Genomic DNA, 72,089 nt, shown 5'->3' on the forward strand with positions numbered 1-72,089 from the left:
TTGAAATAGTTCACGACGGGGAGGTGCAGTTGCTTAGTGCAAACCGAGCATAGGTGTTCTGCAAAGCAGTGCCCAAGCCTCTGCTTGGTTTCCCTGGTGTAGAGGAGGCCACAACAGGTACAGCGGATGCAGTAAACCACATTAGCAGATGTGCAGGTGAACATCTGCTTGATGTGGAAAGTCTTCTTGTGGCCTGGGATGGAGGTGAGGCGTAGAGGCAGGTGTAGCACTTCCTGCAGTTGCAGGGAAAAGTGCAGCACTTCCTGCGATGCTGTGATACTGTCATGCTACGTGTAACCCCAACGTCGAGTTCTGTATTTGTGAAATCTTCCTTACTGTCCTGTTTTAACACCATCACCTTGATAATTGTTGTGATCTCTCTACCTTCATTATTTTGTACAGCTTTAGATTGTTTGTTGCTTTGGTAGACCCTTGGCATTTGACTCTTAAACCTATCATGTTATTCAGTTATTTGATTTGTCACCTCATTTTTAATCTTTTGCAAGTATCTCTCTGCCTTAATTAACCAGATTACAGGTAAATCCTTCATTTGTTATTCAGCTGTTACCACGTTACTCACACCATCTGACACTCTTGATCACCTGCATAGAATTAGTATTCGACCTATAGGCACTCCTCTCACACAAGTTGTATGGTCTTTTGATCTCTCAGATTATAAATTCTGTGCCTGTGTGTCTTTTCCTCACTTCATCTGAAGAAAGAGCAGTGCTCCAAAAGTTTGTGATCCCAAATAAACCGATTGGGCTGCAACCTGGTGTTATGTGACTTCTGACTTGTACTTGCAGAAGGATATGAATCGATCAGCAAGTTCTGGAAATTTGAAAGACATGTTTTATTTCTTCAAATTCCTTCAAATTTGATGGGTAATTAATAAGAACTTGTGTTTTTCACATGCTATTTTCTTGCTTTAAAATCTGGATTATTGTTATTGGAATTTATTTGAACAGATTTTTTTCAGTTAAAATGATTTTGTTGAGTGAGATTCATGGTGTTTAGTTCATAATGATCCATGCTGACTTTCTTCCTTGTAATCTTCTTTTTACAATGTTAATAATGCTATTGGTCTGTCTGGTGCCCATCTTGTGCAATCACATGGCATACAAGACAGAGACCTTGGCTCACTGGTACCATATATAAAGTTCATATACACATTATTACACCTGCTGCCAGCTGGAACTGTTGTATTCCACCAATCTCGCTGAGGAAAAATAGCTCAAAAATGAGATGTTTGCTCCCTCCTTAGCAGACAGAGCTGTTGATTTTCATAGATGAGGTAGTGGGGACCACAGCTGTCTTTTAACTTAGCGTGCTTGCTGCAGGAGACCATGCCACCAGACACAATAAGCCTGGATGGGCAGCAGCCCAGTTCCGTGCATTGTCCTGGGTTAAATGGAAAATACAACAATGCAGGAAGATGTTTAATGATCTTTTTCACCCTACAAAGGTTGGTGCCACCATTGAACCTCTGCTACCTTTAACTCTGACTCTACAAACATGCAAACATCTCTCACCAAGGTGCTTAGTGTACAGCTCCCTCCATTTTATGCAACATGTCCACCCATTGGCTCTCACCCACTCAATCCTCCAAATGACTAACCCTTCCTGTCTGCTGCATGTTTTTTTCACTTACTGAGGACACCTCAGCACACTTCCTGCTCCTGTGTCACCATGAAGTATACCTCTATCATCTTCCATGATACTCAATCCCTCCCTTTATCATGTTGCAGGAATATTTGGTATGTACATGGCCTGAGAGAGACAAGGTGTGTGTGTGTGTGTGTGTGTGTGTACAATGTGGGTTTCTCACTCCTCAATTTGGCTAGAAAAGAGCATGATCTTTTGCGTTGAGGGGTCATCTCAATGGTTTCATTTTGCTGCACTCTCATTAATATCAGTGCTAGCTCATTCTTAATCTTCACAAGCTTTTATCCCTCTTACACAACTAATTTCTTCTTCTTTTATGGACAGCCAGATACCCTCAGCACCACCTAAGGAGCTACATCTCTGCCAATGCACTGGTACCTGCACCCTCCACCAATCTCGGACTTCCACCACAAACTATTATGCTTTCTACATAAGACTTGGATACACAGTCTAGCGAGCACAGCACAGACATATCTCATAGCTGGATGAGAAAGACATGTCCCAGGTCTCTAGCATGCAAAAGAAATGCCAGAGGCTAGATACCAGCCCAACCGCAAGCATAAGGTGACTCCATGGTCTCAGTCATTATTGGCCTTACCAAAATGCACTGACAGGCACAGGAATAGCAGGCAGGGTCCTCAGCAGCAGGCAGTAAACTGGCTTGGAGGATGGGAGAGGTCTACCAACATTGACAGTGCCATACTGGCTCTGTGCTCTGTCTATCTTCAAGGTTGGCAAACACCAAGGAGTCCAGCAAATGTATCATTTGACATTTTGTTGTTTTTTGTTCCCTAAATCAACTGAAAGGAAAATAATTATTTTCAACTGATATTCATAACCCACACCATAGCAATTTCCTGAAAACATCAAGGCAACACTTTATGAACTATTTTCTAACTAGTTGACAGAATGAGCAAGAAAAGTGCTACTCAGCTTTAGAAAGAGGAATTCACTCAAATTTCAAACATTCAATGGATGCTCAGGTAGAATGTACAAATAAATTATAATGACAGCAAAAGGAGCTGCAAACAAAATTTTAAAGAATAAATAATGAAGTAAGTTGTGCAAATATATTAACGATTGCAATTGTGCAATGCTCATTTACCATGCAAATATTTAGTGTCTTTAGCTGTAATTGCTTTGTTAACAAAAATGATAGCGGCATTATTTCTAAAGACCAATTTTCCTATCAAGCAATTTCAGAAAAGTATCATCTTAGAATGTGCCCAGCCTGTGTGCTTAATGTATTTAAAACCTCATTGAGAAAACAAATATGGCAAATATAAAAAGACCAGCAGATGCAAATTTTCCTCTTAATGATTTTGAACTTGCTCGAACGTGTATGTTTTACTAACATACTAATTTTTAAAATCCTATCTAGATGACTTATTAATATAAATAGGCATTTGACTATTCTGTCCAGATTTTTGTTTAGGTTACTTTCCAGGGCATTTGTTTCAAGTGCCAAATTTTCCATGATTTATCCTTTTAAGCTTGGCCTCCCTAATTCAGGCAGAATAACCAAATGACCACAATAGATTCATTGCTGTAAATTAATAGGGTTGGTTCACCAATATCAGCCTTCTGAATCCAATCTCAGCAAATATCTGAATGAAGTTGACTGTTCGGTGATGTTTGAATTTTACCGTTTAGTGTGCTTGGCCCCTGGAGACACTGTCAACGTAAGGGCTAAACATGTTTCAATGTTTTCAACAGCGCCTTTCTGTGTTGAGTAAAGCTGCTTGGAACTGAAGCCGAAGAATATCCATTTGAAAAATGCTGGATAGACAGATACTTTCTGTTCTCCTACTCTACCTAGCCCATATTAGAAGATGATGAATTCTGACCTCAGCAAAACAAGGCTTAAAATTGGTAAGTGAAATCAAAGATTGGAAGAATTTTTCTTCACACAAATTCAAGTATTTATCAATATGAGCAGTGGATATTAAAGTATTTTTGGAAGTAAGAGTTGAATTGGTAGATGCTTGAGTAACTATATTTGCCAGCTATGGCTGGATGCATTCCTGCAGTTTTTATCATATAGCTTCTCTCTTTTTTAAGTTGCCACATCTAGTCAATCTGATTCAGGTAGCACTGGAAATGTTTTTACAATGTAATATAAAATTGTTCAAAGAAAACACAGGGATTTTACAGTTCTGCTTTGTCAGAGTAAGTATTTTCTTCACTGGTTTCTCCACCTTTAACAGCCCTCAGCCTGCCTGAGGTCCTCTTGCCTGGTTACCTTTGAGTGGGACTTTGTCATCAATAAGGAGTTTAAATGTGAACTGAGGAAACATGTCTAATTTTCAAGAGTGATACTTCTGCAAAGCGTCAAGAGTTTGTGCAGGTCCTTAAACAAGCAGGGTTGACCAAAATCTGTTGCAAACAGCAGCTTAATGGGCTTCAGCAGAGACAGAGACCTACAACTGTAGCAACTGGAGCAAGATTGGAGGGAGAAAGGTCTTATCCCCTTCATCTCTGCCCTTTCTGGATTTGTCCACAATTATTAAGCTTACTTCCTGGCCACCTTCTACTGAATGATGTCCTTCTACTGAATGGCTCCAAAAATGGCAATAATCAAGAAAGGTACATGGAAACGGGATTGGTGAGCAGTCTCTGTACTCCATGATTTTAGAGATGATTGATTGGTGTTATGAAGAGAGATTGAACAGTTTGGCTCTATAATTTTGGAGTTTGAGTGAGATGAGACCTAATTGAGGCATATAAAGTGTTAAAGGGGATTGACAAAGTAGAATGCAGACAAAGTAGAGGATAATTTCCCGGTGTGGCATCTAGAATGATAGGTCATGGTTTTAGGATAAGGGTAGCAGAACTGAAACTGAGATGTTGAACAATTCCTTCTCTCAAAATGTCATGTGTTTGTGGACATCCTTTGGTCACTGTGATCTGCCTGTAGTCTTAGTAAACAAAACTTTTCACTATATTTCAGCAGACATGACGACAAAATCAATTTTTAAAAATCAGCATGTAGTGGGACACTGAGTATATTTAAGGAGGAGATGAATAATGGGTCAAAGGGTTATGAAGAACACGCAGGAAATTGGAGTTGAAGTCAAGATGAGAATGGTGGAGCAAGCTCAACAGGCTGAAATGCTTACTCCTGGTCCTTGTGCATTTTTTTATATTATGATAACATCAATGGACAACAAAGGAATAACCAGCAATGATGGGAGATCAAGGCTCAGCCAGGGAAACAATATTGGGCATCTGACAGTTTTCCTTCTATTTCTAATAATATCCCATTCGGTTTCAGGTAGGATAGGAAAGAAAAAAAAACTTTCATTGAAATTTAGGTTATTCGATCATCTTTGTTGATCATATATGCCTTTATTAACAACAAAAAGATGGTGGTTCAGAAGGTCAACTAGGTCAGAAGTCACACCAGGTTATAGCCCAATAAGTTTATCTGAAATCATAAACTTTTGGAATGCTGCTCCTTTGTCAGGTAAAGTCAGAAATCAACTGGTTGATGGCCAAGCTGACCAGCACTTCACCTGATTGAAAGGTAGCAGACAAAGCTTACAAATGATAAAATCATAGAATTATAAAATGAAAACGAAGGTCAATGACTCTTTGAAGAAATTATAAATCTCTTTATATCCCACAGTTCCATGTTTTTTTTCTATTTTGTGTTTATATCCAATTTCCTTTTGAAGGTTCCTATTGAATCTGGCTCCCCAAATCTCCATCCTTTCAGGCAGCACATTCTAAATGAGAACAGCATGCTGCATGTAAATGTCTTTTCATCTCCCCTCTGGTTCTCTTCCCAATTAGTACCTTCTAGTTACTGACTCTCCAGGGTAAAAAGCCTGAGAGCAAGTCGAGAAGTGAATAAATTCACAGTGTCAACGTGAAAAATCAGTTTGAATAAAAACATAAAAATGTTGAAAATAGCGTTAAAAGTTTCTTTTAAAATCTGTTCAATTTATCATTTCATGGGGAAAATGAGTGACTTTGCTCTTCATTTTAAAACAAAATACTTGCCCATTGTAAATATACTGCACAAAGCGGTCGCCACCGCGCTCGGCACCCGTCGAACGCGGGCTCGTGCCGGAGCATCCCGCGCAGGGGAACAAAGCTCGCGGCACCGGGTCCAACTCAACTTTCGTGTCTGTGTGTTCTTTATTTTTTCTCTCTCTCTCTGTCTCTCCGCTCCGGCCTGACCGACGCACGGAATCGCCGGAGCCCCGACCTGACCGGCCAGGCGGAGGGTCACCCCGCGGATATGAGGAGGGTGAGCGTGCGGACGCGGGTCGTCCGAGAGAGAGCGCGCGCGCGAGAGGGAGAGAGTGGGAGCCGCCTCCCTGGCTCCTCTTGCACAAAGCAATCACTGCCAGGCTGATGGATGTGATTATTTAAACATCAGAGCAGTGAGCTTTGAAGTTGCTTGGCATCCTGTGAAACTCAAGCATACGTGTTCATCTTAGAAGTGAATGGCATTTACACAGTGGCAGCAGCTGGCAATGGGCTTTGCCGTGAGCAGCTGGGGAAAGGTTCCTTCATTTTCAGTCTAGCAAAGCTTACCAAATTGACGTGGCATCTGTAAAGCCTGACTTGTCTGTTTCTTTTTGTCCATGTACATGTGTAGGAGATTTTGAACAGCATAATTACCTTTCTTCAGGTTACTCGCTCTTTTGAACCATGTCAATAGAATGTTTCAGCTCAGTGATGCCTGCCCTTGTGTTTGTGGACTTGATGCTTCATTTCCTCGCTTCACCCCCTTAGCAAGAAGCAGGGTATGCTTTCCTCTCTGGCTGGTTTGCACCATTGTATCATAAAGGTCTGAACTATGTCTAGTGCTTGAGAAATCACCTCTTTTTAGCAGACGTTAAAGCTCAAGGCTGTAGGAGAGCACAGCAGGCCAGTTAGAGGCTGAAATCCAGGATAAATTCTGTGATTTCAGTCTGTATAGTCTGCTCTCCACCTAGTTTGCTTACTTTTCTTTTCATATTTTGGGTTTCGTCATATTTTTTCTTTCAATCAGTAGTATAACTGATCATAAAATGACGCAAAGAACTGTGGATGCTATACACAAATTATTAGTGAAACTCAGGCGTCTGTAGAAAGAAAACAAAATTAACAGTTACTCAGAACTCATGGGGCTTAAAAGCAGGATTCCATATTTAATTGAATTAATGTTTCATCTAGGATGGCCATGAAGAGTCTACTTTAGGGACTTAAATTCCAGAGAGTTGAGAGTCCCCAGTGAACCTTCTTACCCAGCTCTTAATTGGTAAGGTGGTTATGTCCTTGCAAAACTTACATTACGACCTGTTTTTATGTCATCTACTAACTTAGCAGCCTTATCTTCAATTTCTTCATCCAAGTCATTTGTAGAAATTGCAAAAAGTTGAGGCTTCAGCACTGATCTCTGTAACACGCCATTTATTACATTTCACCATCCACAAGAATTACATACTTCCTCTCTACTCTCTGTTTACTATCAGCCAGCCTTTCTTCTATTCATGCCAACATGTTAACCTATGTCATGAGCTTCTATTTTTCCACAGTAAAGTCTTATGTTGTACCTTATTAAATGGCTTGTGGAAATATTAAGTATAATAATCAACTTGTTCCCCTTTATTCACTGCACCTATTAATGCCTTAAAGCCCTCCAATAAATTATGTAAACATAATTTCCATTTTGTAAAATTGTATTTTGACATTACCTTCTCAGCTTGAACTTTTTTCAAATGTCCTGCAATAATGTCTTTAAAAATACCTTTGAACATCTTCCCTGAGACAGTTATCTGGCCCTAGTTTCTTCCTTTACATCTCTTTTTCTCTCTTAGAACAGCTACTTTCATTATTTTCCAAATCCAGGAATATTCCCAAATCCAAGGAATTTTGGGAATTAAAATCATTGCGTCAACTATCCCACTTGCGATTTCATTTGAGTCACTTAAGACAATTTGTTCAGTACCATTTCCTTGAATGGTTGTAATTTTGAGGTTCGCTTCCTTTTCATTTCATTAATTGTGACTATTTCTGGGATGTTGTTTGTGTTCTCTGTAGTTACAAGTAATGAAAATTGCCTATTCTCCTTATTTCTTACAGTGAATTGTCCTTATCGTTTCGAACAAAGCTCACTTTGTTATCATTCCCATTTTTCCCCAATATCATTAGAAACCCTTACTATTTGCTTTCATATTTTAGTTAGTTTTCTCTCATGTTCTAATTTATCACTCCTAATGAATCATTTATTATTCTTTCATTTGTTTTATTTTCTGTCTGTCTTCTGACTTAAAACAACTTTGTAGAATTATATGATTTTTCTTTAACTTTAATGCTATCTTTAATGTTTTTAGTTAATCATTGATACTAGATCCTTCCCTTTTTTTTCTTTCACATCAGAATCGGAATCTTTTCTTTGTCTCTCCAAGTGTCCCTTTAAATTTCTGCTACTGCATCTCAATCAAACTACCTTTTCACGTATAGCCAGTTTACTTAGGCTCTGTTTATATGCCATCATATTTGCCCTTATTTCAGTTTAAAATATTAGTTTTAGACCCACTCTCTCTATTAAACAGCATGTAATATTCAATAATGTTAACAGCAATGCTACCTTAGGGTCCCTAAACAAGAAGTCAATAATGAGTTCTATTTCATTGCTTGACATCAGTTCTTGTATAAACTGCTCTCTGTTTAGATCTAAACTGTGGTGTTCTAAGAAACTACCACAAAATAAAATATTCTACATACAAACTACATTAGCCCATTGACTTTTCCAATCAATATTACTTTGAATTAATTGGGAGGAATGCACCAGTAATTGATCCCACTAATCCACAAGTCATCACAAATGTGGAAATACCCAATTTAACTGAAACGGTGATCAATTTGCCTAACTGACTGCTGTTCAGGACAAAAGTAACTCACAACCAGCATTTATCATAATGGGAAATTATTCTATTCATTGAGATCAAACTTATCATGTAACAAATGGCAGAGAAAAAAAGAACCACTAACTTACCATAATGCAACTTAAAATACACTTCTTAAAAACCTGAGCACATATTTATCAATTCATAAAATAGTTAAAAGACGGATTGTTTGACACAAATATTATGGGTGGAAACATATAGACATTGCAAATAAATTCTGTTACTGAAAAGTCCAGATTACATTATATTGTCTGTAGAACCACTATCATTTTTCAGTTGTTTGAAAACTGATTGGACCTCAGCTTGTTCTTACATTAGAATTCTCTATTTGAAGTCTTTTGAGTGTTTTTGTTTTTGTCTTTTCACTCACATAGAGAGAAAAGAGAAATATTTGTAACAGACTGTGGCTGGAGCAATCCGAAGGCTATCATCAGCTAATCTTCCCTTAACTCAAAAGCTCCTGTGGAACTGTGTTTCCACAATATAACAACTCACTGCTCCAAAAGCAATATAATCTCGCACAGTTGAAAACCTGCAATACTTGACTTTCCAAGTTGCAAAGCTCTCCAGACATTTTAGTTACACAGCAAGTGCGGACTTCCAGTTTATTGCCCAAAAAAACTGTGGTTTCTTACATAATGTGGATTAAATTTTCCCATGATTATCTCCATACCTTTCCGACAAACTCCCAATAATTCTTCCATTATATTGCAATGTTTACAGTTCAGGACCACTTCCATATCTGCCTTCTTTCCCTAACTATTTCTACTGACTCTCCATTTCGATTTTCTGAACTTGATTCATTCTTCTCTACTATGCTAACAACACCGTCTATTGACTGAGCCTCCCTTCAATCTTTTCCTAACTTCCTGTCTTTCCTAAATGTCATGAATCTTTCAGTTCACAATCTATGACATGTCTCTATAAAGCATTGTGTTTGTTTCAAAAGTAAGCAGAGAAAAGGGCACTTGGCTAGACAGTCTGTGAACAGCAAAATCCAATTGCCTCAAGTTGATCAATACTTTTTAAGGAAACATTTTTAAAAAGAACAAGGCAAAACCTTTTCAGCACCACATACTTTTGCACGCCGTTGGAAGAACCCAGGCAAGACTTCTTAATGATCCTAACAGCAGGGTTTTTCTCTTCTAGATAAGCATATGGAACATGAATAATAGACAACAGTCTATCGATCTTCTGGTTGCAGACCTGCATGCAACCATATGTTTCTTCCAGCTTACTTTGACTTAGGCAGATCTTCAGAACACACCAGGGGATAACACCTAAAGAATTGTTTGATGGTTTAAAAAAGGCCTCTCAGTACATTGCACTGTGCTTTCTATAAGCTGTTCTATAGAAAACCTGGATGAATTTTTGGTGGAAGCCCCTTTGCCCTTGTGAAAATCAAACCAGCAAATCTGTTCCCATTCATGTGTCTCCATAGTGAGAATGTCTTTGAGCAGTGAGAGGTTTTCTTAGTGGGATCAAATGCCAAAATTATCCCCCAATTGCCCCCAGCAATTCACATAATCATTTGTGTGAATGACTGAGAATCTATGGAATATGTAGTGCCATATCACAATGTACACCTGAATGACACTGATTCCTTCAAAGTTAAGACAATAAGACTGAAATTGAATCTTATTTATTGGTTTCAACCAATGTATGGCTTCACTTGTGATCTTCCGGGTTATTTCATTATATGGGTGCTTGGTTAATTTACATTTAAAAATGTTTGTTTATAAACACCAATTACTGCTTTAAGCTAGATAATCAAATACTGGTACAAAACAAATGGCTTTTCATGGTTTTCTCATCTTCTCCTCGGAAGGCAAAGACTCATTTAAGGTTCTGACCTGAATCATTTGGCCAGGCACTGACTGGTTAGCATTGCTGCCGAGGCCAGCATTTAATCCCGATGCCTAATCATCCTGGAGAAATTGATGGTGATTGGCCTTTGTGAACTGTTTACAGTAAATAAGATATTGGGGCATCCACAGAGCTCTTCAAACAGGGAATTTGGTGAGTTACACAGTGCATGTGGTAAGCGGTCCACACTGCCGCCACGGTGCATCACTGATGAAAGAACTGAATATTCAAGTGGTCTGCAAAGTTTGAGGTGGAATTGTTGGCCTTGAGAGTTACACCCATCATAGTAATCCCATTCCATTGTAATCCTTTTTTTCTCTTTGAGCAAGCATTGATGGAACAGGAGATGAGTTGCCCACTGCAGAATTCCTAGCTTCAGACTTCATCATATAGCTACATTGTTCATCTGGCTTGCTCAGTTCTGGTCAAAAATAAGCCCCAAAATATTCAACAATTTAACAATGTCGATGCCAGTGAATGTTATTGGGTAATGGGGCTTTTCTGTCTTGATGGAGATGGTCTTTGCCTGACACTTATGTGGCATGAATATTATTTACCACATGTCACTCCAAGCTTGGATATTGTCCAGGTCATGCTGTAGATGGATGGACTGCTTCAGTATCTAGAAACTCCCAAACACTATCTACCTTGCTTTTCTTCCGAGCTCTCTTTCATGGATTTCTGTTGAACTTTTCTGAAAATTCTAGCTTCCCACTGGTCTTTGTCACTTTGTATGCCATATCTTTCAATTTGATAGCCTTTCTTGTTTCCTGAGACATCCATGGCTGATTACCACTTTTCCAACAGTCCTTCCTGTTCACTGCTATATACTTTTGCTAAAGACTTTGAAAAATTGTTTTGATGTCCTCTACTGTTCCTCAACTGTCCCAACATAAAGCCTTTGCTTCAGTTCATTTTAGCCAAGTCCTCCCTCATCATATTGCAGTTTTCCTTGTTCAAGCACCAGAACCTGGTATTGGATTTTAACTTCCCATCTGTATTCTAAATTTAACCACACTGTGATTGCTCCTTCCAAGAGGATCCGTAACTGAGATCATTAATTATTACACAGGACCAGATCTAGGATCGCTTCCTCCCTCATTGGTTCCATTACATACTGTTCAAGAAAGCTATCGTAGATACATTCAATGAACTCCTCCTCAAGACTGCCTTGACCGACCTGGTTCGACAAATCACCATGTAAAATAAAATCCCCCACGATAATTACCGTACCATTTTTACAGGCATTAGTTATTTCTTTTGTTTATTGCCAACCCGAATGTGAGGTTATTAGTTGGTGGCCTATAGACTGTTTTCTTCTTAGAATTTCTAATTTCCACACAAATGAATTCAACCTTATTTTCCATACAACCTATATCATCTCTCTCAACTGCTCTGATGTCATCCTTAAATATCCAAGCAACACCTAGCCCCTTACCTTTCTGTTTGTACTTCTGAATGATCTGATATTCCTGGATATTTATTTCCAAGTCATGGCCATCCTGCAACGGTGTCTCCATAATGGCTACTAAATCATACTCACTTGCGATGATTTGTGCTGTTAACTCACCTACTTTGCTACAAATGCTACAAGCATTCCGATAAAGTGCCTTTATGCCAGATTTTATCCCTTTTTTTTGAATTCTGACATCTCCATTAATAATATCTCCTGTGTTTTCCTTCCTCTTCACTTCCTCCATAGTCCTTGATGTAGTTAAATCACCCTGCTTGAATGTTAACCTGCTGCTTTCTTTTCTAACTCCAATTATATTCCCTGTCATTTTCACCCCAGTTCACGAGTTTAAATAACTAATGATCGCCCTTTCTGCAAGATCACTGGTTCTAGATTAGTTCAAGTAGAGACCGTTCCTACAGTATAGATCCCTCGTGTTCCAGTGCCAATGCCCCATGAAATGAAGCCCCTCTTTCACACACCATTCCTTTGGTCACGTGTTTACTTCCCTGATTTTCTTTTCCCTAAGCCAATTTGCATGTGGTTCGCATAGTAATCTGAAGATGAAAATGCTTGAGGGCCTGTTCCTTAATTTCATTCCTAGTGCTTGCTAATTCCCAGACAGGTCCTCCTTTTTCAAAACCAAAAGAACTGTCGATGCTGTAAATCAGAAATGAAAACAAAGTTGCTGGAGAAACTCGGCTGATCTGGCAGCATCTGTGAAGGAAAGAAAAGTTAACATTTTGGGTCCAGTTCTGAGGCAGGATCACCGTCCCCAGAATATTAACTCTGTTTTTTCATTTACAGGTGATGCCAGGTCTGCTGAGCTTTTCCAGAAACTTTGCTTTTTTTCTTGTTTTAAGTCCTCCTTCCTAGCCTTGCCAATGTTGTTTGTCTCACCATCATCACCATCACCTTCAGTTGTGGTGACAGGGTTCGGGCAAAAAGTAGTTAATCCAGAAGTGGGTGGCTACAGTTCATTGTCTTCTGGCTGTGTTTCTTGGGGGTTGGCTTAAAAAAAATCCAGCTTTTGCTGCTTTGCTCTTTTTCATCTTTCATGAAGAAGCCACTTATAGGGTGCCAAATTGGATCTTACTCCATGAGCTGCTACTCTGCTGTGTTCTGCACTATAATCATTGTCCTCTCAGAACTGCTTCTGAATTTCCCTCAGGATAGAAGACAAAACAGAAGTGGAAAGCTTGTGGTGCTGCATCCTGGACTCAATCTTCTTCGTCTCCAGCTACCACCTCCCCCTTAGTGACAAGTTGTTGTAGATCAGCTGCAGAGAGGTCTTCACAGTGGGGCTGGAGCAGCTCTTCAACATCCTCACCCTCCACTTCTTCAAATCCAACTTACTTTGCAAGATCAACACAATGTTTTTTTGATTCTTTGGAAGATCTCTGATAGATCAAAGGTTTTAAAATCTTGAAAAAAATCTGGAAGAGCTTCCACCAAACTGCATGCAAGCAGTTTTTACTGACATCACCCCAAGCCTCCATGATAATGTCAATTGCATTCACGGTGCAAGAGCTCTTATCCCCCTCAGTGACAGCAATAAGCCTCTTAAATTTGTGTCTTAAATAATTAACTTTATAAGCTAATATTGCACCCTGGTCTATTGGTTGAAGGAGAGAGGTTGTGTTTAGGGCTTGAAATAGCATTTTGATGTTTTTCAGAAAACTCACCAATGGTGGGAGGATGGCTTGGCACATAGTCCAGGATGAGGAGAATATTGAAACCTGCGAAATGATCATGTGATGCCAGCACAGAGACTTTTTCAGCACTAACATTGCATATGCTCAGGACAAAGCCCATGAAACAATCATGTGATGTCAATGCATACTCCTCCGCGCATTAATGGCATTGCATTATAGCCAACACAAGCTTGCATCTTAGAAATAGCATTCCCCTAGTCATTAATGGCATTAGAGCCAATTCGTGTTGTCAGAACATGAGTTATAGCACAACTGAATGTACAATATACATGGGATCAAACGATGCAGTTCTAACATTCAGCAGGCTTTACCTTCAACTTATGCTTCCCTCCTTTTATTTCTCCCAGGGGTTCATTTACCATAGCCTCCTACACCACTTCTGTCTTAGCTCAACTTCTTTCACATAGACTAACTGCCCTAACACATCCCAGTTTCACCTACTGGTTCAGCCATACAAACACTCAATATGGGGTATCTGTATGTCATCTGATGGGTCCTTTGACCCAGTCCACCATTACTCCTGCCCGAGTCCATATTCTTTCATTTCAGCAGCATTTTGACATAATAACACATTACAGTTTTGTTTTATTTTGATTATAATTCTTTCACTGTTACCACTTTCTTTGCTCTAAAGCCAGTTTATCTCTGGATTTTGTGTCAGTGTCTTATTGTTTAAACAATGTTTTTTATAGTCTTCAAGGCCTTACTAATCCTTGTGTCAAGTAGGCATGCATGCCTAAGGCCCATTCTTCAGTGCATGTTTTTATATTGTCTCATGTTTGTTATCTCCAAGGTAACATTCACTGTCAGACACTTACATCAGTATCCCAAGACTATGTCATGCATTCTTGTGTCCCACATGATCTTACAAAAAGATCTCTGAAGTTTTACTTCCCAGCTTGATGGTAATTGTCAAGAATATATAAGGCATCAGGTTACAGATTGTAGTTGAACACAATTCTGCAGTTGAGGGGCCATATGGGTGCCCAATTTTTAGGTTTTTTATCTTGTTCAAACCCTGATTAATTTAGTACAATGGTGGCAACATACACACACAGCCATCACAAATGTTGAAGGTTCTAAAAATATGTCAAATTCCCCAATTTTTCTGACATTCTGACATAAAGTAGTGGACCAGGTTTCTGCTTTGAAAAAGTATCATTATCTATGACTAGTAATTAGATTAGCTCCAGATAAACATTCATAAGTAATTGACATATGGCACTTCTAATTAAAACTCTTACCTCTTACACACATGAACAGACAAATAAACAGACAGGGTAATTAGGTTAAGAAGGGAAATACTAGGCAGATAGGTCAATCGTCTTCATTCCCAGATTCTGATGTTGAAATGATCTCTTTAACTCTTCAGCTGGCCAGCATTTTGCTTCAGTTGTCTTTCTCCGTATGCTTCCACTGGTTCGTGGAGAAACACAAGTTGGCTGCTACACTTATAAAAAAACAGTGACTTATCTGTTAAATGCCATGATTAAAGATAGTGGAATCAAGGGTTATGGGGATAAGGCAGGAACAGGATACTGATTGTGGATGATCAGCCATGATCATAATGAATGGTGGTGCTGGCTCGAAGGGCCGAATGGCCTACTCCAGCACCTATTGCCTATTGTTTACAACAACCACTTTGGAAAAAATCACGCACTTTTTTCTGGCTTACAGTGAGTTTTGACTAAAGAAAACTGGGAGACCACTCCAGAGCTGGGAAAAGCTGAATACTGTTTCTGAAGATGCACTCTCAGTAACTTGTTTTCAGTTCCAAGCTGTTCAGATTCCTGAGAACCAGGTAAGCATGGCAGTTTCCTTCCTTTAAAGGGCATTAGTGAACCAGATGGGTTTTTCCAATAATTGACAATGGATTCAGAGTCGTTGTTAGATTTTGAATTCCAGATATTTATTGAATTCAAATTCCACCATCTGCCATGGTGGGATTCAAACCCAGGTCCCCAGAACATCAGAGATGACAAGATGTCGAGCTGGATGAACACAACAAGCCAAGCAGCATCAGAGCAGCAGGAAGGCTGACTTTTGGGGCCTAGACCCTTCTTCATTTTCTGAAGAAGGGTCAAGGCCTAAAACGTCAGCTTTCCTGCTCCTCTGATGCTGCTTGGCCTGTTGTGCTCATCCAGCTCTTCACCTTGTCATCTCGGATTCTCCAGCATCTGCAGCTCCTGCTATCCCCAGAACATCACCTGGGTTTCTGATAAGAATCCTGCTTTCAAAAGTACAGCCACTCTTGTAAACTCTAGTCCTTTTTGTAAAAACAACATTTTTTTTTCTATTGGGCCCAAGTTTTAAAAACACAAAATAAAAAAGACATGGGCTGACAGTAACTATTTACTAAACTGTCAAACCCTCCGAATTCCCTGAATCCAATGGATACTTTCAGAGTGTTCCAGGTATAAAGGTATTGCCCAATCTTCAACTTTCTAGGCAGTTCCGTCAGCGTCTGTCACAAAGTGGATTCCTGAGGGACCCTATGAACAACTCTCACCTACAGCTCAATGATCATTTGGCCATCTGAAAATCTAATCCATTAATTCTATTTCCCTCTCCACAGATGCTGATAGAGCCTTTGATTTTCACCAGTACTTCTGATTTTATTTCAGACTGCTAGCTTTCACACTATTTGCCATGATCAAACTTGCTATTCACAACAACTTTGACTGTACTGAATTCCACATTCTGGTCCAGAACATTTTCATTCGTCGATTGGATTTACTAGTATTTATCATGCATTTAAGATCAACAAAAACAGAAATTGCTGGAAAAAGTCAGCACATCTGACAGCAGAGAAAGTAGAGTTAACTTTTCAAGTCTAGTGACCCTTCTTTATTGGGGATAGCACCTTCAAAAAAACTGGCCTCTATTTAAAAAAAAAATCACTGTTGGGATACCGGCATTGCTGGCTGGGCTATCATTTATTGCCTGGCCGTAGTTGCCCTTGAGAAGATAGTAGTGAGCTGTTTTCTTGAACCACTGCATTCTATGCGTTGTAGGTTGACCCCCAATGCCTTTAGGGACACAATTCCAGGGTTTTGACTCCTGAGACTGAGGGGACAGAGATTGATAAATAGCTCTGGGGGGAACTTGCAGTTGCTGGTGTTTCCAAGTATCTGCTACTTTGTCCTTCCAGATAGAAGTGTTCTTGGGCTTAGGACATATCAGAGACAATAGGAATAGCAGATGCTGGAGAATCCGAGATAACAAGGTATAGAGCTGGATGAACACAGCAGGCCAAGCAGCATCAGAGGAGCAGGAAAGCTGACGTTTCGGGCCTAGATTCTTCATTGGAAAATCTATTGAAGGGTCTAGGCCCAAAACGTCAGCTTTCCTGCTCCTCTGATGCTGCTTGTCCTGCTATGTTCATCCAGCTCTACACTTTGTTATCATGGGTTTGGGATGTGTTGTCTAAGCATATTTGGTGAATTTCTGCAGTATATTTCATCAACAGTATACATTGCAGCTCCTGTACACTAGTGGTGAAGGACATGAATGTTTGTGAATGTGGTGCCAATCTAGCAAGATGCTCTGTCTTGGACGGTGTCAAGCTTCTTGAGTATATTTGGAGCTGCACCTATCCAAATAGATTGGGAGTATTCCATCACACCCTTGACTTGTGTCTTGCAGATCATGGACAGGCTTTGGGGAGTCATAAAGTTTGTTACTTACTGCAGTATTCCTAGCCTCTGATCTGTTCTTTTAGCCATTGTGTTTACATGATGAGTCCAGTTGAGCTTCTTGTTAATGATAACTCCCAGGTTGTTGTTGGTGAAGAATTCAGCAATGGCAACACTGCTGAATATCAAGGAAGGTTATTAGATTATCTTTTACTGTCGACAGTCATTACCTGGTATTTGTGTGGCGTGAATGTTACTCATTATTTGTCAGCCCAAGCCTGGATTTTGTTACATTTTGACATGAAATACTTCAGTATCTGAGGGGTAGTGAATGATGCTGGACATTGTGCAATCATTGGCAAACAGTCTCTATTCTGACCTTGCTATGTAGGGGAAATCATTGAAGCAGCTGAAGATCACTGGCCCTAGGACACCAACCAAAGGAACTTCCTGCAAGGATTAAAGTTTTTGAGAAGATTAGTAGCTCAGTGTTGATGCGATTGATGACTTCCTCACTGAGCTGGTAAATTCGTTTGCAAACGTTTTGTCACCATACTAGGTAACATCAGTGCTCCTTCAGTGAAGCATCAGTGTTCTGTCCCACTTGCTTTTTATGTGTTTTGTTTTGTTGGGGTGGGTGGCACCATTTTCAGATTTGTTTCTTAGTGGTTGGTATATGGGCTCCAGTTCTACATGTTTGTTAATCGAGTTCTGGTTTGAGTGCCAGGCCTTCAGGAATTCTCATGCGTGTATTTGCTTGACTTGTCCTCTGATGACTACATTGTCCCAGTTGAATTGGTGTCAATCTTTGTTCTTGTGCATTGAAATGAGTGATAGTTGGTTATGTCTTTTGGTAGCTAGTTGGTGTGCATGAATCCTGATGACTAGTTTCCTTCCAGTCTGCCTGCAGAGATGACAAGATGTACAGCTGGATGAACACAGCAGGCCAAGCAGCATCGAGGAGCAGGAAAGCTGACGTTTTGAGCCTAGACCCTTCTTCCTTCAGTCTAGGTGCAAAACGTCAGCTTTCCTGCTCCTCTGATGCTGCTTGTCTTGCTGTGTTCATCCAGCTCCACACCTTGTTATCTCAGATTCTCCAGCATCTGCAGTGCTTACTATGCCTGCAGAGATGTCCTGGAACTGAGACCACTGATCCCCAATGATGAAAAGAATCTTCCTATGCCTTGGTTGTGACATTTAGACGTGTTAAAGATGGGGTGTAAGAGCAGGGAGAGCACTAAGGAGCAGATAGACACAGATAGAGTCCAGAGAGAGAATGACAGTTCTCTTGCTGCAGTGTTCAAGATAGGCTCCGTGCAAGCTGGCAGAAAAGCATTTTGTTTTCCACTTGGGAACATTGCAGCCTTCAGGACTCAAGATTGCATTCAATAATTTTAGAACCCGGACACCACCTTCTATGCCCTTTATCTATCCTCACACCCCAAACCTGTTGATGACATGAGCTTCTTTCAGCACAGCCAACCAATTGGGCCCCCTTATAGCCCTCAAGATCAGATTTTCTTTCTCCATGTCATGCTGCCATCCATTCTTTTGTCTGTTTAAGTATTGTTCTCTCTCTCTCTCTGACCTCCATCTCTGCCTATCTGCTCCTTCCTTTCAACCCTCATCCTCTGTATTCAGTATATGTACTATCTTTTGCAAACTACTATCTGTTTGGAAGAAGGGTCGCTGGGTAGAAAATGTTAACTCTGTTTTATCTCTTCAGATGCTGTCAGACCTGCTGAGTTTCTTCAGCAATTGCTATTTGTTTCAAATTTCCAGCATCCACTGTTCTTTGTTCTAATTTCTGCATTTAAGGCTATTTGCTTTAAATCCTCTTTGAAACAGACATATTCTCTCACCTCCACTCAGTTCAATTCATTGATCATGTTAAGATTGACTATTCGGTCTCCTCTAAGGCTTCAATTTTCTAATTTGTTCAACCTAGGATCAATCCTTTTTGACATCTGCAATATCGGTTTTAGAATTTGTTAAACGTGTTCAAGAAAATTTTCTTTATCAATATGTATGTAAATGCCCTTGTTAGAGAAGGGATAAAACTTGAACTGCTCTTGGGAAATAAGCCAGGGCAAGTGACCGAAGCATTAGTAGGACAACACTTTGGGACTCGTGATCATAATACTGTCAGTTTTAAAATAGTTATGGAAAAGGATAAATCTTCGATCAAACTTGTTAACTTGAGTAAGGTGAATTTTAATGGTATGAAACAAATTTCAAAACTAAAAAACCAAAAGAACAAAAACAAAGTTGCCAGAAAAGCTCAGCAGGTCTGGCAGCATCTGTGAAGAAAAAAAATTGGAGTTGATGTTTTGGGTCCAGTGACCATTCTTCAGAACAGAAAGTTGATTGGAGTAGATTGTTCACTGGTAAAGGGACGATTGACAAGTGGGAGGCTTTAAAAAGTGTAATAACAAGACTTCAGAGACATTATGCTCCTGTCAGAATGCAAGGGAAGGCTGGGAAGATTAGGGAACAATGGATGAACAAAGATATTGAAGTTCTAGTCAAGAATAAAACAAAATCATACATTATAGACAACTAGGATCAATTGAATCTCTTGAATAGAATAAAGAGTGTAGGGGTATTCTTAAGAAGGAAACCAGGAAGGGAAAGAAGGATTCTGAGGTAGCCTCGACAGATAAAGTTAAAAATGATCCAAAAATATTCTACAAATATGAATTAAGAGCAAGAGAGCAACTAGAAAGGGAGTAAGTTCACTTAAAGATCAAAGAGGTCTTCTTTGTCTTGTATATCAGGAGATGGGAGAGCTATTAAATGAATATTTTATGTCAGCTTTTACTGTTGAGAAAGAAATGAATAGAGAACTTAGTGAAATAAATATTGATGCTTTGGAAACAGTTCACATTACAAAAGAGGAAGTGCTAATGGTCTTCGAAAACATAAAGGTAGATGAAGCTTCAGGAGCTAATCACATGTATCTCAGGATATTGTGGGAAGTTAGGGAGGAAAGTAAGGGTCTCTCGCAGAAATATTTGTATCATCTGTAAACACAGGTGAAGTACCGAAAGACTAGAGGGTGGCTAATGTTGTACGATTAAGAAATGCTGTACTAAGAAGCCTGGAAACTATATATCAGTGAGCCTGATATCAGTGATGGGTAAATGTTGGAAGTATTTCTGAAAAATAGGATTACATCTATTTGGAGAGGCAAGGAATAATAAGGACAGTCAGCATGATTTGGTGCAAGGAAAATTGTGTCTCTCAAACTTGGTTGAGTTTTAATGAAGTAACAGTATTGATTAATGAGGGCAGATGTTGTTTTCTTGGACTTTAATAAAGCTTTTGTATGGTAGACTAATCAGTAAAGTTAGATCATATGACATTCAGGATGAGCTCGCCACTTGGAGAGCAAATTAGCATATTGGTAGGAGACAGGGTTGTTCTGGTTTTGGACGGCCATTTTTGAACTGAAGGCCAATGACCGGTGGTATTCCACAGGGATCGGTGCTGGGTCTATTTTTGTTTATCATTTATATAAATGATTTGGATGAGGCTATAAGAGGCATTGTGAATCAATTTGCTGATGATTACAAAAGCAGAGAATATGGTTACCCAGGATTACAATGAGATCGTGATCAATTGGGTTCATGGTCTGATGAATGGCAGATGGAGTTAAATTTGGATGCATGTGAGATATTGCATTTTGGTATTACAAGCAAGGACTGGACTTGTAGAATTTTTGATAGGGCCCTTGGTAGTATTGTAGAACGCAGAGACCTATGGTTCAGGTATCTAATTCTTTGCAATCACAGGTAGACAGGGTGGTTAGGACTGCATTTAACATGCTTGCCTTTATTGCTCAGACCTTTGAGTATAGAAGTTGGGACATCATCTTAAAGTTGGATGGGATGTTATTGAGGCCTCTTCTGGAGTATAGTGTCAGTTCTGGTCATCCTGTTGTTAGAGGCGGTTCAAAAATGATTTGCTGGGATGTCACCAGGGATAAAGGGTTTGAAATATAAAAATAGACTGGAAAGGCTGGGATTTTTTTCACTGGAGCATAGGAGGTTGAGGGTGAACTTATTGAGTTTATAAAGTCACAAGGAGCACAGATATAATGAATGGTAAGGGTCTTTTTCCTAGGATGGGGGAATTTAAAACTAGGTGGCATATTTTAAGGTGAGAAGAGAAAGTTTTAAAAAGGACATGAGGGGCAAATTTTATATTCAGAGTGATTCATGTGTGGATTGAATGCCAGAAAAAGTGATAGATATGGGTAGAGTTAGAACATTTAAGAAACATTTGGATAAGTACTTGAATAGGAAGGGTTTTGAGGGATATGGACCAAACACAGGCAGGTGGGGAGAGAGATAATGGGAACTGCAGATGCTGGAGATTCCAAGATAATAAAATGTGAGGCTGGATGAACACAGCAGGCCAAGCAGCATCTCAGGAGCACAAAAGCTGACGTTTCGGGCCTAGACCCTTCATCAGAGGGTCTGATGAAGGGTCTAGGCCCGAAACGTCAGCTTTTGTGCTCCTGAGATGCTGCTTGGCCTGCTGTGTTCATCCAGCCTCACATTTTATTAACAGGCAGGTGGGACTAGTTTAGCTTGGGAACATGGTCGATGTGACTGGCTAGACTGAGTGGTCTGTTTCCATGCTATGAATGCTTGAATTTATTTTTTGTATTGCCTCCATTGTTTCTATGTACTTCTTATAGTTCAGAGATCACATTCGTAAAAGCACTAGCTATTACTTTCCAAGCTATTCAATTCTATATACCCCACAGTAAATCCAAGTGCTTTGTCTATACAGTTATTTCCTCAGTCGAGCTGTAATGCTATATTCAGGGTGTGTTAACTTGTGGTATCAGATCCTTTCGCACTAATGCCAGACAGATATAGACAATGTTCATATTTTACTTGCCAAAAAACTTATCCTCACTTCTATTAATATTGAAGGTAATTTGTCACTTAGCTACCAGATATGTACATTTTCTGATATCCTCTTTAATTATATAGTAGTTTTCTTCAATATTCACCCATTCACATTTTGATGTAATTTGAAATTGAATTACGTGACCTTAATTAAAAATCATAATGGCAAATATAATTATTCATGGCACTTAACGCGTATCCTTGAATAACATCTCTTTTGACCTTCCTCCAATCTGAATAAATATGCTTTATTGGAGTCTGCTTTTATTTGTTTCTAATTTCATTGAAGTTGTTGATAATGGAGGGGGGGAGAGCGAAATTCGGTTTTCCAGGAGATTTTCCTGTTATTGTTTCCCTTTACATGGCATGCCTGAGAGAGAATTCAGTAAACATTTTTATAGTGGTGAATTTTAAATTTTATTACATTAAATTTTAAACTCCTACGACCAGCTGGAAAATCACCTGAGGACAGTTCTGTCTGCACACATGGCCCGCACTGCCTTCTTAGATTTAGAATTAGGTTTTTCATCACATGTACTCAAGTTACTAAAGAACAAGAGTGCAGTGAAAAGTGTACAATGTCTCCAACACATGGTGCTATGTTAGGTGCAAAGAACCAAGGTACAGACCGTAGGTACAATAAAAAACAGAAAAGAAAGAAAGAAATTACACTACATTACAGATAGACAGAGTATAAGTTAGGGAAATAAGAAATAAACCTAAGAAGACAGACATTATAGTCTAAGACAATAAAGTGTCAAGCTGGATGAACACAGCAGGCCAAGCAGCATCTCAGGAGCACAATATAGTCTTTTATGAGGGCTTCCACGTGGTCTGCCCGGGCTCCACCAGTTCCCAACCAGTAGCCATCTTCGCTCCAGGCCTGTGGGCTGCTGACCATCCCTACTCCACTCTGGGTCATTGGCTGTCCCTGCATCACAGTATTGTTACAGACTGTAATTTCATCAGAAATTCCTTCCGTGAAAACCTGGAAAACAAAATGCTTTGTACAAATAGTTGCATTTTAAAATTGACTTGCAGTTTGTTGATTTTCTCCATTGTTAACAACAGTAAGCTGAAAAGCTAATCAGCAATACCTTCCTCTAAAAGCTTCTCCATTTATGTTGAGGACATACTGCTTCCAATTTAGGTTTGCAGAGAACACCGCAAAATTTTAAATGTACAGATTACCTTCATTATGTCACTCACCAGTCACATTCCTTGCCTGGCTGTTAAGCTTGTTGCATGCTTTAAGGGTCTGTTGGAAAGACTTCATGAGAAAGATGTTGCATAACATGGCTACCTTAATCAGTAACTGATAAGACTTTTAACGTTCTTGTTCTTCAGTCCCACGGTGGGTGGCAATTTTTCAGCATATTTATTTTTATTCAGAACACTGAAGGAAAGTATTATTAATAGAAAGCATAGATACAGTGTCAATCTCAGTCTGTCAGAGTCTGTAACTGTTTAAAGTGAGAGATACTTTCAAGTGCCGCTTTACTTTCTATCACTGAATTATGCATGTTTTTGAAAGCTGGTGGCTTCTAACTATCTCCTTTACAGTTACGTTTCTTAAAATCTAAAAAGTCAACCATGGGAGTGGTGTACATATTGCATGTAAAGAAAGGGCCCAGCTTCCTCGACACAGTAACGAGGCTCATAATGTTTGCTCAAATGCCTATTTGAAATCCAATGTAACAGCATATTGCTGGTTTATTTATTATGTTGATAAATATGCCTACATTAAATAACTAAAATAACAATCTGCATTTCTATAAGACACTTCATATCTAATAAAATACTCCAAGCCACTCCATATGTGTGAGATCATCACAGGTCCAATGAAGAAGATACTCAGGTGACTAAAAACTTAGTCAGTTGGATTTTGAAGACATTCGTGAAGGAAGAATACAATAAGGAGAACTGGTGACGAATACACGATAAGACCAAATCCAAGGTCTAGAAGTCTAATTCCAGCTACTCCTGTATCCTGTATGCTTGACAGAGCTAAAGCCACCATAGCTATACTGGAAGACAGGACTGCTCTCTCATCAGAGAGATGATTAGTGGCATTTTAACCTGAGAGTCACCTCTCCTCAGGCAAGGGGAGAGGTTGAGAAGGAGAGTCCTTCATGTAATCTCAGACGGTGCAGGAATTGAACTGATGCCGCTGGACCCATTACTCTGCATTACAAACTAGCAATTCAGCTAAAGGAGCTAACCAACACACAGGCTGTTAATTAGTTGAATCCGCTTGATGTATGAGAAATACTAGGAGCAGCTGGGAGACCTTGACTCTGCTGCCACAGATGAATATATGTTTTAAAATGAACAGTGCCTCTGTCTTCATCTGTGAGGTAAGTCCTGAAATAATCTTTTTAAAAATTGTATCCATTCTTCCCTGCTAATTGCTAATACAGTAAAGTCCACATTATCTCAATGTCAAGCATCTGGAATTTCCTTTTTGAATCTCCCATGCAGTTTTCATGATAATTGTACGTACTTGGGAGCCAGACAACAGGAATATTTTGTACATATCTGTGAATTGTATTCCTGGTACACCTCACTAAGGTTTGAGAAATACAGTTCTTTCAAGCCTATAAAGATGGAAAAGATTATGGCAATAAGAGGCACAAGGGTATACAAAAGAAACCACACAACTGAGCTTCATGATATCTGATGAAATGCAAGATGTTACTACTGTCGTCTGCTGATATTTCAAAATATCCAATTGTATATAAATTTAGTGCAACAATGACAATGAGAGCCACTGATGGCTTTACAGTAATTACATTGTGCAGCTGTAAGTCTGCTGAAGATAAGACTTAGCATAGCAGAACTCATTTGCAATTCCGCTCTCCAGCAAGCAGGTACATTAGTTATTGTTTACGCTGGTTATCCAGCAGTTTACTCATGGCATAGGCCTCCATTTTTAGTCCTGAAATATATATGTTCTATCTTAAATAACCCTGGAAAGGCAAAGTACATCAAAAGTTTCAACAGTAGTTTCAACAAATCATACCATATTGCTGTTGTGCAATAGTTACATTGTTGTATTATCTATACTAATATAATGTGATCATTGGTCTGAAATAATGTTCTTCCCACAACATACTTGAGCATGAATTTCAATGCCAGAGCAATGCTTGGTATGGAGACTATACATCCCAATGATTGCCTGATCAAATGAAACATTATGACCCATCAGTTGTTCAAAGGCAGAACAAAACCTAAACCAAATTACTGACTATTAAACGTGACTGCACTTCTGAATAGTATTTTCTGAACTATCCCAAGTGTGCTATCAGCCACTCAAGCAATTAATCTAAAATAATCGGTTGACCTTAATGTGGCCTATTAATGCTCATTTTATGTAATATACATTCATGCACAGGGACTCCTTGCAAAACAAAAGAAACGTGTTCCAAACTTGCTCCTTTAGATAAGTACCTGAGAGCCTAGCCTTTAATTCCACATTGGATTCTTGATGGCGATGGCTCAGACAGAGCTAATTCATCAGAATCAACATGAAAACCAATTGGCATTCTTTCCATCTGAAGCATAAATTTTGATTCAAATTTGGCATTCTTCCACTTGATCAGCTGAGTGCAATACGTAGTTCTTTTCAGCAATATCTGTCCTTTCAAGCAAATGTCTCAGTACAATACTGTTGGTAGTGCCCTCTTTCAATGACATTTTGAACAGAGGTCCCAAAAGTAATTATAAAAGATCTTGTGGCATGATTTAGAAATGCAGGCAAACATTTTCCACTATCTTATTATTTAGTTCTCAAATCCTGCACTATTTTGTGACATAACAAATTGTGAAGCTTGATGAACACAGCAGGCCAAGCAGCATTTTAGGAGCACAAAAGCTGACGTTTTGGGCCTCGACCCTTCAGCACATGTGCCCAAAGATCTGCAGGTCAAAAATGAAGACACTACAGAAATTTGTGACTTTGAATAGTCTCCATCCTCGAATCGAGCGAAAACCAACAGCAATTTATCTGTGAACTAGCATTAAAGCAGGTTATTTGGTCATTTCCTCATTGCTATTTTGGCAGAATTCTCGATGGACAAATTGGCTGCCACATTTCCGCAGTGATACATTTCAAAGGTGCTTCATTAGGTGTAAAATGCTATGGGGTTGCAGGGTTCTGGGTTGAAATTGGTTATGTTCTGAATTTTAAGTGGCTCAAAACACTCCCAGATCTCGGGTTGGACATTGGGCTTATTTAGGGAATGTGAATGAAGAGCCAGCAGACAGGTGTTTCAGAGCAAAGGAATCTCTGTATTTATTTTAAATACAAAGGCAAATATAAGACAATACAGAAATAAGGAATACAATAAATCAGGGAAATTAATACAATCAATTACACAGAACACTAGTGCTTTAAATTACACTACTTACTAGCTTAACATTATTAGAACCTTTAAAGATAGCAAGAACTGCAGATGCTGAAGTCAGAGTCACAGTATGGAGCTGGAGGAGCACAGCATGTCAAGCAATATCAGGAGAGTCGACATTTCAAGTCAGGACCTTTCATCAGAACTTTGGAGGGTGAGGGAGCTGGGAAACAAATAGAGGGAGAAGGGGCTGAGGGGAAATTAGTGTGGTGTGGTGATAGATGCAGGTAGGGGTAGTGTGGATTGGTGGGAAGGGTGGGGTGGATAGGTGGCAAAGAAGATGGACAGGTTGTGTCACGTCAAGGAGGAAGGAATGAGAGGAAGGTTTGGACAAGAAATGAGGCTGGGGCTGGGGACACTTTAAAACTGGTGAATTCTGTTTCCAGGCCATCGGCCAGAAGGCTCGCAAGGCAGAATATGAGGTGTTTCTCCTCCAGTTTGTGGGTGGTTTGTAGGAGGAAGCCCAGGACAGACATGCTATCAAGGGAGTGGGACGGTAAGTTAAAATGGTTGGTGACCAGAAGGTGTTAATTATCGTGTATCTTAATTATCTTTAATAACAGTGTGTAGGCGCTTCTCAAAACAGTCCCCAAGTCTGCACTTGGTCTCAGCAATGTAGAGGAGGCCACAGATACAGTAGACCATGTCGGAAGATGTACAGGTGAACCCCTGGCGGATTTGGAAAGTTTGCTTTAGACCTTGAATAGAGGTGAGTGGGGAGGTGTCGGGGAAGGTGTAGCACTCCCTGCAGTTGCAGGTAAAGATGCCGAGTGTAGTGGGGCGTGTGGAACTGAGATCGCATTCAAAGAATCAGGCAACCAGGATCAATGACTGGTGAAAGTAGCTGCTTTATTGCACCTTCACAGCAGCACTGTGTAAGGCGAAATAGAATTCCCCAAAATCATAGCTTGAAAGCAGCCATTTTATGCAGAATTCAAGCATACAGTAACATTCTAACAGTTAAGTGTTAGGCAATAGACATTGTACAAAGATAAGGTGTAGAGCTGGATGAACACAGCAGGCCAAGCAGCATCAGAGGAACAAGAAAACTGACGTTTCAGGCCTGGACCCTCCTTCAGAAATGGGGGAGGGGAAGGGGGTTCTGAAATAAATAGGGAGAGAGGGGAAGGTGGATAGATGATGGATAGAGGAGGAAATAGGTGGACAAGAGATAGACAGGACAAAGACGCGGGGATGGAGCCAGTAAAGGTGATTGTAGGTGGGGAATTAGGGAGTGAATAGGTCAGTCCAGGGAGGACAGACAGGTCAAGGGGGCGAGATGAGGTTAATAGATAGGAGATGGGGTGGGTCTGAGGTGGGAGGAAAGGATGAGGGTGAGGAAGGACAGGTTAGGGAGGTGGGGATGAGCTGGGCCGGTCTTTGGATGCAGTAGGGGGAGGGGAGATTTTGAAGCTTGTGAAGTCCAGATTGATACCATTGGGCTGCTGGTTTCCCAAGTGAAATGAGTTGCTGCTCCTGCAACCTTCGGGTTGCATCGTTTTTGCGCTGTAGGAGGCCCAGTTTGGACATGACGTCTGAGGAATGGGAGGGGGAGTTGAAATGGTTCGCGACTGGGAGGTGCAGTTGTTTTCTGCGAACTGAGCGGAGGTGTTCCACAAAGCGGTCCCCAAGCCTCCATTTGGTTTCCCCGATGTAGAGGAGGCCACAACAGGAACAGCGGATACAGTATACCACATTAGCAGATGTGCAGGTGAACATCTGCTTGATGTGGAAAGTCTGCGTGGGGCCTGGGATGGGGGTGAGGTGGGAGGTGTGGGGGCAGGTGTAGCACTTCCAGCAGTTGCAGGGAAAAGTGCCGGGTGTGGTGGTGCTGGAGGAGCATGTGGAGTGGACAAGGGAGTCACAGAGAGAGTGGTCCGTTTGGAAAGTAGGTAAGGGTGTGGAGGGAAAAATGTCTTTGGTGGTGTCAGATTGCAGATGGCAGAAGTGTCGAAGGATGATATGTTGGATCTGGAGGTTGGTGGGGTGCTACATGAGGACGAGGGAGATTCTGCTTCGGTTGTCATTGCAGGGAGGGGATGTGAGGGATGAGTCGCAGGAAATGCGGGAGACACAGTCAAGGACATTCTCGACCACTGAGCGGGGAAGTTGTGGTCCTTGAAAAACGAGGACCTCTGAGATGTACAGGAGTGGAATGCCTCATCCTGGAGCAGATGCGGCGGAGGCAAAGGAATTGGGAATAGGGGATGGCATTTTTGCAGGAAGGTGGGTGGGAGGAGGTGTATTGCAGGTAGCTGTAGCAGTCGGTGGGCTTGAAATGGATATCCGTTTCCAGGTGGTTGCCAGAGATAGAAACAGAGGTACAGGAAGGAGAGAGAGGTACCAGAGATGGTCCAGGTGAACTTAAAGTTGGGGTGAAAGGTGTTGAAGTGGATGAACTGTTTGAGCTCCTTGTGGGAGCACGAGGCGTCATCAATGTAACGGAGGAAGAGGTGGGGTTTAGGGCCAGTGTAGATGCGGAAGAGGGATTGTTCTACGTAACCTACAAAGGGGCAGGCATTGCTTGGGTCCACATACAAAAACAGTTCTGCAGGAATTTGGTGATAGTTTAAACATGTGCTAAATGTTATCGGTTATTGTTGAGTATTAATGGTTATTCTATTGAGATTAGAGTGTCTGTCTTGCTTGTCCTTGCATAATTCAAAAGATGTTAGTCTTGCTTAGTTAGCTTCATGGTTGTGTCCATCTTTGGGTTCTATTTGCTGTTATTCATTCATTCAAGGTCGCGCGGGTCTGGACATAGTGCCGTTAGTTTTATTTGTAAATTAAAGGATGCTTACATATGCTGCATAACATTTGTTAGTCCTGTTCATGGGGTAAAGTTTTATATACATGGGACAAGTACCTAACTACATAATATACAGGAAAAGTCTGCAGGGCTAACCAATGATCACCTTTGACTAATACTCTGAGATAGTCTAGCTGGAGGGAGAAAATAAACGACTTGGTAATTCGGTTGTATTTTAATATTTAATAACCGTGTTTTTTGTGTGGGGGTGCAAAAAGGTTCCATCCTGCATTGTCTGTGCAGTTTTTTTAGCTATCACTCCTGACTGCATCTTTGAATGGAATGTCGGTCTTGTTTAAGTGGGATTTTCTACATGGTGCATTATGCATGAGTGCACTTTCAAGTGGGGTGTAACTGCAAATTGTAGTGGTTGTAATCTGATACGGTAGCAAACCCCTGAATTAGTTTCAACGGGGGCTGGCTAGTACATGGAAATCTGCAGTTAGTATTATAACCACAAATTAGTGGATTAACGGATTAATAGACATGATTTATTGAGTTATATTTAAAGTTGCTAATACATTTGAATTCTGATATATCAGAGCGGACGACGGAATCGCAGAGTGACAGATCCCCACAAAAGGTAGACAGGAGTGGGGAGGGAAATATCTCTATGGCTGTGGGTCAGATTGTGGGTGGCAAAAGTGGTGGAGGATGATATGTTGGATGCAGAGGTTGTTGGGGTGGTATGGGAGGACAGGAGGTGGGAATTCTGTCTGTATTTTGTCGTGGGGTGGTTTGAAGGCAGAAGAGTGGGAAACGTAAGAGATATAGTTCAGTTCATATTGAGTCCTCGTTCAAGGATCGCAACATCCCCACCCCCACCTCAGGTAATCAAAAATGCCCTCAACCGCATCTCTTGCATTTCCTGTACTTTACCATTTTGAGTTGTTTTAGTGTATTTTCCATAGAATTCAGCCCAGTTGTCCCTCTTACCTTTCAAAAGTTTTAAAACATCCAGGGTTTTGTCCAGTATTTTAGAAAAATGAAAAGACCAGAGTTCTTTCTGGTATTTTAGATAATGGAAAGGTCCAGAGTTTTGTCCAGCATTTTAAATACTGGGAGTTTTGCTCAACCTTACAGGATCACCAGAGGTCATATAAGGCCTTATATCTGAGATCACATGAGTCTTCAATTTTAGCGTAGCTTCTTGGATAGATGATGGATAGAGGAGGAAATAGGTGGACAAGAGATAGACAGGACAAAGACGCGGGGATGGAGCCAGTAAAGGTGATTGAGGGTGGGGAATTAGGGAGTGAATAGGTCAGTCCAGAATAGGTCACTCTTTTCACTACCAAGAAACGACTCCTCTTAAAACAGCTGAAAACCCAAGCAAAGGAGGGAGAAAACTAAAGTTTGATGTCAGATCACTGAGGATTTACCTACTGACACTTTCAATTCCTTGTTCATAGAACTTCTACTGTGTGGAAGTAGGCCATTCAGCCCATTGAATCCACACCCACCCTCTGAAGAGTGTCACTCCCAGTCCTACCACCCCACGTTATCCTCATAATCCTGCATTTCCCAGTGGCTAATCCACCTAATTGGCATATCTTTGAATATGGGGAGAATGTGGAAACACAACATGCACAGTCATCTGGGGGTGGAATCAAACCCAGATTCCTGATGCAGTGAGGCAGCAGTGTTAACCACTGTGCCACCTATATATAACACCCATGCTGATGTGTAAAACCACTGTTCTGCATAAAATATTGCATGAGATTGCAACACTGCTTTTAAAATTCACATTTTGTAACTGTCCATCAGCCAAGCTTTAGGTTACGTATTTCTGGGTTTTAATTAAATGAACAGTATTTATATGAACTGATATCACCTTTCTGAGATTGTAATTTCCTCATTTCACACATGACTGCAGAGGCCTTTTACATCTGTCACCTTGTCACTTCCATATTGTAATACGATGTAATAGTTTGCAGACAAGAGGCCAATTGAGTTCTCACAAGTGAACTGAGATAGTAAAGAGGAATTCAGTTCTCATTCATTTCTCCCAAATGTCTGTACTCTGCTTTGGGTACAGAATCCTTAAAGAGTGGAAAGAGACCATTTGGCCCATTGAGTCTGCAACAAAGAACACCCCACCTAGTTTCCGCCCCATGACTTCAGCCCCTAGCCTGCTCACTGCAAGGAAATTTAGCATGGCCAGTCCACCTTATCTGCAGATCTTTGAACAATGGGAAGAAACAAAAGCAGCCAGTGAAACCCCACGCAGACACCAAGTGAATGTGGAAACTCCACATAGACATTACCCAAGGCTAGAACAGAACGCAGCTCCCTGGTGCTGTGAGGCAGCAGTGCTGATCACTGAGCCACTGGAGAACCATGCTGCCCAAAACAAGGGCTGAAATGTATATTCATTAAGGTTTGTATTATGAAAACATTTTAGATATTTCCTTTCTTTCATGATTCTATTTTCTGTTATTTGCATCTTCTTGACATGCGATCATTTTCACTTGTTGGTCATGACATTGGGCAGCCCAATGGTTCTTTGTCTTTTGCCTAAGAAATGGTGCATGCAGTGTGAGGAACATAGGAATCAGCCATTTGGGCCATAGCAACTGTTTCACCATTCGAGATCATAATGGTTCATCTACTTCAATGCAATTTCCCCACACTATCTCCATTTTACCCTGATATCAATAGGACCTGGACACCTATTGGTCTCTGTTCTATATCAATACTTAAACGGCTGTTTCAATGGATTGAGTGGATCGAGTGGCTTAATAGGAACTCATCATCCCAGGTGTGTGCTATTGGCTCATTTCAATTGGATGTTTCAACTCAAATCAGCTATTCCCGAAGGATATCACTACAGGAATTCTTTAGTATAGTATCCTAGGCCCAAACATTTTCACCCTGCTTTGCCAATGATCTTTCTTTCATTATAAGTTTGTTGGGATGTTTGCTAATGATTGAGTGTTCAATTCCATTCTCAATCATGATATAAATAAATGTTTGATAGGCACATGTAGGAATACCCAGAGAATATTCAGATTGGAGCTGATGATAACTGGCAAATAATATTCAAGTGCCAACTAATAATCATTCCCAACAACTGAAGATCTCGCCATCTCACCTTAACTTTCAAAGGCATTACTATCACCAAATCTCCCATCATTAATGTCCTGGGAGTTACCTTTGATCGGAAGGTTAAGGAGACCAACCATAAAATTACCACAAGAGCACATTTGAAGCCAGAAATTCTATACTGACTAATCTGACTAACTATACTGACTCCTCTCCTAACACCACAAAGCCTGTTTCCTCTCCAACAAGGCAAAATCAGGCATGTGGGTGAATACTTTTTCCTTATCTGGATGATGACAAAATCAACAACATTCAATGAGCTCAGAAACACAGAGGACAAAGCTTGCTCAGTGCTCTATCAACCACTTTAAACATTCACTCTCTTCACCAGCATATAGTACTACAGCATGTACTAAAAGTTAGAATACAGTGGCAAGGTTTCAAAATTCTTTCAAAATCACCATCCAGTGTTGTGACCCCTGCCACCTAGAAGGTCTAAGCTGATGAAAGGGAACACCACCAGCAAGTTCCCCGACAAACATGACTTGGAACTGCATTATTCTGCTTTCACTGTCTTTAAGGAATAGAAGTGATAATGTCACCAGACTAATAATCCAGAATCTAAAGGTGTGAGGCTGGACATGCACAGCAGGTCAGACAGCAACTGAAAAACAGGAAGGTCAATGTTTTGGCCCAAAACAGTGACTTTCCTGCTCCTCAGATACTGTCTGATCTGCCGTGCTTTTCCAGCTTCATACTGAAAGACTCAGGCTTCCAGCATTTACAGCCCTTTATTGTCTCCTAGTAATCCAGAGGCTAATGTTCTGGAGATGAGTTCAAATCTTGCCAAAACAGCTTTGAATTCAATGAAAGAAAAGTCTAGAATTAAAAGCTAGCTGGAAACCATCAAATGTTTGCTAGCTGTCCTTAAAACCCATCAGGTTCAATCATTTGATGCCCTTTCCTGGTCTGAACAATATATAATTCCACAGCAATATGGCTAAATCTTAATTTCCCTGTCATTCATTAGTGATAGACAATTAATGCTGCACCACACAGAGGCACCCACATTCCAGGAAAGAGTAAAGTATATCCTAGAACTTTCTTCCTGACAACGCTATATGCATCCTTACACTTATGGATGGAGTATCTTAAGAAGGCAGCTGTCAGATTTTTGGAGTCTGTATATACTATTAAAAGCGCCTAAGGAATTTTCAGATTGTTTAATAAATTTAGATATTATGCATTAGTTCATTCAACAAAAATACATACAACCCATGACAATTGAGTTGGGTCACTAGTATCCAAAGATAAGCAGACAATTGGTACGGAATGTGGAGATATTATTAAAATTGTGAAAGCAGCATCTTGCTCTGTATCAAAGTGTTAGGAATATTTATTTTCCCTGAGTCTCCCTCAATTTCTTCTGGTCAGGCTCCTATCTAAAGAAGTCAGCATTCTATTGAGGACAGCAGTTTGACCATGGACATTTACTGATCAGCCCAGTTTCTAGGGGCTGATAATTTATGCTGCATCAATCACTCATTTGAACCCTTTCAACCAATGTTCATAGGACCAGCTACTTATGATATCAGAACAGCCATTCTTCACTTGCCCAGTTTCAGCTGAAGATTTTTTTTTCATTCTTTTCTGGAAATAAGTAACATTTATTTTCTGAAATACAGCACTAAGAATAAGGTACACGGGGAATCAGATCATTCCTTGACAGCAGAATTTACAACAATGTTACTTCAAATTTATTGTCACTTTCCTTCTGTCTTGTACATTACAAATTGTTTATGTTTGAAGGAAATTGAGGAATTGCTGTAATAACAGTTGCATGAGATCCCATGCTAAACAGGAAATATAAGAAAAAAATCAGTTTTAAGTGGACCTTAATTTCCAATAAATATCACACCACTTTCTCAAGTGTATTTAGGGAGGAGCAAAAAAGGCTGGTCTGTCAATGATGTTCGTATCCCAGGTACAAATGTACATCAAATAATCTGCGATGTTTTCCTATTCTACTTATTTTCCAGCTCAGAAAACTATACTGTGAATTATCAGATACAAGTGCTGTCAGATCAGATTTACTGTGACCCTCTCAATATCACACTAAATCGCCTGCATGTGAAAATATGCACTGCAGTGAACTGTAGTCTACTAAAAAGGTAGTAGGAGCCCAGAAAAGTCAGCAAGTCAAGAAAGGAGAGAAACAATATAAATGTGTGCATAATATTTAATTCTATCGAATTATCAAGAAATTCTTATTTCATCCTACAAACTTGCTCACTGTAGGAAGTTTAAGTGCAAGGAAGTTAAATCCACAGGATCTGCATTAAGTGCACTATATATAGTTTTACTGTATGGAAGGCAGGATATCACAGGTTGATGAGGGACACATATTGCACAAGATGAGATGTTGTGAGTGCAAAGAGATTATGGCCTTTTTATATTGTGAGAGCTGTTACCGACTGCAGACCAGTCCTCTCTTCACCTTCCTTTTGCATGTAATTTGAGGCAGTTTCTCATGCAGGAAGATAGATAAACAGGAATAAGAGTACTAGTCAAGCAAAATGTAGCATATCCACAACTAAAGCATTACTGCAAAGGAAAGTTTATTTTAGAACTAACTTTTAGAAAGTTAGGATTCGAGTTATGCTGTGATATTTATACAACTGTTGGTTTAAGAAGGCTAAAAGTGAGTCAGTGGCCAGGGTGTAAAACATAGTAAGAGATGTAAAATTATAATATCCTTTGTGTTAACATTCCTGTCCTGGCAAACTCTGAATTCCTTCTGTTATGTTAGATCTCACGATTAGTATGTAGTCTGCCTTTAACAGACATGCTCATGCTCTTAACACCATGTCAAATCATGCGACTGAGAATATAAAGGTCTCAGACTCCAACTTAATTGGGGCCAGCTGAAATGTGACAAACTGACTGAAAAGTGCTACAGTTTACAATTAAACAGCATAGTATTAACCCAGATACCGCTGTGCCTGTGCCCAAGGCTGTAAAATATATTTATACTATGAACTATAATAAACATCTGTTGAATCTTTCAGAACCCACATCTAGTTCTTATACAATGGGAGCTATCATATGTTTTACTCTGTCAGATATTTGATTTGATTTGACTTGATTTGATTTATTTATTATCATATGTAATTTTTTACAAAATACAGTGAAAAGTGGTCTATAAAATCAACACTCTCCATTGCCTTCTTAAAACACAGAAAAATAAACACAGAATATAAAGGCAGAAAAATAAAGAAACAAAGAAAAAGTGTTTAGTTTTGCAGTTCTTCTTGTTATAATAAGCTGCTAGGCAAAAGCCTACGTCATAGTGGCACATCATGATGACAGCACAATGATAAACAGCAGTGAACACTTCAGAAAGAAACCAAGTTCTCAATAGCAGATACTTGGAATGCTTACTGTAGATCAGCAAGAGGATAGGAGTGGATTTCAAAGCATTCAAAAAGCTAACAGCACTAATTTTTTGAACATGTATCTGAAAAATAAATGGCAGAAGACATTCTGATTAAATACAAGTTCTGTCAAACGAAAAGCCTGTTTCTCTTTTGAAAATAAAACAAACCGAGGACTTGCTTTGCTATTTCAAATTCTAAAAATTCTTACGACTTTAAAACATTTTTTTAACAAGTCCTTCTGATTGAAAATAAAGCTTCTAAAGCATTGAAATATTGTTTTCTAGATTAAGTAATCTTACCTGTGTACAGAGGCTGGCTATATTATTTTGTCTCCATAATTTAGCTTCAGTACAAAAGAAAACCTATGTGATTTCATCATATCATTTTTGGAGTAAAATTCAGCTCATGCCTGAGCCCTGCTACTATCAACCTGTATTCCTTAAATGAACAGTCCCAAAGTAAAGGAGTTGGTACAGTAAAAGAAAAGTAAGATGACATAGAAGCAAGAGAGGGGGTAAAAAGAACTGAAAGTAGGAAAAGCAAACAAGTAAAACAAAGATTCAATAGATATTCATTGCAGGCCCTGGTATATACATATTAGGACATATGATCATAAGAAGTAAGAACAGAAATTGACTGATCAGATATTCCTCCTATCCATTTTCCTGTGACTTATCCTGTATTTCTTTACTCATCTACTGATCAAGAATCTACCTATTTATTGTAAACACAGGCATTTCAGTGTTTGGGACAATAGTAATCACTTGGCTACACAGAGTAATGCATTTCCATTGTGACCATGATTTAAGAGTCCCCAGTCGAAGTGGTGTCTGAGAACTTTATATCCTCAGGCTACATGTTATAATCAGAAGATGATATTATGAAACTGTCTCTTAAAATGGCTGTTACGCAATACACATTTATATAAGTCATTCAACTTCAGCTTGTTGTATAACTATCCTGCAAGCAGCCCTCTGAGTCCCTGCCTCTGCTTTATCCCCTGAATTGGTATCCTTGCCTTTACCTGCTTCATCCCCAAACTCTTGAATTCTCTCACTATACCTCTTCTTCATTCTGTATTGAAATATACTTCTGTCAGCCCATCTTTGAACTATTTCATTCAACATTTACCCGATATCCTTTTTTTTCAGTACGATGTTAATTCATTTCTGATAATAGTACCACAAAATGATGTAGGGCAAATTTCTTGACTAGAATCTTTGCTTTAAACAGCCTATTAAATATCTGTTTGGGCTAGTTTAATCCTTGTGGTGGTCTTTACTAAATGTCCCATTTATGTACATAAATATATCTGTAATTAAATCAGCATGAATGCACTGGTATTTTTCTGTACCATTTTTCTGAGGCAAAAGGACAACATACTAGGCATTTCAATCATTCTTCAACAAAACCATTGACAATCACTGCGATGGTTACAGCTGAACTACATTACACACGCACTGGCAGACAATCCAGATGCAAGTTTTGGCTGGTAAAAGACATTGGAAGGGTATTTCTTGCTTTGAGCAAAAGGTTCTAAGAAAAGGCCCAAAGTGTAATGTCAGATGTCCGTACATCGGATTCTGTTTAGGCTGCAAAGAGCATGAATGCAAGTCATTACAAGATAGTGGTGTAAGGAGGAGACTCAATAACATTATAAATTGGACCGCAAAGTGGTTTTGTAACCGTTGTCTGAACATTGCTCTATAACTCTGAAATCATTCCTTGCTTTCTGTTAAGACTCACTGTTTAAATTTGCATTTATATTTTGTGCTATCAGTGATGTTAACTGTCAGTGTGTTTTATGTCCTTAGTGTTTGATAAGGTACACAGCAAGGGATTAATCATTGTGATGTTGTCAGTGAAGGCATGAGTACTTCTATATTTAACTAGGGCCAATGTTAACCTCGGGGAGACATCAGGCAGGTAGTTTGATCAATCTGCCTGTCTGATACACACAGCATGGGACCTTTAAATGCAAGTAGAAAAGTCAGTTTCCCAGAAAGGACCTTGCTCAGTTTTCTCATAATCTAAAAATGGACAGAAATTGGTTTGGTTCCATTACAGGCAAGACAGCTTCCAGCTTAATTTTCCTCTCTGCATTGCACCCAGGTTTCTCAATAGGAGCAGCTATATAGAAACTAATGTAATGTTTCTGAAGCAACTTGTGTAAAGAATATGAATTTATTTCAAGAGGAAACATACTTCAGTGCTGTTCTAGCTACAGAATCAATGCAATAGAATTTTTCCGCAGGACCCAGGCCTCAGGGTTAAATGCATGTTGTGATTGTAGAGAGAGGGATTACATTAGCAGTATGGATAATCAAAATGTATAAAGATGCAAATGTATGTGATTATGTCGAGGGAACTGGAAGGAAGCAAAGATTTATTATGCTATTCAGAGAATGTGTATATAAGTCAAGCAGTTGTAAGGTAAAAGAGTTCTTCCAGAATGATCTACGGACTGACGTAGCCATACTTTGAGAGACTAAACAGAGCAGATGCCATGTGTGTAACAAAACTCTGATCAATGTTACTTCTGAATTTTTTTTTCATGAAGTGCAGTGAACTTTGTTGCATGCAGCAATATCAAAATAATGTGTGATGTGTGCCACCAGTAGAAACAAATGAAACAGTTCATATTCATTTCAACCTAGCCAGCAAAGGATTGTGAAAGTAATGTGCATCATCACCAGCATCCCTCACAGATGAGGATAACTCTCTTTGACTCTCGGAGTGAGTCCGGCAGTGATTTTACAGACTGATGCTAGCTCCTGTCAACTTTGTTATACCTGGGGCAGAAGGTGCTCATGGGAAGGGGTGGATGTGCCGTTGGTGTGGTCGTGCGCTCCTTTTCCTGTTTTTGCCTGGCTTCCACTTTTTCCCAACAGCAAGCCTTGAGGTGCTCGACACGTTCTCGGATGCTCACCCTCCACTTTGGACGGCCTTGGATGATTCCCAGGTGTCGGTGGGAATGCTGCACCTTGCCGATGAGGCCTTCAGAGTATCACTGAAATATTTCCTCTGTCCACGTGGTGCTTGCCTGCCATTTTGGAGCTGACGGTAGAGTACATGCTTGGGGAGGTATTGTGTTGGCCATGAGGATGACGTGCTCAGCCTTATCGCAGCCGGTCAAGGTGGTCAGTGCCTCAGTGCTGTGGATGTTTGTATGGTCAAGGACACTGGTGTTGGTATGTCTTTCTTCCCAATGAATTTGCAGGATCTTGCACAGACAGCATTGGTAGTGCTGCTCCAGCGTCTTGTGGTATCTGCTGTCGACAATCTACATCTGAGACCCATGTAGGAGGATGAGAACCTTATGTCAATTGTGATCTTGGGTGTCAGATCTGATGTTGTTGCCCTCGAATACCCTTTTCCTCAGGCGGCCGATGGCTGCACTAGGACACTGGAGATACTGTTGGATCTCTTCATCAATAGCTGCTTTGGCTGACAAGACACTCCAGGTATTGAAAGTGGTCAATGTTCTCTAAGGCCTCACCATGGATCTTGATGATTGGAGATATCTTGTATAAGCTTAGTAAAACAATACATTCTAACTTAAAATTTGGCTTTGCAGTGGTTTATGAACTGTTAAGTTATGTTTCGATCTTGTGCACTTCAGAAACTCAGTCTATATATAGCAGAGAGCTTACATTGATACAGTGCTTTAGATTGTTTCACGATATCACAAAGTGCTTTATCGCCCCATCTCTAGCATTTTGATGCATACTCTAAACTAAAATGCTAATGGAAATTACTTTCCTGTAATTAATTATGTATTAAGGATGGTTTCAGTTCCTGATCTGCAATTTTTACAATTAAAACCTATTTACTGCCTTGAAGCTAACTGTATCAAAAATCTTCTTACTAAAGTGCATGACCTACATCCAGAAGGCTACTTACCAGGAACTGGAGTCAGCGACCTAAGACACACACCCATTTCACTCATTCAGCTGCTCCAAACCAAAATGAGAAAATAATCAGCGTTATGTTACAGGAAAACGGTGGGTTAATTATCTGTCAACGCTCTATCTTTAGGGACAAATCCTAAAAAAAACCGTAATCTAAAAAAGGAGTACTATGTTTAAGAGATTAACTGAGAAGCAGCAGGAATAAGTAAATGTCAGAGAAGAGTAAGGTTAGAGAAGTATCTCTAAGATTAAGTTATGGGAAAAGGTATTCAAGGGTATGGGACAAATGTTGCAAAGTGGGACTAGTGTAGATTTAGAGTAATTTTGTCAGGTCAAGCGTCCCTTTTATACTGTGTGATTCTCCATGTTATGAGATCTTTCTACATCTACCTCCCGTTTGCACCCATTCACTGTTCACCGAACTCCCATTATGTCCGTGCCCTCCCAAATCACCAACCTTCATTTGTTCAATACCTCTCCTGACTCACGTCTCCAAACCCACACCCATTCTCCCCATCACTGCATCTTCCAGTTTGCTGACTCACCTGTTGCTGCTCTTATCCTACCTGAACCCTCCTGCTCTCAACCACCACTGTCTGCAAATTCTCGCATCTCTATTAGGATAACATTGGTTAAACAGTATGAAATAAACGATTACACCTCAGGAACACATATTAGCAGCCATTGGGCTCATGATCCCTCAGATACTCACCTTTTTAGATAAAAGCCCTCAGATAATAACAGCTCCATTTCTGCTATTCGCTCTCTTGTTTCTGAAGTGCTTTCTTTTCCGGCACTGTCATCAGTTGAGCTTCCAGTCAATTCAGCTGTTGCTACAACGTGTGGTGAGTTGGAAAAAACACCAAAGGATCACTGATCATTTAGGGCATAATGACTAATGAAACATGCAGTACTTGCTGGATTCATACACCGTCTTATGTCAGAACTTGAGTTGTTACCCTATTCTGTGTTAAAAGTATTATAGTCCACAACAAAGTGTGGGGCTGGATGAACACAGCAGGCCAAGCAGCATCTTAGGAGCCCAAAAGCTGACGTTTCAGGCCGAGACCCTTCATCGGACCGAAACGTCAGCTTTTGTGCTCCTAAGATGCTGCTTGGCCTGCTGTGTTGATCCAGCTCCACACTTTGTTATCTTGGATTCTCCAGCATCTGCAGTTCCCGTTATCTTTATAGTCACACAACAGATGCTTTGATGAGAATGGCATATTAATAGGCATAGATCTTGCACATTGTTAAATTGTGGATGGAACTCCAGCTCTCTCTACAGACTTGTTATCATCTTCATATTATTTTTCCTGCCTGTCTTTGTGTCATCCGCAAGTTTAGCCATCTTGCCTTAGTTCCCCTCAACAAGTCATTGATGTAAATTATAACATTTTCACGGCCCAAGACAAAGAATGGAGCCCACTTGTCACAGCCTGCCAATCTGAGACAGACGCATTTCATGGGATGTAACATTTCTGCCTCAGCTAACATTTATTGTCAACTTGGGGTTGCCAAGAACATATTTAAAAGTGAACAACACTGGCTGTGTGTCTGGAGGCACACTAAGGCCAGGCCAGTTGTGAATAACAGAGTTCTGTCTGAAAAAGCAGTAAGCCAGATAAGTTTTTAACAACAATTGATAGTGGTCATTTTGTCATAACAAGGCCAGCTCTTCAATTTCATATTTATTTTTAAAAATTGAATTTAAATTTTCATAAACTGTCATTGTGGGATTTGAATACATATGCCCAGATCATCTGTGTCAGGCACTCTACACAACTACTGAAGTACCAATACAGCACCATCTCCTTCAGTTCTTACTCTGTTTGTTTGCCAATCTTCTATCCATGCTATTATAATGTCTCAACCCTTTTAAACTCGTAGTTTGCGTAATAACATTTTGTATGGCAACGTTTCAAATACCTTCTGCAGATACCTTAAAAAAAACTACCCATTGTTCCACATAACATTCAATCCAGCATCCAGGAAATGGCTCAAGAATGCGATTGTACCAGCAAACCAGTATATTGGCCCATTGCACAGAATTACATACCCACTTGTCTCTATTTCCATTTTCATATCCAGCTGAAAATCCTCTCTTGAAGCTTAGGGTTTTTCTCCAATGAAGCAACCAAATGTAAATAATTTACATTTTGTATGCATGGTTCTAAGCCAAAATATGATGGCTTCAAGACTCTGAGAAGGGCAAAATGTTACAGACACACCAGTAAAATGCTGTTGAAGGCTCCAATTTTCAAAGTAAATGCTAAATCAAGATGCTATCAATACGCTCTGCCCTCTCTGTGGTTGAGTTTTACAGACCATGAAAAGGCAGATGAACAAATAAAGTATAGTGAATACCGTGTGAACTGGAGGAACACAGCAAGTCAGGCATCATCAGAGGAGCAGGAGGGTCGATGTTTCAGGTCGGGATTCTTCATCCATCCTGATAAAGGGTCCTGACCTGAAATGTAGACTCACCCACTCTTCTGATGCTACCCGACTTGCTGTGTTCCTCCAGCTCCACACTATACTGACTCTAACTCCAGCATTTGCAGCTCTTGCTATCTCCAAATGGCCTGTCCGTCTTCCCTGGACTGACCTATGCCCTCCCTACATCCTCACCAATACTCTCCTCTCCACCTATCTTCTTTTCTCTCCATCTTCGGTCTGCCTCCCCCTCTCTCCCTATTTATTCCAGAACCCTCACCCCATCCCCCTCTCTGATGAAGGGTCTAGGCCCAAAACGTCAGCTTTTGTGCTCCTGAGATGCTGCTTGGCCTGCTGTGTTCATCCAGCATCACACTTTATTATCTTGGATTCTCCAGCATCTGCAATTCCCATTATCTCTGATACAACTTTTTTCCTGCAGGTATGTTCTGTTCAAAATTAACACATAGCTGTCTACTTGTAGAACTTGAAACTTTGATATATTTCATTGGGGGGAAAAAAACAAGTTCAATTGGCAGAATTGTAGCATTTTCATAATTGCACATGCATTGTGAAATCAGGATTATAGAAGTGAGATATCAAGGTCTTTCAGTATAGCGCATATGCTAGAGGCACACCATAGTTTAACTCTGATAAATCCTATTTAAAATGCAAATTAAAAATTGAATCATGACTCTTAAACCTTTTAAAATAGTCAATTTAAATGCATAGAAATCAAATTCTAAGACCATTAATGTGTATAGAATAGCAGAGTCAATTTTAGGCTTGTTGTATTCTAGATGTGCTAAATAAACCTGGTAAGAGTTTGGGCTGAGTTTTGAAACACACAACTTTCTTGGGTTTTGTTTTCTTTCTATTGCTTGTTCATATGGATAAAGTTTTTTTTTTTGTAATTTTGCTTTCAAGGAATGCTTTAGTTGTATGGAAAAAAGTAAGCATGCATTGATTCAATGCACAGCAGAAATGCCCTACATAATTATCAACGTTTTTCTCCTCAGCAGATCATGGGTTCTCATTTTCACATTGCAGACTTAGAAAATGTTAATCAATCATATTCATGAATGAGTGATTTCTGTTGATGATTGTTTGAAAATACAACTTTGACCATTTTCATTTCCAAATCAGTAAAGTTCTAAAGTTTTCAAATGGAGTAATGGGTGGCCTGATTTATACCTAATCCTGAAATCATGTTCACTGGGGCCAGTTTATACATCTCAGCATGAACACAGGAATCCGCAGGACAACTTAGGTACTTCTTGTGCTTCATCTTCTCACCATCTGTTACTTTGAACAAAATTCATGAAACTCTGCTTTCAAGGATCTCATGATTGAAGTGGTACTAAAATCTTGAACATTTGATCACACTACACACTGCTAAGTACTTGACAATAATAATTCATCAACTCAGATGTCATGAGTTTAGATGCCACAATGACAAGTCATGAAACTGATTCAGGCAATCAATAGACGGACTTCAAAACGAACAATATGATTTTTTTTTTGGTGCAATATCAGCACTACTTCCTTAATCGGTTTCAGAAATAAGTGTGATAGCTTCATCCAATCTGACCAACAGCTGACTCCAGCGTCCTGCTGCAAGGCAAAGGGGAGCACTTCCAGCACATGGTGGCTCGGTGGTTAGCATTGCTGCCTCACAGCACCAGGGAGTCGGGTTTGTTTCCAGCTTTGGGTGACTGTTTGCAGTTTGCACATTCTCCTCCATGCCTGTGGGTGATTCCTCAGGGTGCTCCAGTTTCCTCCCACAGTCCAAAGCTGTGCAGGCTGGGTGGATTGGCCATGCTAAATTGCCCATAGTATCCAGGGTGGGAAATGCAGGGATACAATAGGATGTGGGTCTGTTTAAGATGCTCTTTGGAGGGTTGGTTTGGACTCGATGGGCCAAATGGCCTGCTTCCACACAGCAGGGATTCAATGTACATATCAGTGTCAGCTTCCTGTTGTGATAAAATTACTGACAGTAATTTGTTTTAATGTTTTGTTTCAATATTGCTTCATCTTTTCATTTTCTCTCAGGTATTTAGACATTGTGATTTGCCATACCTTTAATGCAATAATCTTAATATACATTTCAGTTTGGAACTAGATACTTGCTCAATATATCTTTCTCCACTGCTTTGAATTTGTTTTGTAAAAATTATCCAGTCTGGGTGTTTAGTCCATGAACCTTGGATGATGATGAATCGCACTTTTAACTGTGGTAGGTAACACAATCATACAAATTAGGGACCTCAATGGAAATCAATTAGAGTCTGCTGCCTCATTCAGAGAGGTCATTGCCAATCTAATTGTGTTTTAAATTCCATACTCCTGTCTATTCTCAGTAACCTTTTATTCCTTTGACTTACAAGAATCTGCCTTCACTTTAAAAATATTCAATTACGTCATGTCCATCACTTTCAAAAGCAAAGAGTTCCAAAAATGTACAGCCTGCTGACAGGAAATACTCTTCATTTCTGTTTTATTTTCTTAAAAGTGCCCCAAGGATCTGCAAGAAGAAATATTCTTTCTATTTTCATGGAGTCAAGGCCATTCGGAATACAGAATATTTCAAACATGTCAAAGCTACTATACATTAGGCAACCAACTCTTTGCAGGTATCACTCTAGTAAACATTCTATGACCCATCATCAATGTATTTACTTCCTTCCTTAAATAAAGAGACTAAAACTGCATACAGTATTTGTGAAGAGATCTCATCAGTGGTCTGTATAGCTGAAGCACAACATCCTTACATTTTTGTTCAATTCCTCTCATAATAAAGGACAGCGTTTCATTTACCTTCTTAAATGCTCACTGTACCTGCAAACTAAGTTTTTTTTTGTAAATCATGCGCTAGAACATTTAGATTCCTCTGTATCTCAGAATGCTGCAGTAACTCATCTTTTAAGTATTGCCCTGCATTTTTAATCTTCCTGTGAAAGTAAACAGTTTCATATTTTCCTTCATTATCATAGAAGCCCTACAGTGTGGAAACGGGCTCTTCAGCCCAACAAGTCCACACCAACACTGAGAGCACCCCTCAGACCCATCCCCCTAATTTACACATCCCTGAACACTACGGGCAATTTAGCATGGCCAATCCATCAAGACTGCACATTTTTGGACCGTGGGAGGAAACCAGAGCACCTAGAGAATAAACCATGCAGACAAAGGGAGAACGTGTAAACTCCACACAGTCACCACCGGGTGGAACCAGGATCTCTGGTGCTGTGAGGCAGCAGTGCTAATCACTAAGACACCATGCCGTCCCAACATTATCTGGGTCCTTGGCTTAACAGAACATTGATAATACCACTCGGCCATCACCTCCACCTGCCAGATTTATGCTCACTAACTTAATGTATCTGTATCGGAGAATTGTAGAATTCCTAAAGTGCAGGAGCAGGCTATTCATAGCATTGTGTTTTTGTCTGATCTCTAAATGAGCATCATACATTTTGCCATTCTCCAATCCTTTCCTCCTAATTCTGCACCTTGTTTCATTTACCTTATTATCTAATGTTCATTAAATGCCTCAATTAATACTGTCCCAAGGACACTTTTTCAGGCTGGAGTCCCGTCACCAGAAGTATTCCACAAGGTTCAGTACTGGGTCTACATTTGTTAGTCCATTTATATAAATGATTTTGATAAGAATTTAAGAAGCATTTTAGAAGTTTGTGGATGACACCAAAATTGGAACAATAGTGGACAGTGAAGAAGTTTATCTAAGATTACAAGGCAATCTTGATCAATTGGGTCAATAGGCTGAGGAGTGGTAGATGGAGCTTAATTCGGATAAATGCGAGGTATTGCATTTCAGTAAAACAAACAAGGTTAGGACTTATACAATTGATGGTAGGGCCTTGGATAGTGTTATAGAACAGAGAGACCCAGGGGCTCAGGTATGCAATTCTTTGAAATTTTTATCAAAAGTAGATAGATGGTGAAAAAAGTGTTTAGCATGCTCACATTCATTGTTCAGATTTTTGAGTATAGAAGTTCGGACGTCATGTTGATGTTGTACAGGACATTGGTGAAGATCCTCTAGACTACTGTTTACAATCTGGTCACCCTTCCAAAGGAAAGATATTATTAGATTGGAGAGGGTTCAAAAAGGACTTACCAGGATGCGGCCAGGAATGGAGTGTTTGAGTTATAAGGATAGGCTGGATAGGCTGTGAATTTTTGAACTGGAGTTTGGGAGGTTGAGGGGGTGACCTTATTCAGGTCTATAAAATCATGAGGAGCATAGATAAGGTGAACAGAAAGGGTCTTTTCCCTCGGTTGAGGGAGCTCAAAACAAGAAGACATATGCTTAAGGTAAGAAAGTTTTGAAAAGGACATGAGGGGCAACTCTTTTTTGACACAGAGTGGTTTGTCTGTGAAATCAGCTGCCAAAGGAAGTGGTGGATAAAGTTACATTTACAACATTTAAAAGACATTTGGATGAGTTCATGAACAGGAAATGTTTGGAGGGATGTGGGCCACATGCAGCCAAGTGGGGCTAGTTGAACTGAAGAGTCTGTTTCCATGCTCTATGACTCTGTGAGTCTGTGACTTTATGACATTTTCAGGCAGCATATTCCAAAACCCAACCACATCCACAGTTTGAGTTTTTATGTGATACTGCATTTACTACTTTTGCAAATCACTTTGCATCTGTGCTGTCTTGTCATTGACACCTCTGCAATGAAAATAGATTTGACTCTTTCCCTGGGCAACATGGTGGCACAGTGGTTAGCAGCACTGCCGCATGATGCCAGGGACCTGTTGGGTGACTGCCTGTATGGAGTTTGCATGTTCTCCCCATGTCTGTGTGGACTTTCATTGGATGCTCTGATTTCCTCTCACAGTACAAACATGTACAGGTTAGGTGGATTGGCCATGTTAGATTATCTGTAAAGTCTGTCTTTATTCGGCCTATAACCAAATGTATTCTTCAATCATCATGCTTTCTGACCAAGATTTGCTATATCTATGAATATAGCAACCATACCTTTATTCCATCATCCAATTCATTGATACAAATTATAAAAATCTGAGGCCCCAATGCAGATTCCTATGTGATTCTACTTGATTTCCCTTCCAATTGGGCAAAGATCTATACTCTCCATTTTTAATGAGCCAGATAATCCTCTGTCTTTGTTAACGTATTATCGTATCACCATAAGCTCATCATTTACATACTAATCATTTATGTGATGCCTCTTCAAATGCCTTCCGGCAGTCCAGGTACCATTACCCTCAACATGTTACGCCTTCAAATAATGCCACAACTTGCTTAAACATCCAAACAAAACGGTATTTTTTCTAAGAGCTACTCTTCTGAGTACATGCCATAGGAGAGGAATGGAAAAGGAAAAGAATTAATGGGCTATCATTGTAAATACAAGTTCACATTCATAAAGGTATTGTGATTTTACCGCATCACCTATTTGTAGCTACACACGTTTATCATCCTTAGAGTCAAACCATCTGAGCACCTTAAAAGAGTGCAACTCTTTCCCTAAGAGTTATACTATAGTATAACATCTTCTCAATCTTTAATGTTGGGCCATCACAAACTGAAAAGCCATCAATTATTTGAAAATTTTTACTTCTGGCAAAAATGAAAAGGCAAAAAATAAAATTACATTTGCTTCTGTGAGCAAACTACCTGTCTTTCAAACAACAAATTTATAGTCATTGAATGATCACTACATTCATCTCTCATCTCCTAGAAATGGATGTTAATTAATCCTGTATGACTTGTTGCACATGTACTGCAGTGGTCTATTATGCTGAAGGTAGTGTTCATTCTGTTGAATGTTCTCATCTTCCTCCTCCAGAAGATTGTTGCTAATATTCCAGCTCCTCATTGTCTGTGCTCTCATTCCCTGCTGCAGATGTGCAGAGCCAGGTGTCCATTGACTTTGTTATGAGTATTTTGCACAACATTCCACAGTAAGAACTTTCTTCATCAAGCCTTTCCAACTTGGCTGTCAGCTGAAGTGATAATAAAATGTGAGGCTGGATGAGCACAGCAGGCCCAGCAGCATCTCAGGAGCACAAAAGCTGACGTTTCGGGCCTAGACCCTTCATCAGAGAGATCTCTCTCTGGTGAAGGGTCTAGGCCTGAAATGTCAGCTTTTGTGCTCCTGAGATGCTGCTGGGCCTGCTGTGTTCACCCAGCCTCACATTTTATTATCTTGGATTCTCCAGCATCTGCAGTTCCCATTATCACAGCTTCAGAAGTGACTCCTCTTAAGGAGATAGTCATCATATAATTTAGTCCAGTTTTCTTTTAATATTTCTACACATCAGACATTAAACAGATTGGCTGAAATTTTAGGTTCATTAAATGTCTCTTACCCATCCCCAATAACATTTTTTTAATATCATCAGCCCACTTCTCATCCACACATTCTCTTAACCTCCACACCCAGTATCTGTAATTCTCCAGATTTTTAACAATATTTTTAAAACTTCATCGATGCCTCTGCCGCTGAACAGAAAAGGGTTAAGGAACAATAGTATTTGCAGGCTTGCTATGCACAGGAAGCTGTTACTAATGTCTTTCTGATCATTCGCAGGATTTACGGACTTTTAAATTAGATGTTTGACTGCTTTGTCAATATTGCCCACGTTCAATAAATTAATTTTAAAAAAAGGAAACAAGTTGGAAATATAACTCAGGGCTCCAACTCCTGAACTATCATTAATGACCCCATTGCAATGTTGTTAGAGGATTGACTGAGTTTTCCTGTCAAAGTGGAAAATAACTCAGTTACAATTGCACACACATTTTTAAATGAAGAATTGTCAATGGGGAGTAGTTGTTTTCAAAATGTATTATTTGTCGTAACACAACTTTGACTAGATATATGCACCAGGTCAGCCAGTCTCTGAAGGAGAATTCATTTGAATTTTGTATCCATTATTAAAAAAAAGCTCTTTTTGAAACCTGAATGTATCCCTTTACTCGCCACATGACCACACTTTCAAAGAATTGTGTGTAGAACATTCCTTCGAGGCCTGGCCAATTTTCGTTCCAGTATCCAAAGTTTTCAGTTTTTCTTTGAGCTGTCCTGCATTTTCTTTATATTGCACTGTCTTGTTTACTATACATCACAAGATAGAATTAATCAACAGTTAAGAGAAATGAGGTGATCCCAATCTAGCTTACTATGATTATCTAGGAAGTTTGTTGAAGTCTTGTCATAACTGCATGACAACAACCTACCACTGAGTGTAGCTGGGGCTTTCTTACAAGGTCTGGCTGTGATTAATCCAAAGACATGCTGGCTGTAGCGTTTTATAAAGATATTGTTCTGCCAGCCTGCAGGGTGCTGGTTTGCACAGGATAGTAAGTTGATTGATTGATTGAAAAAATTAGTTGACCATTCTTCTCTCAGCACCAACATTATGTGTAACACTCTTCAACATTTTCTTCAAAACAATGTGACTAATATTCACCAGAGATATTTGCAAAAGAGCAGTTCAGTACTGAATGAAAGAATTGTTTTGTAATTGGTGAGAAGAAGGACCATGGACTGATTTTTTTGTATTCCATAATGTATTGTTATATTTATTGTGTTGACAGAAAATTCTGGGCTGATTTTTGTTTTGGCAAGTTTGATATTTTGTAATGGATTGAAGGTACAGGATATCGTCTAATACAGATGTCATTAGTGGCTTTGTTATTTTGTAACCTCCAACATATCATCTGCACAATTCCAATTTTGTTGTGAATTATTGTTGATAAAATCTATCCACTGACAATGTTAAACTAATTAGCCTGTAGTTGCTGGCCTTACCTTTACACTATAATAACCAAGTTTACTCGACCACCTCTGAGTTGGTTATAACCAAGTTTAATTTAGAAAAGAGGTGGTATTGCCAATTCAATAATTAAATACTTTACCATGAAATGCTCGCAAAAAGTGTTAAATCAGCCAGGTTCACAGAGTTAATAAGTGATTGGCTGACATAATTTCAAATCCTCATTCTAGTCAATATGCAGAAATACTTAAACATTTTAAAATGTACAAATATATAGAACTACCTAGCTACGCAAACAATCATTCCAAAACATGCAAACATGACAATAAGACTTTGCAGAATATCAGATCTTAAAACTTGTTCCAGTAACAGACAAAGTCAGAAAAAGAAGTTATTCGCAAATTGGACAGAAGTTTGTTTATAGCAAAAGGACAATTTCCACAGTAGCTGGATATACTGAGATTTCTCACTGGAGTAGTCATTCTGCGCTCATAGCTGGGATGGTTTCTTTTGATCGCTTGGAATATTAATTCAGAATTCTCCCTCTAGAAATTTCACTTTGCAACAATGAAATGTTCAGATAGGCCTGTATTTCACATTATTCAGTTTCATTAGAATGGATGCAAAAAAATTAGAGAAGGGTGAAAACGCTGCTTCCCTCTTTCCTGTGGCAGTGTCTCTGTTTTTGTTTTAACTTGTTCTTGCAATGGAACATTGTAAGCTAGACCTACATTTATTGCCCTTTTCCTGTTGCCGAGAGGACGGTGAACAGTCAACTACATTGATCTGGGTCTGGAGCCACAGTTAGTTCTAGTAAGGATGGCAGATTTCCTTTGGAAAGAACATCAGTGAACCACATGGAATTTTATAACAATCAACACACTGTTGCCATGTGTTGTTTTATTCCAGACAGTTCTTCAATTCAAGTTGCACAGTCTTTAGTGGTGGAGTTTCAACTGTGTTCCCAGAGTGAGAATCTGATGTCCTGGATTATTAATCCAGTTATTTTACCGCCAAACCATCACCTCCCTAGAAGTTTTTTTTTTAAGAAAAGATATACATTTTTTAACCCAAGGGTTGGGTCACATAACCTCTCTCTGAAAACTCTGACAACACCATATTTCCAAAACTATAGAATCTTTTGCTTTGCAAATCCATCAGTTCAATTATTGTAGATCAATGATTTTTGCATTGAAAAGTGTTCTTTTCAAAACAAGTCAAATATCCAACGAATGACATCATGTATTAACAAAATGCGAGCTGAAGAAACAAGACCACTTTAGGGCAGCATGGTGGCTCAGTAATTAGCATTCTAGACTCACAGCACCGGCAAGTTTGATTCCATCCCTGAGTGACTGTCTGTGTGGAGTTCGCACATCCTCCCTGTGTCTGTATGGGCTTCCTCCGGGTGCTCTGGTTTCCTCCCACAGTCCAAAGATGTGCAGGCTAGAAGTATTGGCCATGCTAAATTGCCCGCAGCATCCAGGGATGTACAGGCCAGGTGAATTAGCCATAGGAAATGTAGGGTTACAGGGATAAGGTACGGAATTGGGTCTGGATGGGATGCTTTTTGATACATTGGTGTGGAGTCCATGAGCCAAATCGCCTGCTTCCACAACTAGGGATTCTATGATTTTAGTCACTTAACAACTTGCCTGACCATTAATAGCTGTTTCTATTTTTCTTACATTCTCCCCACCATTCCAATATATTTTAATGGCTTAGAAGACATGAGTGAATGTGCTATCAACCAGTTTGCAGGTGGCACAAAAATAGCAGGAAGTCAAGTGATGATGCTGAAACAAGAAAACAAAGAGCAATACAGATAGGTTCAGTCAGCGGGTGAAACTTTGGAAGCTGGAATAGAATGTGGGAAAATATGAGGGCAAGCACTTCAGCACGTAAAAGAGTAAAATATTCTTTAAATTAGAAAAGGCTGCAGAAAGCTGCAGCACAGAGTTTTGGGGATCCTACTGAATGTATCACAAAAAAGCCAGCGTACAAGTTCAGCTGCTAATGGGGAAGGCAAGCAGAGTGTTGTCCTTTATTTCAAAGGGAAGCATTGCTAAACAATACACGGTACTAGACAGGTTACAGCTGGAAATCTGTTAATAGCTTAGCTCCCCTTATCTAAGGAAAGATATCCTGGCATTTGAGATCCCAAGCAGGATCATTCAGTTGATCCCAGTTTTGGAGGGTTTTTATTATGAGCAGCAGTTGAGTGGGTTGGGCTTGTACTCAACAGTGTTTGAAAGAATGAAAGGATACTTTTCTGAAATATATAGGAACCTTTGGAGGGTTGACAGCCCATTGTTCCATTGAGGTATTACCTAATAACCTTCAATTGTATTTTAACTGATTTGACTTATTGTTGTCACATGTGCCTCAGTACAGTGAAGACTTTCGTGTGCAGTACAGGCAGATCATAGGAAACAGAGATCATAGGGTAATTAAACAGAGCATGGAATACTACATTATTGTTGTAAAGAAGGTACACAATAAGTAAGATCAACATTAGTTTTGAAATTTGAGAGGTCCATTCAGCAGCCTAATAAAAGCAGGGAAGAAGCCGTTCTTGAACCTGTTGGTACAGAAGTATATCTTTTATATCTATATATGATGGAAGGGGTTGGAAGAGATGAGAATCAGGGTGGGAGGGATCTTTGATATTGTCTGCCTTTCTGAGGCATCGCGAAGTATAGATGGATCAACGGATGTAGATAGTCAGCTTGTGTAATGATCTGGGCTGTGCTTACAACTTTCTGAAGTTTCCATATCATGCTGTGATACATCCAGATAGAATACTTTCTATGATGCGTCAATAAAAGTTGGTGAGAGTCCTTATTGTCATGTCAAATTTCCCTAGCCACCTGAGGAAGAAGTAGTGTGGTTGTGCCTTCTTGACCATTGATCAAAGTAGGAGATCCAGGACAGATTGTGGTGATTGTCACTACTAGGAACTTAACGCTCTTGACCATCTCCACCTGAGACCCATTGATGTAGGTTTCCTTGCTTTCTGAAGTTGACGATCAGCTGTTTGACATTGAGAAAGAGATTTTTACCTTTACACCACATCACCAAGCACTCTATCCCTTTCTTGGATTCTGTTTTGCCATTGTTTCCTATTTGGCCGACAACGGTGTTATCAATGAACTTGTAGATGGAGCGTGGACAAAAATTGGCCACACAGTCATGATTGTACAGAAAGTACAGTAGGATGCTGAGTACTCATCCTTGTGGGGCACCAGTATTGAGGATTGTCGTGGAGGAGGTTCTGATGCCTAACTTCACTGTTTTGCTGCCTATGGGTGGGGAAGTCGAGGATCCCATTGCAGAAGGCTGAACAGAGGCCTTGGTCTCAGAGTTTGGAGATTAGTTTAGTTGGGATTATAATGTTGAAAGTGGAGCTTCAGTCAATAAGTAGAAGCCTGACATAGGTATCTTTACCACCCAAATGCTCTAGTGATGAGTGTAGGGCTAGAGAAATGGCATCTGCCATGGACCTGTTGTGCTGGTAGGGAAATTGCTAGGGATCAAGGCAGGTTGGGAGCTCAGAGTTGATGTAAACCATGATTAACCTCTTGAAGCACTTCATAATTATAGAGGCCAGAACCACCATGAGGTAGTCCTTGAGGCACATTGCATGTGTTTTCTTGGTACCAGAATAATGGTGGTCCTCTTGAAGCAGACTTCAGATTGTAGTAAGTTTTCAGTGAATACTCCTGCCAGCTGGTCCACACAGGATCTGATGCATGGCTAGGGATCCCATCTGAGTCTGTCGCTTTCCCTGGGAAAAGGAAATGATTCACAAATTTACATGTTGGCTTTGTCAGATCTATTTTTAATCCATTGAATTTGATACTGCCCAGTCAATTATTCTTGTTCTGGATTGTTCATTGTGCTTCCCCATAGTCAACCTAAACTCACGGACAATAATGATCACTGTCCCCTAAATATTTCTCCATTGACTCTTGCTCCACAAGAGCAGGTTCAACAATGTTTAGTTTCTCATTGGACCAGAAGCACACTTTGCAGAAAACGCTCCTGAATAGACTCTTAGAACTTTTACTGCTCTTTAAAGTACTCATGTCCCAGTCTATATTTGAATAAATTAAGTATTCAAATAAAACTACTCTGTAATTCTTAGCACTTTTCCATAATTTTCTTCCAGATTTGTTTCCCTACTTTACCCATTAATTTTTTTTTTAGTTCTCGCAAAATTGATTAAGTTTTAATACTTTGGGTCATCCTCTTTCTCTAGAACGGCAATGCTCCCCCTACTAATTTGCCATCCATTCCTCCATTTCCTACCATTCCTGAAGACTTGGTATCTGGAAATATTCATTGCTCATGGAGACATGGTATCTAGAAATACTTATTCGAAACATAATTTTCCAAGTGACTGTCTGTGTCTGCAACTCGGCAGTCTCATCGTATTCCACACTTTCATGAATGTGTGCTGTAACCCAAATTAAGCTTTATTTTAATTAACAGAACATACCTAACACCCACATCCAGGAGGACATGATGGTGTAGTGGTATTATTATTGGACTGTTAACCCAAGTACCCAAGTAATTGTTGGTGACCAAGGTTCATTTCCAATATAGCAGATGGTGACATTTGAATTCGATTTGCAAAAATCTGATATTAAAAGTCTAATGATGGCTGTTGTCATAAAAATCCAGAACAAAGTTCAGAAGAGTCGCTAGACTTGAAATGTAAATTGAATCTCTCCATCGATACAGTTAAAGCTGCTGAGTTTCTTCAGCAAATTCTGTCTTTGATTATCTCTGAAACACCAGGTCAGGCAACATCTTGGTCAATCTCTGTTGTATCATCTCCAGTATGTTTACATCCCTCCTATTGCACAGAATTCCGTAGCTGTGCCTAAGTTTGAAGCCCAAGCCCACTGGTTGCACTACACCATAGTTGATAATGGCCCATTCCCCGAATTGCAGAGTTATCGTCCCCCAACCCACACCACGTGAGAGGTCAACTGACTATGCCCACAAGTCTGGATTGAATTTGGATGTTGACCTTGACTTACTGTGCTGGGATTCCCTGCTCGAAGGGTGTCTCTTCCTTAGGCTGGCTAAAATGGGTTGAACAGCCCCATTTTGTGCTGCTTCATTTCTGTGCTTCTACTTTTTTTCTCTCATCAACCTATTCAGAAATGCGATGGCATCTCTGAAGCAGGTGGGACTTGAATCTGGGACTCCAGATCCAGGTGAAGGAACACTGCCTCAAGCACCCCAATGGTCTTCCTAGATTTGACTGAGGACTACTTGGCTTAGACTTTGAGACACGGCCCAGTTGTTTGAAGCACAGGGAGTATTTCTGGTGCATATGCAACTGGCTCATATTGCAGCTATAACACTGAAATAGCACAGGGCATTACAGCAACTTGTCCATCTGCTTGATTGTTGACAACAACAATAAGCTGCCTGGCTTCGAGCCTGTGCTAAAAGGCAAGTCAGGATTGAAGCACTGTAAGCCTTTAAACTCTGGCTGAGGAAGCAAAATGTCAAAAGGCAAATCAAGGCAAGGCAATGTAAGGCAGGGTGAACTAAGGAACTGCACCTCAATTAAATTATAACTGTGATGGGCATGTTTGACAGTATTACTTTACTTTTACACTTAAATTCAAAGTATTCTACACCCCAGCCTTAACTTTTGTCAGCTGCATCAGTTTAAAATTCACAAAAGTAATTGAAATAACATCATGTATATTTATTTCAAGTCAATCTAGATGATAGCAGGGAGTGATGAACTGTAAAATAAGACCATAGGACCATAAGACATAAAAGCAGAAATTAGGCCATTTAGCCCATTGATTCTGCTCCACCATTCAATCATGGCTGGTAAGTTTCTCAGCCCCATTCTCCTACTTTCTCCCTGTAACCCTTGATGGCTTTGACAATTAAGAACTTTATTAAACACACTCAATGGTCTGGCCTCCGCAGCCTTCTGTGGCAGGGAATTCCACAGATGCACCATTCCCTGGCTGAAGAAGTTTCTCCTTATCCCTGTTCTAAAAGGCCTTTCCTTTACTCGGAGGCTGTGCCCTCAAGTCCTAGTCTCTCCTACCAATGGAAGAAGCTTCCCGACATCCACACTGTCCAGGCCATTCGGTATTCTGTAAGTTTAAATTAGATCCCCCCCTCATCCTTTTAAACTCCCTCGAATATAGACCCAGAGTCCTCAAGCATTCCTCATATGTTAAGCTTTTCATTCCAGGGACCTTTCTAGTGAACTTCTTCTGAACCCATTCCAAGGCCAGCACATCTTTTCGGAGATATGGGGCCCAAAGCTGCACACAATGTTCTCAATATGGCCTGACCAAACCCTGATAGAGCATCAGAAGTACATCCCTGCTTTTATATTCAAGATCTCTCAAAATAAATGCCAAAGTTGCATTTGCCTTCCCAACTACTGACTCAACCTGCAAGTTTACCTTGAGAGAATCCTGGACTGGAACTCCCAAGTTTGCTTGCACTTCAGTCTTCTGAATTTTCTCCCCATTTAGAAAATAGCTCATGCTTTTATCCTTCTTTCCAAAGTCAATGACTTCATATTTTCCCACATTGTACTCCATCTGCCACTTCTTTGTCCACTCTGCTAACCTGTCTAAATCCTTCTGCAGCCTCCCCACCTCCTCAATACCACCTGTCCCTCTACCTATCTTTGTATTGTCTGCAAACTTAGCCATAATGCCCTCAGTTTCATAATCTAAACCATTGCTGTATAAAGTGAAAACCTGTGGTCCCAACACTGACCCTTGTGGAACACCATTTGTCACCAGCTGCCATCCTGAGAAAGACCCTTTTATCCCCACTCTGCGCTCTGCCAGACAGCCAATTGTCTATCCGTGCTCGACCTTACCTCTAACATATGGGCCCTTATCTTACTCAGCAGCCTCCTGTGTGGCACCTTGTCAAAAGCCTTCTTGGAGTACATGGAGATAACATCCATTGGTTCGCCTTGGTCTTACCTGCTCATTACCACCTCAAAGAATTCTAACAGATTTGTTCGGCATGTCCTCTCCTTGATGAAGCCATGTTGACTTTGCCCTATTCTACCACACACTTCCAAGTATTCAGAAATCTCGTCTTTCACAATGGACTCTAAAATCTTACCCACAACCGAGGCTAGGCTAATCGGCCTGTAATTTTCAGTCTTTTGCCTTACTTTTTAAACAGGGATGTCAAGTTAATGATTTTCCGGTCTTCTGGGACCCTCGCTGACTCTAGCAATTCTAATAAAATGTTGTCTCAATTCTAGTATTCTAGATCAGTTACTATGGTGACTGCATTTGATACATACAGGTTGTACCATTAGCAGACTATCTGGAGTGTTGTCTTAAGTATAATATTGTTGAAATCACAATAAAGTACACTCAAGTCTACATTATTTTGCTCTGCAGTGCATGGTAGTACTTGAATGCTAAGAGACTGTTTCTCCTTTTAGGCGAGACTAAAACATTGCTTTAAAATAAGGGGTCACCCATTAAAGATGGAGCTGAGGAGAAAATATTTCTGTCAGAGGAATTAGTCTTTAGTATTCTCTTTTCCAGACAGCAGAGGAGACAGGATTATTGAATATTATTAAGACAGAGGTAAGTCAATTCTTGACTGTAGCAGGTGAGTCAAGATGTACTGGATGTAGGTGCGAAAGTGGAATTGAGGCCATTTTAAGATCGGCCACAAGCTTATTGATTGGTGGACAGACTTGAAAGGGCCAAAAGGCCTACTCTTGCTCCAAAACCACATGCTCATATGTTATGTTTGCATTTCTGTTGCAACTGTAAAATGTCCAAGGCCCTTCACCTACTGTTAAAAAAATAGAAACCGAGCTACATAAGGTAGCTTTCGGATAGTTGGAGGTCGGTTTTAAGGAGTCTCTTCAATGAGCAGAGAGAGAGAATCAAGAGATTCAGAGAGGAAACTCCAGAACAGAGCTTAGGCCACATGGCTGTTGTGTCTGTGGAACAATGCTCCATGAAAAATGGCTGCCAATTTCATTTGTGCAATAAAAAGTGATTACAATTCATTATATATGTGATACAGTTGAGACTTTACAGAGAGTGACAACAGATTAAGTAATACCACATCATTGATTTCTTCTTAAGCTTTAATATGAAACAATCGATATCAATCCATGAATAAAAAGCCAAAAGTGGACCAGCACAGAGAAGTCTGGAAGGGGTGTGGGGATGGAAGAAAGTGTAGAGGTACAGAGAAGTGAGATCATGAAGGTATATGAAAACAGGGTGAGAATTCTAATATTTAAGCATAGACAAACCAACATCAGTAGATCAGTAAATACCATGGCAATGAATGAGTGAGACATGGTGTGAGTCATATGCAGCATTTAGGCATTGAGTAAGGTTTTGAAGGAGAGAAAGCCTAGAATAGAGCAATTGAAGTGAAAGGAAAATAACTTAAAATGAAGATGTTAATAGTTCTCATTCTATCAATATAATTAGTGTGCAAGATACATTTGAAAGCTGCAGTCAAATCCCAACAAGGACCACCAATGAATTATGTAAAAAATGATGCAATTGAATGTACATTACACAAGATGTTTCACTTATAGGAAGGACTATAGCTCACTCCTACCTGTGGGGATCATAAATGATGGGCCTTTTACAAGAGCAAAAAGAACATTCATAATGCCCTGTCACCAGAGTAATATTTTACAGTCATTCTGTGGACTTTGGTGGTACAGTAATTTCATTACTGTCAATGCAAGAATTCACTGCAGTGAATTATCACACTGTATCCAGAATGACTTTGAAAATGTTGTTAATATCCATTGATTAAAAGGGATATAACACTGATGACATTGTGTTACCACTATTAGCTGTCATGCTTGATTTATGCCCTTTTACTGAAGGAAGGAAAAATGGCACTGATGTCAACAATATAATTTTTTTTGTAAGCTCTGGTGGTCCAAATGAGTGAGAAGTTTTCATTACAAAGGACATAAATTGAAACTAAACTATCAGCAGTAGATATAAACATTCCAATTTTGTTTGTCTAATATGCAGGCTGAAAACCTTGGCCAATTTTTAGCCTTTAGGGTGAATTTTGTTACTCGTTGAAGCGAGGAATCAATGCTGCCAAACAAGCATCTTGTATCCACTTTCATGTCTTTTCAGGTAACTAGCACCATTACCAATTCAATTATTGTCATGCTTCAGTTCTCAACCACACTTGAGGACTGAGCTGACACACCATGACGGGGCTTGTGATGGGTGAGACATTAGACCTACATCCCGCCTGCTTGTTTCCTGGATCAAGTTGATGTTAAAGATCCCATGAAATGACTGAAAGGAAAACAACCAAGTATTTTCTTCGACACTGTTTCCTTCTCAACCAAATCATCGAAAACAAGATATTAATCATCTCTGTTCTGACTGTGGAATAATGCTTTTTGAAAAACGACTGCCATTTTCACCTGTACAATAAAAAGTGACTGCAATTCATTATAAATAAGATATAGCTGAGACTTTACAGAGAGTGGCAACACATTAAATAATCCTACATCGTTCATTTCTTCTTAAGCCTCACAACAAATCTAAGTGATACAGTTTCAAAGACAACACAGAAACAAAAAGACCAGGGTGTTCAAATACCAAACCTTTGACAGTAACAGGTTGTGCTAATTAGATTGTTAAGCATAAATGATCTGGCGAATTTTAGAGAGGTATAGATATGCTAAACATTTATAAATCCCAAGATGGGTAAAGTACTGTAACTAATTTAGGCCACCATTCTTTACAGAGAGTGTCAGAGTCATCGAAAGTGTGAAGAATTTCTGGAATAACATCAATAAGGGAGTTTTTTTTTTCCCTTTATTCACTCACAGGTTGTAGGTGCTGCTGGCTAGGCAACGTTTGTTGCCCATCCCTAATTGCCCAGAGGGTAGTTAAGAGACAACCCAAATGCTGTGCATCTGGAGTCACATTTAGGCTAGTCCAGATAAGGATGGAAATTTCCTTCCCTGAAGGGCATGAGTAAACCAGATGGGGCTTTCCAACAATTGGCCATGGATGTATGGTTATCATTACACTCTTAATTCCAAATATTTATTACACTGAAATTCCATTACCTGCTGTAGCAGGATTTGAACCTAGTCCCCAGAACATTATTTGGATCTCTGGGTTGACAGTCCAGTGATAATACCACTAGGCCCTCACCTCCCCTATTAATAGCAATGATCTTTATATAGTGTTATTAAGGAAATAGAAGTACCAAGTTGCTTGCAATGGGCAATTTTAATCTAAGTCAGACACTGAGTCAAATAGGGAATTATTAAGGCAGATTTCTTGGTCAAAGAGGCAGGACCAGAGGGGCATCTTAAAGGAGGAAAGTGAAATAGTGAGAAAGAGTTCTGAAGAAGTGAAAGTGGACTCAAAACATTAACTGTCTTTTCATTCCACAGTTGCTGCTAGACCTGCTGAGTTTCTCCAGCAATTTCTGGTTTTGTGTGAGAGAGAAGAACGTATTTAGGAAGTGAGCTGCAGAGCTTATGGCTTTGGCAGAGAGAGATATGTTGATAGATGATGAAGTGATTGAAATTGTGGATATTTTGAAGATCAGTATTAGAACAAATATGTGGGAAAATGTGAATTTGTTCATTTTGGAAGGCAGAACAAAAGAACAGAAGATGACTTAAATGCAGAAAAAAAAATGCAGAAAGTTGCAACAAAAAGAGGTTTGCAGTACTTCTGCATGAAATACTTAAAGCTGGTAGATAGGTGCAGTAGGTAATCAGGAAGGGTAATGGAATGTTGTCCCTTTTTACAAGGGATTTGGAGTATAAGAGTAGGGAAGTCTTACTGTGACTGTACAATGTACTAGCGAGCCATAACTGGAGTACTGTGAGCAGTTTGCTCCTCTTATTTGAGGAAAGGTATTATTTCTTTGGAAGCTGCTCAGAGATTATTCATGAGGATGATTCCCATAATGGACAGATTGTTTTACAGCAAAGGCTCAAATGTTTGGGATTCTGCTCATTGGGGTTTGGCGTAATGGAGGTGATCTCTTTGAAACATACAGGATTCTTAAAGGACCTAACAGGGTAAATGCTGAGAGGATTTTCATCTCATGGTGAGAGTCCAAGACCAGAGGGAAGGGGTATCAGGCTAAAGGGGTGCCACTTCAAGACTGATCTGAGGAGGAATTTCTTCTTTCAGAGGGTTGTGAGTCTTTGAAACTCCTTGCCACAGAGAGCTATGTGGCAAGAGTCCTTGTATGTATTTAAGGCTGAGATAGATACATGTTGATTAGTGGGGGAATCCAAGGTTATAGAGAAAAGGCAAGAAAGTGGATGCAAGGAATTATGGATGAGCCATGAGCCAAATGAATGGTTGAGCATGCTTGAAGGGCCAAATGGTCTACTCGTGTTTCTTACTACTTACGGTTTTATGGTTTTATACAAGGCATCATGTCAGAGGATGGGTTTAATTGGGTAGCTACTTCACCAGTGCCACCTCCTTAATATCCTAGACATTACTTGGAAAAGCAACTGCACAGATAAAAGAGATTATGACGTGCCGAGATGGATGAACACAGACAAAAGAGTGCTACAAGGATTGGTCAGAGTGATTCATGGAATATCATGAAAGAGAGATGACTGAAACTGGCAGGAAATATATTTTTCCTCCCGTACATGCATCCACTTTGAGTGGCCGAAGATTGATCCCATAAGGTGGAGAGAGATGACAAATCTGAGAGAAGACCTGGGGAAGTAGATTTTTAAAAGAAACCTTCAACAGTGGAACCTGCCTTAGGATTGAGCTGAAAGTGATTGTGAATGGATTGGGGTAATTTATGAAGTCTTGCTAACTATTGTCCCATATGCCACCAGAAGAACTAAGTCTAAATAAGTATTTTAAAAAGTTGGAATGGGCATGATGGTGAAATGTGCTCCTTCCCAGCTGCAAGATTACATAACACTGGGAACTGATTTCCTTTTTAGTCAAAACGATAGATTAATTCCACTTTTGTGGTTATGCAAAGAATATAGTTAGGCAATGGTTGGCTTTAAAATATGTTATTCCCTTTAATCCAACACACATTCAAACACACCACACTTATCACATAAGTGACTACCACAATTAAGTTTCTCCATGCAATCATAGTTTAGTTACATAAATGTTTTACTCCAGATTTAAATTTTGTACATATTTACAAATGTAAGGATTACAATATCTGTTTATTCACTTAAGTGATGTTCCGAATCCATAGAGGAACTAATAGGCCATAAATTCAGGAGTAATATAATTGGGACATTTAGGCTAGAACATTTGGCTCTTTTGCTCCTGTTTTTTTTTGCATCTATCTGGAACAAGCTGCTAATTTCCTGGACTAGTCTTGAGTACAGATCCCAAATATATATATATAAGCAACATATTCTGATCAGTGTCCAAATAGGTATGCATACTTGCTTTCTAACATTGACGTCCCACTCAAACTGAAATGAAGAATGAATAAGTTCAGAAGATGATTGGTAACATTAGGTAACGAAAAGAATATCACAAATGTAAATAAATCAACCTCAGAATGCAGCCTGGTGACATAACATGTTGCAGCATATTTACATTTATGGGCTGCTGAAATTGAGCACTTCGTAAAGTTTTTTTTTGACATGGAAAATGTACCATAAATTTAGTGTGTCTCTTGAATGATGTACTTTGAACAAACTTTCAAATCACACCTTTGACTGAAAAAAAGACGTCTCATGTGTTTTCACATAGAAACGTTTCTAAAAATTGTTGGCCCCAATGTCAAAATGGTGGAATTCTTAGTTAATTTTCTGTGTATAGGTAGAAAGATACACATAACAATTTTTCACAAATACATATTTCGTCACCCACATTTCACGCAACACTGTTGCTATGAAAAGTATGAGTCAGATTGACATTCAATTGGCTCAAATTCCCTATTCTTAAGATTGCAATAAATTGCAGCCGAACAGATTTCATTGCACTTCACAAGTGTGAAGCAACAACAATGACTTGCACTTGTATAGCATATTTGACAAAAAAACCCCAACATGTGTTATGATTATAGAGGATGATAAGCTTAAGGAAGGACTTGCAAAAGAATAACTGTTACTGATATTCCATCTGGCCTACTGAGCTCCCGACCTTGGTCCAAGTGTGGACAAAGGAGCCAAACTCAAGAAGTGATGTAAGAATGACCGACAGACCTTGACCTTGAGCCTCCATTTGACTGGGTAAGGTATAGAAGTGCACTAGCAAAACTCTAGTCGATGGGAAAATACACCACTGGTTGAACTCATATCAAGCAGAAAGGAAGATAGTTGCAGTTGTTGGAGGTCAACCATCTCAACTCCAGGACTTCTCTGTAAGAGTTCCTTAAGGTGGTACCGCAGGCCCAACCATCATCCATTGCTTCATCAGTGACCTTCCTTCCATTATGACTTCTGAGGTGGTGATGTTCATCAATGATTGCACAATATTCAGCATGTTTGCACTTCAGATACTAAAGCAATCCATGTCGATATGCAACAAAATTGTATACAACAAATTTTGGGCTGATATGTGGAAAATAACATTCAGCTCACACAAGTTTCCAGCAGAGAAGGTCAGCAGAGACCATCACCATCAAAAGTGATTCTAACTATCACCCCTTAGTATCCAATCGAATTATAATCAGTGAATTCCACATTATCAACATCCTGGGATTACCATTGCATACAAGTGTAAGTTCTGAGGAAGAGTCACTGGACCCAAAATGTTACCTCTGTAATTTTCCTTCATGGGTGCTGCCAGACCTGGTGAGCTTTTCCAGCAACTTTGTTTTTGTTCTAGAAACTGAAGTGGACTAGCCATTTAAACACTGTAGCTACAATACTTAAGAGAAGGCCAGAGGCTTGGAATTGCAATAACTCCTTTACCTCCAGACTTGCAAGTTCCTATCCACTATCCACAAGACATAAATCAGGACTGTGATGGAATACTCTTCACTTGCCTGGATGAGAACATTTGAACAACTATCAGGAAGTTTGACACCATTGAAAACAAAACCGCCTCTTGACTGAATTTTCAATTCTGAAGAGGAGCCATACTTGACTCAAAAACTTAACTCTGTTTCTATCCACACAGATGCTGAGTTTTTCCTGTACTTTGTGTTCATTTCAGGTTTCCAGCATCTGTAATATTTTGATTTTATCTGAGGTTGTAAACAGACTGGCTCTGCCTCCAGTATTGCTAAAGGAACTGGTGGTGAGCAAACATCATAAGCAGCGTCTTTTGCTCAAACAATTACAATGGTTTCCTCCACAGGAAGCTATACCCCATCTTTTAAATCAATCCCCTTCATAAGGTTTGCCTGACTGTGAAGTAATTTATGTGTTTTTAATCTTAATTTGAGCTAATTTAGATCATGAATATATCCCTAATAACTTCTGTTTATTAAGTCCAATCTAGTCAATCCTATAAATTCATAGTCTTGGGTCTGTAAGACTGACAAAAACATCCAACTCAGGTAAAATCTGCCCATGAAAGTTACTTTCCTCCAATTGTCTGCTTAACATTAATGAGACTTAGTTATGCTACAAACATCCCAAACATTATAAGGGTCTCGATTTCTCCCTTCAAAATTCATCCCCACTTAGCGGGTATCCAAAGAAGACGATTTATTTCAGTAGTAACAAAGAAATCTAAATAAGATGATTTACAAATTTTGATGTTATCGCAGAAATTGATAAATTTTAAGTGGCTGAGTATACAGCTATTCCAAATAAAAACCAAGAATTGCAATAGGTGATTTAATAAAGTCCAGTCTGATGTTATTTATAACGTTTCAAGAATATCTGAGAAAATCGGGAAATTTCTAACAATAGTTAAACACAGAATATCTAACAACATCTAACACCAACATTTAAATTAAACTTTTACCTTAAGGTCTTGAGTGAGAAACATATTCACTTCCTAATATTTATGAAACTTTAATGATATGCTCTTACTTTTTATACTATTCTCATTATTCCTACTTTGCAAATGTGGCTGTCAACCCTCTGGGTAGGCTTTTCAGACCTTCATGTGATACTGTATCATCCCTTAATTACGTGGTGAATACTCCTTTATGAAAATGAATTTTTGTCCAGTCAATTCATTTGTGATCTTTTGTATTCTTATATGAAGAGTTCCTTCATCTTTCCCTTATTCATTCAATCTTAAAAGAATCTTTTGTTACATGTACATCAATAAAAATGTTTCATTTCTCTGTCTTCATGAGTATTGTCTCATGTTGGTTCCTAATGGTATTCATGTGATTAGAGCTTTTACCATCTATTATCATCTGGATGGTCTTCCCTTCCAAGCCCATTTGCATTTAGCCCCCTCTGCCTCTTCCTATCTCTCCCCAGCTTTGATGATTTGCATTGTTCTTACCAGGCTTTCATGTAAAGTATTTAATTGAAAACATGGGCATTTACTGGTAGTGGCTGAAAGATGAAAACAAAAACTATGGCTGATTTGATGATAGGGAAAAAAAATTCAGTTATATGTAACAGCATTTCTGGATAAAGAGGAAAATAATCAATTTGATGTTCCACTTTTTTTCCTGTAATTAACATTGTTATTTTCACATCTAAATATGATGTTGCCATGTCTCTTTACAGACCTTCTCTTCAGTAATTTAACAATAGTTAATACCTTTATATTATCTGCAATTCATCAATAGCATATGTGTGTTTTTTTTTCCATGTTCCCTCTTAGGTATACCTTAGTTTCAGAGTTGACCTTTCTGGGTTTTCCTGGTTAATGGTTAACACAGATCTGAGCCTCTAACTTTAAATGGTTTCCATATCTGTATGTATCTTTCCTAATCAGTTATACCTATTTCAAGCAAACCTATATTTCTAACCAGATATCATTACAATCCTGCACTTTATTTCATTTACTTTAGAATAAGGCATAAGAAACAGCCTGAAACAGACTTTCAGATGAGCTTCAATGGATGGCTGGAGATTGGGATTTAGCCAAGAAAGCTTTGGAATATCCATGTATTGAGATAACACAAGCTTGCACGAAGGTTTCAGCAACAGATGGATCAAAGTGGTTTTGAAATCAAGGGAAAGTTAGCAGCCATAGTGATAAAGAGGATAGCAAGTTGGAAGCTCAGTTTTTCAGTTTTTCACTTCAAGACAAACTGGCCGTTAATAGATGGCAAAGTAGGGAAAAGGAATGAAAACCACCAATCAAAATATAAGTCAACAACAATTACCAATTTCAAAATACAAAACAAATGTGAAAACTCCAAGAAATCAGCCAAGCTGCCCCTTCCTTCGACTTGAACTGTAGATAGTTAAATAAAACGAATCTTATTTTGTCAAGTGTTGGTATTCACTGATCATCTGTTTATTTGTTTTTGAAGCTAAATAGTTTGTGTATCCACACACAGCTCATCAAAAAAATTGTATTTTTTAAAAACGTATTCTTTGCTGAGAGCATGCCTACTGAATGATGAGGTCATTAAACATGTGACACAGCCTGCATGGTGGCAGTCTCTCTTTATAATTCTTCCCAACATAGAACAGATATTTGTACAGGCCGTGCTTCGAGACCTATCTTTGCTGGAGGTGTGTAATAACATTTCTGAATTGGTTAGTCAGAAAATATCTCTGACAGGTTTTCAGGTGGGCTCTTGTCGTTTAGTCATAATGTTCCTTCCTCTGAGCTAGGCAGGCCTAGGTTCAAGTCCTACTTGCTCCGAAGGTGTACTATTACATCTGAAGAAGTTGATTGAAAATATCTAAAACAGATTTATATGAAGCAGATGTGATTGAAGCATTAAAAAGTGCATTAAATAACAGCAGATACCATGAACAGACTAAGTGATCTCTCAGAGAATTAGCTACTAGGATAACAAACATTCTGACTGCATTATATAAGGTCTGAGCCTCAACCCACTGACTTGGTGGATGAGATTTTTCCTTACTTATTTACCTGTGGGATGTTGGTATCTCTGGCTGGGTCAGCATTTGTTGCCCATCCCTAACTGATGTGGATCTGAAGTCATTTGTAGGCCAGACCAAGTAAGGATGGCAGTTTCCTTTTGAAAGGATATTAGTGAAATGGATGGGATTTTCCCAAGCAATTGGCAATGATTTCACGGTCATCCTTAATCACTTAATTCCAGATTTTTAAAGAAATTAAATCTAAATTCCAAGCCTATCGTGACAGTATTTGAACATAGATTTCCCAGACATTCTGGAATAATAGTTTTGCAATAATACCGATGGGTCATTACCTGCCCTTATAGGGCCTGTTGTCCATCAATTAAATTAATGACTGTGCTGGTTTTGACAATTATGACACATCACATGACTAAGTCTCCTTGAGGTGGACAAAACAGAAAAAAGATTGACAATGTGAGGACAGTTGTTCCGAGTGATGTGCATTAATGTCCGACACACACTGCACTCAAAGGTCCTTTCCAACGTTGGTTGAGGTCATATGACTTTGGCAAGCCAGTCCGCACATTAAGTACAATTTTATTTATACCAGCATCCTGCTGTCAGTAAAAAGAAACAAAAAAATGCTCTATCATTTGTAATTACAATTTACATGAGTTATTCACAGTACATGGCCACAAAGAAAATTAGCGTTCATTGACAAAAAGGTAAGCATGCAGGTGGAGCAGGCAGTAAAGAAAGCAAATAATATGTTGGCCTTCATTGCGAGACGTTTTGAGGACAGAAGCAGGGATGTGTTGTTGCAGTTTTACAGGGCCTTGGTGAGGCCACACCGACAATATTGTGTGTAAGTTTTGTCTCCTTTTGTGATGAAGGATGCTCTTGCTCTTGAGGGCGGACAGCGAAGGTTTATCAGGCTGATCCCGGTGATTGCATGTCTGACGTATGAAGAGAGATTGACTAGGTTTGGATTGTTTTTGCTGGAGTTCAGACGAATGAAGGGGGATCTCATTGATACTTAAAAAAATTCCAACCAGACAGTGGTCACTTGTTAGCACTGCTGCCTCAGGGCACCAGGGACCTAGGTTTAATTCCAGCCTTGGGCAACTCTCTGTGTGGACTTTGCAATTCGCACTGTGTCTGCATGGATTTCCTCTGGGTGCTCTGGTTTCTTCTCACAGGCCAAAGATGTGCAGTTTAGGTGGATTGGCCATACTGAATGCTCATAGTGTCTAGGGTGGGAAATGTTGGGTTCAGGGTAAGGGGTGGGTCTGGGTGGGATGTTTTTCAGAGGGTCGGTGTGGACTCAATGGGCCAAATGGTCTGCTTCCACAATGTAGGGCTTCTATGACTGGAAAGGGTAGATGCAGGAGGATGTTCCAAATGGTGGGTGTGTCCAGAACTAGGAATCACAGAATGAGGATTCAGGGTAGATAATTTAGGACAGAGATGAGGAGGCATTTCTTCACCAAAGAGTGGTGAGACTGTGGAATTCATTACCACAGAAAGTCATTGGCTAAAACATTGAATGTATTCAAGAGGTGGCCAGGTATAGCACTTGGGGCAAATGGGATCAAAGATTATGGGGCAAAAGCAGGATTAGGCTGTTGAGTTGGGTGATCAGCGATGATCGTGAAGAATGGTGGAGCAGGCTCAAAGGGCTGAATGGCCTCGTCCTGTCCTATCTTCAATGTTTCTGTGTAAGTAATTTTAGGAACACTCTTTGAAATTTTACTGTTAGTTTGTCTCTCCGAAAGGGGAACTGATTAAAATGTCTAAAAGCAATGATAATAGTCATGCATTCTTATTATATCTGAGTAAAGACAAGCAATTTGCATCAGTGCCCTGGATGTAAATACAATCAGTCGTCCTTGAAGTATAAAGGTTACTCCAAGTACTGTCTCACAGGCAGCAGGCTACAAATTAACTTCATTGTCTTTGTAGTACATCAACACTGACATCACCTTCACATATTGGTTGATTCTGGTGAAAGTTGCTTCTTGCTTTATGCCCCATTGCCAATCTGCATTCTTAGCAGTGAAACTTGTACAGAGTTTCACACTCTAATGAGAAAATAAGAAGAAGCTTTGCTAAACGCTCATGCATCCAACAAATTATTGCATTGCTTTCACATCTGTTGGTCACTGTGTCTTTGTTATATTTTTCATCTTGTCAGTATGTGGTCAGAGCCCTTTCAGTGTCAGGGTACAGACTATGTAATTGATTCAGGCATCTTCTAATGAATATTTTCCTTGTTCAGCTTCGGGTCATCTGGCAAAATCTCTCGAACAGTTGCACATGTTTCTGATCGTGATAGATTTTTCCATCATCTCTCCACCTATGTAGACAAGCAAATAATTCACAATAACTTCCATTCCAGGAAGATCCCTAATTACCTTATGCTTTTTGCTTCTGATGTTTTTCTGCTCGGCATGTGTAACCATCTGTAGCTTCCAACTGACAACCAGAATGTAGCTAGAATAATGTTGCACGCTTCCAGTTTCACTTGCCAGTAACCATCTTTCATATTGAGGGTAATAAAACCCTTGACAACTTGTGGCAACATTTTTTCAATAGTTGGCATGGTGTAGTGGGATCTCATTAATGATTTATTGAGATTCTTTTGATCTATGCTGACTCTCAGTTCTCCAGTATATTTTTGTTTCACTGCTGCCACGCTGCTAATCCAATCTGTAAGAGTTGATACTTTCTTGATTATTCCCTTCTTCTATCTTATATTACAGGCAAGGTTTGAGGGCAGCTGGAATTATCCCCAGCAGATGCCGATTTGGTCTCACATTTGCATCTACTTTGAGATGATATTTAACAGGAAGGCATCCAAGACCTGTAAAAACATTTTCATAATCTTCTAGGATCTGTACTGCAGGCAATGGCTTCGTGGCATGTGAGACAGGGTGACCAATCTTTAGATTTATTTCAACTGCAGGGGTGCAGATAATAAGGAAAGAAAATGGAGTGTTTCCTTTATTGCTAAAGGAATAGAATATAAAAGCACAGAAGTTTGCAGGGATTAGGGAAACTGGAGTATTGTGTCCAATTTTGGTCCCCTTACTTCAGGAGGAATGTAGTTGTGATAGTGGGCGGTTCAGAAGAGAGTCATCAGATTGATTCCAGAGATGAGGGGTTCACCTTATGAAGAGAGATTAAGCACTTTAGGCCTATACTTTCTAGTTTGTGCAAGAATGAGAGGAGATCTGATTAAATTTATAATATTGTAATAAATCCAAATTGAAAGGACCCTCATGTGGGAAAATACAGGATCACAAATCATAGTGTTAGGATAAGGGTAGCAGATTTAAAACAGAAGACAAAAAATATACTCAGAGATAATGGGAACTGCAGATGCTGGAGAATTCCAAGATAATAAAATGTGAGGCTGGATGAACACAGCAGGCCAAGCAGCATCTCAGGAGCACAAAAGCTGACGTTTCGGGCCTAGACCCTTCATCATGAAGGGTCTAGGCCCGAAACGTCAGTTTTTGTGCTCCTGAGATGCTGCTTGGCCTGCTGTGTTCATCCAGCCTCACATTTTATTATCACAAAAAATATACTTCTGTGTAAGGTCATGAATTGATGGATTTCACTACTCAGAGCTTGTTAATACCACAGCTTTGAGTAAATTTAATGGGAAGGTAGTCAGATTTGTAATTAGTAATGGGTTGAAAGATTATGGAGAGCAGGAAGGAAAGTGAAATTGAGGACAGAATGAAATCAGTCGTTTTTGGGTTCCCTCTTGAATCTTTTGCATAGATTTGCAGAGTTCATGCTGTTGCATGAACTGCTAGTATCTATTTGATATTTCATGCTCAATTGATCTCCTTTTCCAGTCATCATTCAAGCAATCATAAATATTTATCACCTTTAGAACTAATGATGCTAACTTATTGTACACTGTAGATTGGTTCAATAGATTCATCAGCTGACAACCTTCCAGCCACCATCTATATCGGCTCATTTTGCTTCTTGCTAGCTAAATATTTGCATGCAAAGTGAATCGGCTTCTTGCAGTTAGAATATTATTTTCTACAGATTAAAAATGTTTCCTTTAATTTGGTATGATGTCTGGCTTCAATCTGTCTGCTTGCTGTTCTGAAAATATTTCTTCCTTCTTCCCAATCTGTTGCTTACACTGGCATGGTGTATCTCTCAGCGTCATGCAAAGATTTGTCTGTTTTCACATTAGGATACCCCAGCCATTGATTTACAATCTCAGGCCTTCTGTGCATATCTTTCCTGAGTGTAAGTTCCACCAATTTCAGGAGACACGCTCTCACAAGATTTCTTATACCTAAGACAATCCTGTTTCTGATGAGATTGCTGCTTAGCTGGCACACTCATATGATCTAGCTCAATCTATCAGCATGGTCATAAACTGGGAATAACCTCTTCTTGAGTTCTGGTTTTGGAGATACACCATTCACACGTAATGTGAATTCTAGTTTTCAAAGACTGTAAAATCTTTCCTATCTGGTTTTTCTGTTCCTCAGTGATATCTAGGCTGCAATCCAGCTTGTAGTATACTCCCCCCAGCACAGATTGCAATTCATATATGCTGAGTTTGTTTCTAACGTTCCATTACTTTTTCATAGCTTTGCCACTGAGAGTGTAAGAAATTCCAATTCTATTTTTTCCCTTTTTATTTCCATTGCTGCAGGATGTGGAAATTATACAACCATTTTGACTCGCCCAATACCTCATAGTTGTCGACTGTTTTATTTCCATTTCTTCAATTAAAATCCATATTTGCTTTGCTGCCTTAATACAATAGATAGCACCTGTACAGCCCTTCATTCTGCACATTTTCAACTGGACATCCCTTTCTGTCTTTTCCACAGAAGCTGGCTCTCCATTAGCCACACGTCCACTCCAATACCAATGGCTTTGGTTTAATGGCTGTTACAAATTTCAGACAAAGGATATTAAAAATGAAGTAGATTTCACATGACTATAGTGAGCCAGCCAGTACATTAAGTACAATTGAATTTCTCTAAACAGTTGGTGTCTTCTTTGTATTACAGCATCTAACCATTTTAGGCAGTGAGAAACCCGAAACTGATATTATTAGTGAATGTTTACCTTAAAATCTTCTCTCTGCATTGGGAAACTAATTGACTGCTTTCTGTA

The sequence above is a fragment of the Stegostoma tigrinum genome, chromosome 5 (assembly GCF_030684315.1).
Source record: "Stegostoma tigrinum isolate sSteTig4 chromosome 5, sSteTig4.hap1, whole genome shotgun sequence".
NCBI lineage: Eukaryota > Metazoa > Chordata > Chondrichthyes > Orectolobiformes > Stegostomatidae > Stegostoma > Stegostoma tigrinum.